Source organism: Ascidiella aspersa, chromosome 4 (genome assembly GCF_963924565.1).
Source record: "Ascidiella aspersa chromosome 4, kaAscAspe10.2, whole genome shotgun sequence".
NCBI lineage: Eukaryota > Metazoa > Chordata > Ascidiacea > Phlebobranchia > Ascidiidae > Ascidiella > Ascidiella aspersa.
In genome coordinates, this window is record NC_139450.1 from 33,264,474 (window position 1) to 33,315,758 (window position 51,285).

Below are 51,285 nucleotides of genomic sequence, written 5' to 3' on the forward strand. Positions count from 1 at the left end.
TGGAAATGGCTCACTAATTATAGAAAAGTGCCTTTAGACACTGTGGCTCAAATAAACAGAATAATAAATGTTTTTTTTAGACAGTGGGAGTTTATGTTCTTGCAACGCCAATGCATTATGCAGCACCACCAATAGTACTACAGCATCATGTACATGCAATGAAGGTTACAGTGGCAATGGTGCAACATGCACTGACATAGATGAGTGTACAACCAGCAATCCATGCAGCGCAAATGCAAATTGCACCAACACAGTTGGCAGTTACACCTGCTTATGCAATGCTGGCTACACAGGAACAGGAATTATTTGCACAGACTTGGATGAATGCAAATATGGAAGTCACAACTGTCCTGAAAACAGGTTTTGCAGCAACACAAATGGAGGCTTTAATTGTCTCTGTTCATGTAACTATTCTGGTGACACAACAAATTGCACACAATTGGACGAATGCACTCTTGGTACAAACACATGTGGATCCAATACAAATTGCACAGATTCAACATCAGGTTATTCATGTCAATGCAATTCTGGATATTCTTTAAATTCATCAATTTGTTTGACAACAACTTGCTCAGATATTAATGAGTGTACTAATACTTCAAATTCATGTCTTTTAAATGCAACCTGCGTCAACACAGATGGTAGTTACTCTTGTGCCTGCAAGACTGGTTATACCGGTGATGGTTTCAATTGTTCAGATATTAACGAGTGTAGTATTGGTTCACATTCATGTCATTCAAATGCAACTTGCACCAACACAGATGGTAGTTACACTTGTGCCTGCAAGACTGGTTATTCTGAGTATGGTTTCACTTGTTCAGATAATAATGAGTGTGTTAATACTTCAAATTCTTGTAATTCAAATGCAAATTGCACCAATACAGATGGTAGTTACACTTGTGCCTGCAAGACTGGTTATTCTGGTGATGGTTTCAATTGTTCAGATATTAATGAGTGTACTAAAGCCTTAAATTCATGTCTGCCAAATGCTACTTGCACCAATACAGATGGTAGTTACACTTGTGCCTGCAAGACTGGTTATACTGGTGATGGTTTCAATTGTTTAGATATTAATGAGTGTACTAATACCTCAAATTCTTGTCATTCAAATGCAACTTGCACCAACACAGATGGTAGTTATATTTGTGCCTGCAAGACTGGTTATTCTGGTGATGGTTTCAATTGTTTAGATATTAATGAGTGTCCTAGTGCTCTAAATTTATGTCTTTCAAATGCTACTTGCATTAACACAGATGGTAGTTACAGTTGTGCCTGCAAGACTGGTTATACTGGTGATGGTTTCAATTGTTCAGATATTAATGAGTGTACTAATACTTCAAATTCTTGTCATTCAAATGCAAATTGCACCAACACAGATGGTAGTTACACTTGTGCCTGTAATACTGGTTATTCTGGCGATGGTTTTAATTGTGTAGATATTAATGAGTGTAATAATTTATTAAATTTATGTCATTCAAATGCAACTTGCACCAACACAGATGGTAGTTACACTTGTGCCTGCAAGACTGGTTATACTGGTGGTGGTTTCAATTGTTCAGATATTAATGAGTGTAATAATGCCTCGAATTTATGTCACTTCGATGCAAAATGCACCAACACAGATGGTAGTTACACTTGTACCTGTCAGCAAGAGTATATTGGAGATGGAATCACATGTACACTCATAGGAGGAGAGGATGGTCCTTGTATCAGCCAGAATAATAATTCCTGTACTTGCTTGCCTGGCTTCATGCCATTCAAAAATGTTTGCAAAAGTATTTGTAATTTCTGTAACACTAACGGTGGAAATTGTAGTGATACACAAGCCTTGTGTTACTGTGGAGACCAACAGTGCGGAGAAATGGAACTCTGTATTGACAATAATATGTGCAGGTAGAGATTAAACGTTCCTTTTCCTTTAGCAAAAAGAGTTTACTCTAGCTTCTATTCCCAACACCCTGTGTTAGGTCAGTAAAAGTATTCATTAATAAATTCAGACACTGTTGTAATGATTTAAGTTAATGTCTTCTTTTAAGATGACCTGACTTGACTGAAGTCAATGTGCCAAACAACTTGCGTTAAAATTAAGGGTTTTTTAATAAATGTGTTTCAATAAAAAGGATTATTTATCGTAAAACAATTTGCTTGCTATATGATGCATTTTTCTTATTTTTCAGTTAAGATATGGCTCATTACCTGTCAAGCTTAACAATTTTAATAATTTAATGTTTTATATTTATGACTATTGACCAAAGGTTGACTTGCTCTTTTAATAACTTGCTGAGGGACTTGTTATTTTACACGTGACTTGACCAAGAATGAAGTTATTTTACAATGTCTTGGCTGCAACAATGGAGAATAGTATATTAAGTTTCGAAGACTAAAAAAATTTTTTTAAGGCCAATAAAAGAAGAGTTTCAAAGATTCTAAACAAAATTGTTATAATATAACATATTATGGTGCATACAGCAGAACTGGTTCAATAGATCTGCATAACTGTTTCAGCTGCAAAGAGGGTTATGCAAAAACAGAAGATGATGGTATATGCCACCGTAAGTGTAGCATGTGCTCTGACAGCAATTGCATGGCAAATTGCACCTGCGGCTCAATTAAGTGCAAAAGCAATGAAGTCTGTGCATCAAACCTGTGTACAGCAAAATCGACAGGTAAAAAGTTGCAAGGTAAACAAGTAAAATTTGAAGAAACATGCACATAGTACACTTGGGTTATCACAAATCAGAAGGTACTCCATTTGATTTTAGCACAGGAATGTGCTTTATGGTTGAGAAATTGAAAAATAGCAACCAGACCCTATTTCCTCCAAACTATGTTATTTACAAATTTTTTTGTTAATGTAAATTTTAGTTTCTTTTGTTTTGGTCCGGTTTACGAAAATATCTTTTTTATTAATATTAAAAAAAAATGTATGGCCACCAGCTACTGTTTGTGGTTGGTGATTTATTATTTTTTGTTTTTTGGTATTAACAAAATACAGAAGTTTTTGGGTGTGGCTATTGAATCCTCAATTAATTCTCTCTCAATTTTATCAATAACAGTTTAAGATGCACTTAAACTAAGGCTTTCTATAACTATACCGCTTGATCTGTCCCACAGTTTTGCCATAATTCCGCTTCAAAACTTGCATAACACGCCTGTTCAGCCATTAATTATTATTTATAATAATTTCTTATTTTTGCTTTATGTGACCCCACAATTCAGATTGTTACACATCTCTTACACTGATTTCATTGTGCATCAATGATATCAAGTTTTTTTTAACGCATATAAGAAATCTGTTCACTGAGAATGTGGCGAAAGAGCTTAGCTCAGTGCTCTTCAACCAGGGTAAGGGTGCACCAAAATATGCATGGGGTGCACCTTGTACTAAAAGCTATACAAGGGTGCATCACTAAATTTAACTGAACCATCAATATTTGACTTCTTAAAATTGCTTGAATGCTGTTTTATGAAATGAAATAGTACTCGCAAACAGCCTGCAGTCGTATCCGAGCTCTCACCGACAGTGTGTAAAACTTTGGCAACTCCGCTCGGTTTAATTGTCATGGTGATATTAATATCACTTTTTACCTCAGTTTACCTTTTAAATAAACACGGTGCATGAGTTGGTTACAACAACTTTAAGGGTTCACCAAACCAAAAAAGGTTGAACAGCACTGACTTAGCACACTGATTTAACTGCACTCCTTAAAGTCGTAAAAAATCTAATCTGCATTTAGCATATCAACCGCCAACGTATGCTTATTAAAATACATGTTAACGACCGCACAATTATTGATCGACAGCCGCAGGTTGGACACCGTTGTTCATACATAATATGCATGTTACATCAATTTTAATTAGCAGCCTGCAATTAGTTCTTTGCTCTTTGTAACCATCATACAATTTTGAGTTGTGCAGCTGTTTTATTTTGCAACTTCTTGATTAAGAAATGTTAAAAGCAAAATGTTTTTAGATGGGAATGATCCACGGGGAACTCTTGCAATCTGTCTCAGTGGCCTTCTTACCATATTACTGGCTGGACTGGCTGGAAGATGGAGGTATAAGAAAAACCTTGTAAGTGCAATGTCAGACAAACTTATAAAAAATTTTTTTGCTGCACCCCTTTTAAATCAGCAACCAATTTGCGCACAACTTTTAAATCACAAAACAATTCTCTCACCACCTTCTGGAATTGCTGAAATAACAAAAACCACAAGTAACTGATAACACAGAAACACAATACCGAAATGTGAGTTTTACACTTAACTGAGCAAAGAAATAAATTACGGGAATACACATTCTGTGTCTGATTAAGCATCCCTGCATCCTTCCTGATGTTGGTGACAACTGGCATAAGTTTCTATTTAAGCCTTTAATGCAATTTGAAAAATTCAAGCTTAATCTTTACACATACAAGACATACAAATACACAAAAGTTAAACTCCAAATTAAACATCAAATTTAATTTTTTTTATGGGGATAAATAATGTTCTTTTGATTGGAGAAGTGTATTAGCAGCATTGACATTCAACATTGATTAGCTTTTGTCCAAAGTTACCTAATCAAATTAATCTTTGGGTGCACTATACGCATATCTGTAATATAACTTGAAGATAAATAACAAAGCCAAATAGGTTATGTAAAGTGAAGTATCTTAAAAAAACTTTTTAATACATATTAGTAGCATATCTAACTGATGATGATACTAGTACGTATTGAAACCTCTTCCTTTAGATCTACACTTGTAATTTATATTCAATTTAATGTTTACTAAAACAATTTTTACTAAATCCATCAAATATGGCTAGCACTTTAGATATATTTTTATATTTGATTCCTAGTAAAAGTATAGTGACTCAAAACATAAAACTTACAATTTTGATTATTCAGATGAAAAAATATCAAGTGGACAAGTAGAAGGGGACCCAATGAATCATCACACCAACTTGATAAGATTGAGGACAGCATAAAAACAATTGTTAAACAACTATAGGCACTTAAGCTGATGAATGTAAAAATACATGTTTTAATAGAGGATTCTTAAACTAGCTCAGAGTTGCCACACAAATTTGTGAAAAAAAAATAGAAATAAATTTAAAAACTTTCCCCCAAACAAATTCTAGGTTTTCAAAGCCACAAAAAATAATTTTTTGTTTTTTCTTGACACTCTTTTAAACACATGACCTAAACTGCTTTTAAAATACTTTTGGAAAAACATGGATTTTTTTAATACTTTGTGGCAACTTTTAAATAAAAACAAAACAAACTTGTAATTGTGTGAAACAACAATTTTGGTCTGCCCCAGAAATAATCCATGGGTAATCACCACTAACAGATTAATTTGGCAATTTTTAAGCGATAATATGAACCAAAAATTTAAGTAACTAAAATCCCTTAAGTTGTTTTCAGGGATTACAAACACTAACAAAGTAAAAATAACTTCCCTAAAAAGATGTTTAAAATAACAATAAATATGTTCATAATTATGTTATTGACACCACAAATGTGTCTATAAAAAAATTGTTCATCTTTTTGTGTTATGTAAAAGTTTTATTAACTGTTAAAAATATATATATAATCCTATATTTATGTGCATATTTTATGTCTTATGTACTGCGATAAACATATGTTTATTTTGTTACTGTTTAGGGTGGTATTTAAATGTAGAGATTTACTATTAACTGTGAATTTAATTTTATGTTAGGAATGCCTTACGATTTATCAAGTCAAACATTCATGGAACTGTAATTAAAACCAATGGATAATATTGTTAACTTATTTATATCACAAAAAAGGGAAGTCATTCAAAGGATTATGACTAAATCATTAAGTCCATGTCATATAACAAATAGGTTATCTGCAAAAGGTTCTGATTAGTAATTTGAGCATTTTGTTTAGTAGCATATTTATTTTTTATGTATTATCTTCTTTGCACTTACTTAAGCACCGTTAGTTATGTTGTCTTAAATGAAAACTGTTTATAATACTGGTAGATAAATGTAGGAAGTAAGTGGTTTTATTGTTTTTACACTTATATATTGCCTTGATCAATTGTGTCGTATAATTAAGATATTTGTAGGATCATAATATTATAGCTGATTCCTAGTATTATGTTTTCCATTATGTAACCGTTTAAACTTGAAATGAAGATGTAATTTAAGATGAAATAAAAACATACGATGTTTTGAATTTGTATAAAATCTAAAAACATGTGACTTTCATAAGATCTTTTTATTTTATAAACATCAAACTTGAGAAAATGGCATATTATTTAATTGATTTTAATAATGCTGTTTAAACTACAAATTTTATTGTATGCCAAGCACATTCAATTGTTAATTACAGTAACATATGAGAATAAACATCAAAATTTTTGTGCTTACAGTGTATTTAATACATAAATTTTTTTAACCCTAAGTTTAAACAATATTTTGCTTACAGCATAAATGAAAAGGTCAAGTAGAACAAAATGTGCGTTTTAAAACAGCTTTATTTTAAAGCTACAATCCAGATCAGCGCATAGTGCACAAATATATAAATTTAATAAGCTTAAAACAGATGACATGTAAAAGGTAGTGTTTACAAGTTATTTGTGCTTTTTAACTAAATCCTAAAAAAACTAAATAAGTACATAGACATGAAAATCTTGAGCAGGTTTTTTTTAGCTTTTTTAATGTTTTGTGTTTTGTTTGCGTGGACCAGGATCAGAATACGATTTCCGGTCACCAAAGTTCAAAAATTTAAAGTTCGGTAAACAGCTATAGAATTAGTTTGTAATAAGTACCTTCTTCTGCCAGATTGGAAACTTTGTATTTTGCGTAGGGGAGACGATTTTGCAGCTTGAAGTTGCGTGGCTGTTATAACATTATTTGTAAAATTTGCACACCTGAAAATGGAGTACTACACTGAAAACCGTTAGCGGGACATAAGTTTTGCGCGTTTGGGCGATTTCGCATTTTACGTTGATTTTACATGAAATTCGCGGCTATGACCGCAGCTGAGCCGGAAACTGCAAGACTTACTTTCAAACCTGAGTCTTCTGCACATTATTTGTGTTTGCACTAGGGTTCCTCTCCGGGAATGTTTCGACGAGAAATTCCCGGGATTTTCCGCGAATTAACAATCCCAAATCCTTGGAAATTTATTTTTTAATGCCAGTTATTCGGCAACATAGCAACACCTAAAAAAAATTGTCGTTTTTGACTGATATAAAGAAAAAAAATATTACCAACCCTGTTAAAGTCATTGTCTGAGTTGCTTTATTTGCGCTTACCAGCGGAAAAAAAAAACTAATTAAATTTATTCTACCAAAAAACATGCGCTTTTTATTCAAAAAAAACAAAAAAGGGTGCTCACTTTAATACGAGAAAGTCTTGTAAGATTGCAGAAGTAAGACTACAGAACATAAATGAGCTTAAATAAATCTTTGGAGCTAATATAAAATAATTTTAAATTTCATAATGACGTATATTTAGGTATAATTTTTTCGTCAGAAATCCCGGGATTCCCTGGAATTTTCATTTTTCAATCCCGTTTCCCGGGAGTGAAAACATCCGGGAAAAAGAGGAACCCTAGTTTGCACCCCAACCAAAATAGTGTTCGTTGTGGTAGGATTTTAGACCAGTGCCAAGGTTTTCCCACTTGTTTGCCAAACTTTCGCAATTTCGGTTACAGTAGTGCGAATTTCAAAGTTCAGTAAACAGGTAAGCCGGGCAAATAGCCTCATGTTTAGCTGAGAGTTAGGGTTCGGGTGGGTCAAGTATTATATTTGTTCTCTTACATGTTTTACGGCGCTGGTATAGAATCCTACCACAATGCAAATTATTTGGTTTAGCGTTTTGGTACGGGTGGGTCAAGTAATTATTATTATAATACTTGACCCACCCACACCCTAACCCAAATATTGTGCGTTGAATTAATACTTGTGGTATGATTCTAGACCAGCGCCTTTTTTTCTTCTTTGCAATTTAATTTTTGACAACTTTTTTTCGTTATTTTTACGTCTCGCTACTGTGAAAAAAAGTGGTAGATGCCCCACAGGATTCTAGACCAGCGCCAAAGGAGCAGCCGTGAACAGCTAGTATTTATACAGAAAGACTAACCCTACTATTGATGGTATTTAATAACTTTATTATAATATTGAATTTCTCGAATTTATCAAAACAAAGTCGTTTCGTGCGCTGAAACTACTCATGCGAAGCGACTTGAAACGCCTGGGTGGAGACGAATAATAATAAACACCTTTTAAAGAAATTGGAAGCAAAAATTTTCATTTCTTAAAACTCTTTGATTGCTTTTTGCACCAATCGCTTACGGATAAAACCTACATAAATGTTAATCTGAAATGCAACATGGACACTAACGAATATTACGACACAGGACATATTTTTTAGCTTCAAATGTTATGATTTAAAATTTAAATCAAATTGGCGAAATAATCTGACTTGATAAAAATAATTTAGGAAAAATTAGCATACATGATTAGACCTAACTCTTTTGAAGAAATAGCTTAATTTTGACTTTTAATAAAATTCGGGTTGGCTATTTTTCTAAATTTGAACTCATAAAACGATTTACTTTTTATATGTGGAGTTTTTGTGTTTTTTTAGTTGAGATTTTGCTCATATAAGGACGAGTTTAACAATTTAAATAATTAAACATTTTATTTTAATGCCAATGAATTGAATAGGAATTGACTTAAGCATCTGATGAATTGGGCTGGGACCATTTTTTGCAAAATATTCAACTCTAGGACTTAAGGTATTTTACTAATGACTTGTTTACAACGCCGATTTTTTCTTTATCTTAGCTTGATTTTTGCAAATTTTTCAATTAAACCGTCTTAGTTTATTGTAATATCGCGGTAAATATCCAAAAGCATATGCATGAGGTATCCTACTCGAGTTTTTAATTCCGATAACTGATGCCATATGTAATATCGGTACTCGTACGACACTCGAGTTAAATCAGTACTGACCCTATACAACATTACCATGTTTCAACCAGGCGCGGGTTTAGGATTTTTGTTCGGCGGGTATCAATGTTTTAGAAATAGCGTCACAAAGTTAAGCCACAAACCAAACAGTTCGTTTATTTTATTAAAGTTTTAGTTTGGAGAGGTGTTACTTTTAATACAAAAGCTAAATCGTAAAGATGATATTGATTCGCGCTAAGCGAACGATTACCTTCATATTGCCGAAACTGTGATTTTCGATGTTGTGGTTAGACCAGGGATGCCCAACAAGCGTCCTAATAAACATGCCACGCAAGACCCCCTATAATACGGTACCTGATTGTTATTCAGCCAATTGTCAAAAAATACTTAACTTTTTATATAGTAAATTACCATTGTTTATTCACAATATAAAATAATCGAGGCACTCACGACAACTAACAATTACTTCTAATACTGTAACATTGTATTGTAGTGGAGGCTAGCATTCACATCACTATAAAGTTTGGTGTGAAGAAGCAAGAAACAAGAAGTAAAAGTCAGCTCACCGACGGTCACTTTGATGCAGCAATGCGCACTGCTACTACGCGTTTTCATCATTAGTTAAAAAAACGCTTTTATTATTAGAAAGAATTGGTTACTAAATTTTGGCACGGGAAGTATAGGAGAAAAATTGACACGCCGGTATGTCTGAGTTGAACAACTCTGAGTTAGACGAACGACGCCTTTGGGTTAAATAAAATCATTTAGTCTAAATGGGTCAAGACATTCTATAAACATAACTGAGATTCGCACAAGACGCGTAAATCATTTTGTGTCAACATGGGCAAAAAATACATTTGGTGGTGCAACGTGCCCACCCTTTTGATCTGCCCCTGGTTTTCACCATAATTTGTGATTCCAACACAGCGACTTTTACTTTAAAAAACATTCCAGAAAATAAAAAAAACGACGAATTTAAAGTACCACTGCTTTTAAGCTATAAAAAATCTTTCTTAATTTAACCTTATACATTAGCTTGGTCCATAGTAATGACGTCATTTAGATTTGGATCGGTCGGTCAGATTTTTCTCAATATATCGAGTATCGGAAAAAATATCGAGTATCGAATACTCCTTAATGCAGCCCCATATAACTTCATTCTTAGTCATATGCTGTGCAAACATTTTTAGCCCTTAACGTGATAATCATCGTGCTATTTTAAAATCTGTTTTTTTCGAATTCACAAGATTGCCCAGCGCCAGATTAAAGTGTTAATCGACCTGGAACTAAAGGTAGTGTGACGCCTATTCATTTCCTATTAAAATAAAACTTGTTAAACAAAATGAGCTATGACGTCACACATTACGTCATAATTCAAATGATATTAAGAAGTGAGAGTTATCGAACGAACTGCGAAAATGTTGCATTCTTATCCATCTGCTGTGCAAACATTTGGCATCTAAAATGGTAATTAGACCTACTAACGTCACAGTCTATCGTGACACTGCAAATTCCTTTTTTTTTAAATCACGAGATCCCAGTTCTTTTTCTGTTCCCAATTGTTTCGCGACGCGCCCAGTGACGTCACAATACAAATGTTGTCGTTCGAGGAATCGCGTCTATCGCGGTTTGCGTCTCGCGCGCGTTTTCTTTCGTCTGACGTCGATAAATCGGGGGAATCCCCCACAATGTCACGCCTCAATGCAGCGCTCACCCTTTATGACGTAAGAAGACGACGCGTTGGCTTGTGTTGGAAATATGGCGAACCAACGAGCGTGAAAGAACACCTTTCGTTTGGAATTTAATCCGGATCCGTTTGGTTTTAGCTGCGATCGCATAAAAAACTCTTGGCTACCTACAAAGAAGTTGCCAAAATTGTTATAACAAGGGATGGCCGATAATATCGGGGATGATAACCGATACCAAGTGGTAGTATCGGTTATCGTCTGGTAATAGCCTTGAGACATATATTTGACCTTGAGACATATATTTGACCTTGCAAACATGTATTTGACCTTGATATATATATTTCAGCTTGACACATATATTTCACCTTGAGACATATATTTGACATTGCAAACATGTTCTGACCTTGATATATATATTCGACCTTGAGACATATATTGGACGTTCATCGTAGAAAATATATCAAGTGATCGAAACATGTATCGTTTGTAAAATTACAGACGAGGTTTAGGATTGATCATTTTACGGTTGGGTGGTTTGGGAATATGCGGTGATTCACAAATTGGGGCGAAGCGCGCGGCAAGAAAAGATTCTGGGCTATCTCTGTTTCTCTGCGGTCGCACCTAAAGAATCATTTAAAATGAGAGACGTAAAACAGGCACCAGTCTTGTGATCCAAATACTAGATATTACAGATAACACATTGTTCAATCACATAGCGTTTATTTGACAAGATATATCTTTAGAAACAAGACGTGACAAAACAGACTTAAGTTTTGTCATTTAAAAGCTATATAAAACAGAGAATCTGGTTTATTTAGGCTACGTTAATACGTGGTTTGTTGTTACAGCATTAGGTTCGCAGTTTTGTGACAAATTAAAAGCCTTAAGTTGTTTTTCTGAATTTGGGGCGACAGATTATCTCTACGGTCGCTCCTAAAGAATAATAAACCCTTCCAAGACGAGACTTGGCGTAAAAAAGGCATAAATCTTGTGACCCAAACTAGAAATTGCAGATAACAGATTGTTCAATATTACAGTGTTTACTTGATAATCGTATAAACAGGCCTAAGTCTTGTGATCCTAAGCTTGGATAAAGTGGAGAACACGTTAATCTGGGCTACACTAAAACGTGGTTTGTTGTTACAGCAGTAAGTTCGTAGTTTTGTGACAAATATAGAAGTCTCTTGGTTGTTTGCATTCAAATGGTGGCCAGGCGTGGATTGGGGGAGCGGGCATAGAAAAATTTCAAAAATGTGACGTCACAAGTTACGTCACAAAGTTATGCCAAAACGTGACGTCATAAATAACTAACCTTAAGAACACCACGTAGTTCGTTTATTGTTTTACTTTTAATGCAAAAGCTTCATTAAAAATATGTTATTGATTCACACAAAGCGAAAAAATGCCTTTATATTTTAAGTTTCACGTCTTTGGGCTGAAGCCGATTTTAATAAATGGGCTAATACATACTAGAAACGTAATCGAGATTCAAAATCCAGATTTCGAATTTTTTGCATTTACGTAATGAAAATAGGTAAAAAAAAAGGTAGTCACGTGACCCCCTGCTGGTTTCGTGCTTTCCCGGGGATTTTCATTTTAATGTTTGGCGACAAAAATCTGTAACCTCATCCATCATCTTAGGTAGGTTGGGCGTTTACAAAAGGCGTAGACAGATCGTAAAATTTGTATTTCCTGGAAAATCCCTTACACGTGCGTAATTTTCCAAATAGACAGGTATTTTTATTTATACGGTCGTACAGCTTGTTTTTTCTCTATTTTGTCTTATTGAAAGTAAGCTAAGCGGTTTATCAGCTCTATCATGTGTTTGTTGTGCAGTAAGTTAAATAAGGGAAAGTACTTTTATAATAAAAACCGTTTAACCGTTATTAAATCCAATATTTCAGGTTTATAGGCTTGTAGAGTAACGATGGGTAATGCGAAAATAGTCCGTATGGGTGCATAATGTCTGGATATTGTAGTTAGACACAAAAAGAATGTTGTAGAAGAATATAAAAAATTATGTTTACTATTTAAATAAACTGTACGGGTCGCTTTCTAAGGTAGAAATCATGCGCATTTTAAATTTTGTAAAAACTTTGTGAAGACTTATGTTGTATTTTCGCAGTAACAGCTGTTTGGGTTTTGTAAATTTTAGTTAGTGTTTCAGACTTGTTCAAAATGCGAGCACAGGCAGCAAATTGTAACGCACCTAGAAAGATTCGGGTCTCACGGGCTTAGTTGGGCCGTTGGACAGTCTTATTTGGACTAAATGGGCTTTCGAGGGTTGGCGATTATAGAAGTAGCGCCTCAGCTATATCATCTCATTCAATAACAACTTCGCGCTCGTAAAGTTGAAAAAGTCGAATGGCCCTGCCCGCTTTAAAACCATTGGGCTAATAACGCTATAGCCTCAAGCCCTGGAAAAATTCGGCCCTCAGTTTCAATGGTTGGAATTCAATAGAGTCGCTGCATGACTGGCGTCTATTGTCTCCATTATTAAGCAATCTCTCCGAACTAGGTTTGGCGACGTGGCACATTGTTGCATTAACATTGAATTTGACATTCGTATTTGTGTATTAGTTGCCAGGTTAGTTAAAGCAGTGGCTCTTAACCTTTGTAGATTACGGTCCGGTAAAATCGTACGTGGTTCTATTAGGTTTTTCACAAATAACTGATGTTAAAGTTTAAGACTGAAACGAGTTGTAGCCTACTTTTAAACTTTTGTTTGTCTAGGGCTCTATAGGCTTATGAACGGGCTAATGGAAGTATGGAGGTATCGGCTGAAAAGCGTCAAAGCATATTCCCAAATAGCAGGCCTAGTATTGTGTTGGTGGCAGTTCGTTTTTTTTTTCAGCAGGGTAGGGTATACTACAAAATTTTGGGCTGGATTAGAATCCTACCACAATTGTTTTAACACTAACAAAATGAGGTGTCAAAGTTGAAATTGCAAGGAAGTCATAAATATGTAAGAATAAATAATACTTGACCTCTCAAAGCTAAAGGCTAACTCTCACCCTAACCCAAATATTGTTAGCAATATAAACCCCGGACGTAAATGCGATGGAACTTTAGACAAGGGCCTAAAAATCACCTTATGAAATTAGGTTTAATAGCGTCTCCCAAGAAACGTAAACTATAAACGTAAAACGTAAATCAGATCATTCGTAAATTAGCAGATCACAGCAGGGCTGCGGAGTCAGACTCGAGTAAGACAAGGTAAAACTACCCGAGTCTGACGTGTGCGCATGCGAATTTCGAAACTGATAAAGGCAGTAATCTGTTAATTGTTAAGGTGGAATAGGTAGCCCATGTGTGGCATATTTTCCATGAGCCCTATGAGTGGATTGGTGAATATTCATCTTATTTCAGTTACGTTGGTGGGTGAAATACAGGTTGTAGAGTCGGAAACAGATTGGGACTCGATGAAATCGCACATTTGGCCGGAGTCGGAGTCAGGTATTTTTAACACGTTCCGGAGCCCTGGATGCCAGAGCATAACCAAACATAGAAAAATGTTTGGCACGCAAACGTTTGATGTTTTGACATTATTTATAAACTGGCACACTGCATACGAAAGGTTGCCGACCCCTGACCTAAAGATTTGTTTCTCATCCCATGGATCGCGACGCATATAGGTTGGTCGTTTGATTTGGTTGAGACGCCAACTGCAGCTGTTCTCATAGTTAGATTTATTGAAATTAGTTCTTGGCGATATTTTTCAAGATTTGAGAAAATTGTGGGAAAAATCCAAAGACAGCTCATAATAATTACAATCGAACTTACTAATGCTACTGTGAAGTGAATTATGTCGCCAAAGCTTCGTTGTTACACTTAAGCTTAGTATTTTTGTCGCCGCGAAAAAAGGTTGAGAAACACTAACGCAAAATAGCATTGAGTATCACGCGAGAGAGAACAAAACCCAACATTCTTGAAATGAAAAAACAAAACCTTTGTAAATCCATTTGGGTTTTCCCGCCCCAAGCCCGGTTATTTCTCACCCATTGCTGTAAAATTACCCAGCAAAGGCGCTGGGGAAACCCTGAGCTTGTTTTTGTCGATATGCCATGCCTCAGTGCGCCTGGCCCAGCGTAACCTGCTAACTTTCCGACAATAAATGCTGCTACTGGGGCATTTTATTGCTCAACGCTTGGAAGCAGACTCTTGTTTTTTTTGGATATTGTTAAAGTTGATTAGACTTAAAATACCTTGTTTGCGAAAACAAGAAATTCAGCAATAATTCGAACTATAGTTACATTTCAATAAGTTTGCGTTAGATCATAATTATCTTGTTTGCGAAGATCAGAAATTGAGCAAGAATACTAACTGGATTACGAGTCATTTTGGATGAAATTACATTGTGTCCAAATTACCCAAAGTTTGTCATGTTTTGCTCTCAACTATAGTTATAAAAGAAGGAAGAAAGTGTCAGATAGAATAGCATTTTTCTTAAGGCCGAAAAAATATACTAAAATATAATCACGTGGCCTATTAACTAATTAGAATGATTTAAATTGGCGGATTTTTGTAATTTTTAGATTTTCGTAATTTGTAAATTCACAAATACAGGACCATCCAGTTGCGTAGCCACGTATAGTGAGACTGGTTGCGCCAAGTAAGAAAAGTGGTTTCTAATTTCAACAGTTTGCTTTAACCGGGGCAAACTGCAAGTGGGTATTTCATTCTGTAGCTGACGACGGATGCTTTTTAAAGTAGGCACAACAAACAGCCCGGCTACTGAAATTAAACCAATACCAAGCAGTAAAAAGTTATTTATTTAAAGCGTGCTTATCAGTGACTTTGACTTATATTTTAGAGATAGGATTGACCGATGCTTAATATGTTTTTTGATACCGATGCCCGATGTTTAAACAAATAAAATAGTTGAAAGTTGAACGTTTAGGCATTTTTCCAGGTGGTTATTGGTCTAAAATTTTCTTTAGCTTTAAGAAGTTTAGTTTTCCCCAGTTAGTGGGCTTGTAACGCGAAATTTGGTCCTGGGCCAAAACTGATCCGGCCTTTAAAATCGCTTATTTATCCTTAAAAATATCATTTTTACAAAATTAAAAAAAAAATCACATTTATTTTTTTTATTTATTCTTTTTTTTTAATTCACATTTAAAAACTGTGACCTGCTTTAGCGGCTGTTCCAACGCCAAAATCGATCCGACCGGACCGATTGTGGCCGGACAAATTTTGGCGTGACAGGCTAACCTATTATATTTTAATAAATTTACTTTCAATGTAGATTCACTGCGTTTGATCAGTATGGGACGAGTACAGATAGCCTAATACCTCATTGCCTCGGGTATGGGTTTTAAACCGATATTATCGGACAAGTACCGATACTATTACTTGGTATCGGTTCTAACCCGATATTATCCAAACTACCACTTGGTATCTGTTTTTTCCCCGATCCGTTTTACTGGACACCTCTATTGAGAGATAAATTACTTTGTAGGGATGTTAGATTCTCGACATGTTATTTCGATGCCAATACCCGATGTTTTTCCGGTTCGTTCCCAAATGATTATTAATAAGCTTAAATAATAAATCAAAACATACAAATTAAAAGCTTTTTTGTAATACACTGGTCGTTGATGTTATGATGTGAACTTGCAGTATTTTGGAAATGTTGACGAATTAAACAGGCTTATTCGCTGTAACGCAAAGGATGAAAACTTTGGATTTATTTTTTCTTGTTTTCTGCTTGAATATCTTCGCTACAACAACAACATGGGGCCAGCTAGTCGGTAAGTTTAAAAGAATAGTGTCAAAAGTTAACAATTAGCTACCTTTTTGTTTTGTATTGCGACGCATCGTAGCACACTACATTATTCTTTTTTTAATTTGGTGTAGTTTCTTGCACATTTATCTTTATAATGCTAGAGGTAGATATTTTATCGCTGTTAAATCTAACCCAGCTGACAATAAATATATTAAGTCGCACAAAGTAATCAAACAGGGTAAATACCCTATCTGTACATATTTTTAAGGGTAGATACTTAAACATGCATTGTGAGGTCCCAAATCCAAGCATTATAGGAAAGTTTCCTATTGGCTGAAATTTTATGACGTCACAGACGCTCAGCTGAGCGGCCGAACTAGGACTTCAGAGTTGAACAAACTATCGACCTCAATAATAAATTAGCAGAAAAGCTATTTTTTTTTTATTTTAACAGTTTGAATAGTTTAGTTATAGATTTTCGCACGTTTTTTCAATTTTTTATAAAAATACAGATTGCTGTCATTAGTTACCAATGACGCTTTCTTGACTCGCTTAGCATTAAGCAAGCCTAAGCGCTGCTTTAAATGTCATCTTTTTGAATAACTAACGAATTACTTTTTACAAGTTAAGAGTTTGGCGCTGGTCTAGAATCCTACCACAATTATTAAATCAGCGCACAATATTTGGGTTAGGGTGCGAGTTAGCGTTTGGGTGTGTCTTTGAATAGTTTAGTTATAGATTTGGCGCTGGTCTACAATCCTACCACAACGCACATTATTTTGGTTAGGATGGGTTCAGTATTTTTATTAATAATACTGCACCTGTAGTTTGCATGAATTTACCGACTTAAGAGCTATTGTATTTACAGTAACTTTTGTGATGTATTTGCTTTGTCAGCGATAATTGTCTATGCGAAGCAACGCTGCTCGCACCAAAGTGTTAAATGCTAAATGGCCTGTTTCTGCAGTTAGCAGTTGGATTGTCGGTAGCTATTTAAGACTGCCGCTATCCGCTTGTAAACTAACTTCTTCTTTGTTGACGTCTTGTGCTGTTCGCAACTTTGACATTTGCAAGTAGCATCTCCTATATGCTAACTTGTCCGCCTACTATAGTTTCAACTGGGTGTTCGCTTATCAGATAATACAATTATTAATCACCAGAAGCATTGTGGTTGGCTAACGAGTTATACGCACGCAACCTTCTAGTCAACTTAAAACGGGAGTCAGAAGCTTAAACTACTAACCCCGTGCCCCACACACCCACCCAAACCTAAACATAGATTTTCACCCAGTTCTTCAATCTTTGCTAAAAAACAGATTGCTGTCATTAGTTACCAATGACGCTTTCTTGACTCGCTTAGCATTAAGCAAGCCTAAGCGCTGCTTTAAATGTCATCTTTTTGAATAACTAACGAATTACTTTTTACAAGTTAAGAGTTTTAATTTTAACTGCTTTTTTAAGAACCACTTTGCAACCCCACCTCCCCCCATAAAAGATGTCTATTGGTTGCAATAGTATTCATTCTCGCATATCTGCCTAATCAATTTTACAAAAGTACAACACATTTTATTCCTTGAATAACTCAATCAAAAACGACAACAAACTTTTGCAGTAAACTTTTTTAAATGTATTAAAATATAAATAATAAATGTGAAAAAGACCCAAAAACAAAATCTTTCAACATGTAAATGCTTTAAATATTCATCTGTATGATTTTAAGCTGTTGTTAAATGCAAGTATTATGAAAGAGAAAAATATTAAATTGCAAAAACAATTTATTTTTATTGCAAGATAAATGGAACATGATGTAAGCCAGTGCTTCTCAACCTTTTTTCGCAGCCACCCAAATATTAAGCTTAGGTATGAAGACTAAGCTTTGGCGACCCAATTGGTTTTTCTTGTAAGTGAAATAAAAACTAGCTTCTTGTAAGTAAACAAAAAATAAGCATTAGCATAAAGAATTTCAAATTTTAATAATTATTCTAAGCAATCTAAGACATTATTTGTATTGCTTCCTTTATTTTCTTAATTGATAAATTTAATCTCAACAAAAGGTTTTATTTTAAACTAACAATGTCCAAAGTAGAATAACAAGGTATTTTGAAATAGTAGGTATTAAAAAAAAAAAAACAGAACAACAAACACTAATATTTGCTTATCAATCTATAAAGTAGTATTCTTAACTTAGGTCTAACATACCATTTGTTAATTTAGTACAAATTTGTCGAGCATCTATCTACATGTATATACATGTGTTTGCTCAATGCTAAAGTAATCTTTTACTCTGCATGAATAAATATAGAGAAATTTTAATTATAGAATCATGATATTTAAATGCTATTATAGTTTCTTTTAACAGAAAGCTACTTTTGTAAACTATTCCTGATAAAAAAAAATTCTGCACCTGGCATTACATTTTATGTACATGTTAGTGACTTTACCAACAACAATTCATTAATACCTAAAAAGGAGTTGACTGGTATCACAATTATTAATTTACAACCTCTAAATTTTTTTAGATATCAAGATTTTCCAACCGCATCCTTAAGGTAATCTTTTGTGGTCATTAGGTTTTTTTGTATTTTACAAGCAGGACCTTTAGCCGGTAGCTGTATTATACCTGCTTGGGTTTGAGGAAACACACTTGGAGGAAATGTTAGTTTCTTGGGCAGAAGGACCTGTTGTCAAAGTCACCATGTAGAGCAGGAAAAAAATCAAAGTGACCCCATAGCACTGGAGAAGCAATCATCCCCAACAAAGTGCAACAACATTTTTTTACATTGAAACGCTTACATTGTGTTCCATTATCTTGCAATAAAAATGAATTTCATAATAATGGGGTTAAACAACAGCTTAAAAACATACACATGTATACCTAAAGAGCATTTACATATTGATAGATTTTGTTTTGGGTCAGCTTCATATTTATGTTATTAATTATATTTTATTACTTTTAAAATAGTTTACTGCAAAAAATTGTTGTCGTGTTTGTACGAGTTATTCAAAAAATAAAATGCATTGTGCTTTTGGAAATTTGATTTAGCAGATATGCCGGAATGAATACAATTGTAACCAATAGACAGCCTCTTTTAATTTGGGTTTGCAAAGGGGTTCTCAAAAAAGCAGTTAAAATTGGTCTAGAATCTTACCACAACGCACTTATTTGGGTTAGGGTTGGTCAAGTATTATTATTAAATAAAAAATATAATAATACTTGACACACCCAAACGCTAACTAAAAATTGTGCGCTGATTTAATAATTGTGGTAGGATTCTAGACCAGCGCCAAACTCTTAACTTGTAAAAAGCAATTCGTTAGTTATTCAAAAAGATGACATTTAAAGCAGCGCTTAGGCTTGCTTAATGCTAAGCGAGTCAAGAAAGCGTCATTGGTAACTAATGACAGCAATCTGTATTTTTATAAAAAATTGAAAAAACGTGCGAAAATCTATAACTAAACTATTCAAACTGTTAAAATAAAAAAAAAATAGCTTTTCTGCTAATTTATTATTGAGGTCGATAGTTTGTTCAACTCTGAAGTCCTAGTTCGGCCGCTCAGCTGAGCGTCTGTGACGTCATAAAATTTCAGCCAATAGGAAACTTTCCTATAATGCTTGGATTTGGGACCTCACAATGCATGTTTAAGTATCTACCATTTTTAAGCGTGTTTTTCTGGAAAACATTTTGACCAAATGTTGAGTCCAAAGCAGGATAAGGTATGACGTAATCCTTAATGCAGCCATTTGCAACGATAAGACATATTTTGATTAACATGAAGTATTTTTAGGCATCTATTGTCCGGAGAATAATTATAATAACACTTGACCGACCCTAATCCAAACGGTAGCCCGAACCCCGACCCAAGTAAATAGCAGTGTTGTAATGACTTAAGTCATTGACTTGACTTAAGTGCACTTAAGCACTTAAGTCACTGTTTTTAAATGACTTGACTTGACTTGACTTAAGTCATTTTGTCAAATAACTTGGGAGTAAATTAAGTGTTTTTCATTTGAATTTATCTCAAGTTTTGCACATTAAACACTCTTATTGCTGTATATTGCGTTTGTGTGTTTTTTTAGTTAAATTGTTGCTTATAATCGGACGAGTTTACCAATTTTAATAGTTTAACAGTTTACTTTTATGTCAATGACATGACTTGAAACTGACTTGCTCTCATAATGACTTGACTGGGACTTGACTTGGGCAACCGATGACTTGGACTGGGACTTGACTTGTTATTTTTGCAAAAGACTTGACTTGGACTTAAGTTATTTCAAAATGACTTGTTTACAACACTGGTAAATAGCTCAGTCAGTGTTGTAAACAAGTCATTTAAAAGTGACTCAAATCCCAATCAAGTCTTTTAATAAAATAACAAGTCCCAGTCCAAGTCACCAGATGCCCAAGTCAAGTCATTTTGAGAGCAAGTCATCTTCAAGTCATGTCATTGACATAATAAATTAAAGGCTTACCTATTAAAATTGGTAAAGTCGTGTCCGATTACAATCAATAGAATAGGATTAAGATTTTATTTGGAACATAAAAAAAAAACGAGAATCGACGAAAAAGGTTCATCGAGTCAGCTGTCAATAACTCGACTAAAAATAACAAAAAACGCAACAAACAGCTAGCAAATTGTTTTATGTGCCTAAATTGACATGAAGACCCAATTTTATTAAAAAAAATTTAATGAAAACACTTAATTTAAACCCAAGTTATCTGACACAGTCCAAGTCAATTGTCCGAAAGACCTAATAAGTCAAAGTCATTTAAAAACAGTAACTTAAGTCAAGTCATTGCGCTTCCCAACCTTTTTCAGCTCGCGGCCAATGCAAGTTTTATTGTGCGACCTTTAATGCAAGTTTTATTGTGCGACCGCAATAAGACAAATTGTTTAACAATTACTTAAAATCCAATTTATTGGAAATCAAAACAACAGTTATAATCTAATCAGGGTTTCTCAACCGTGGCACTCGGCCCCCCGTGGGGGCCACGTAGCGGTCATTGGGGGGCCACGAGCATACGTCTGTAGCAATGTTGTGGTATTGCAAAACCTGTGTCACTAGTTTTAATTTGTATTAGTTAAACTCAAACTTGTAGTGCTAAACCTTCTTTGACCAATTGTAACGCATTTTTTCTTACACATTACTACTTGCTTTTCGTGAGAAGTGCAACACTCGACGTCAAGCTTGTAATTCTTTATCTGCTCACCTAATTGCCAAACATTGTTACGTCACATACAACCAACATTTGTCTTTTTCTAGTTTACTCAGTTTTTCTTTGGAACTTTTAAAAATGGTGCGAGAGTTAAGTTTTTTTTGGCTTCACAAAAGTTAGACAAGGCCATGATTGTGCGCAGTGTCTGCACTGCTCGGTGGTGATGTCAAATGCGTCATTACAACCCTCCAAACTTAAAAATCACGCGATAAAAAGCATTCCCCAAAAAAGAATGATGCCGCTGATTTTATTTCTGCTAAAAAAGTACGATTTGATCAGGAAGCGACGTCACCTGAATTTGGATTTTAATTAATTTAGTACTGCTTTACGTCATACCTTATCTTGCATTGGGCTCAACATTTGGTCGAAGTATTTTCCGTTTGTAACGCAGTCTTTAAATTTTCTTGTCAGTCAACTCAAATTGCATTCAAGTGTTCCATACTTCCATTCAGTATATTTGGCCTGCCTTTCCTAAAACGCTGCCAGTTAGGCAAAAAAAATTGTTAAACCACCATTTGAAAGCAATAAATATTTGCCCCCATGAACAACATAACAAACCAATTAACCATCACAACTAAAAGGTAAATCAGGTTGATTGGTTAATTTCACCAATTTCCCCTTTACCACCAGTCACAACTGTATTAGTTATACCAAACTCTGTAAGAATGTCGCTAAACTCTTTGTATTTTTATCAATTATTTGGGCTTCAGATTGGCCAGTCTTTGTTCTATGGCAGGTGCGCAACTGACATTTTATAAAACTAATCTTTTGCACACCCTAAATTGAATATTATGCTTAAATAACGGCCCAAATAGACGTAAAAACCGACATGCTTTATTGTTCAACTGTTTTGGCAAATTCTCACGCCATCATCAGTGATATAAAGGCCTTGTCAGTTACACCCGTTTATATACGCTTTAGTCGCATAAAGAAATGATAAAAAAAAGTGCGAAACATCGCTGTTATGCTTATGCTTAGTGTTTGGATCGCCGCGAAAAAATTTGATAGACATCGTTACATACTTTAATGGTGAAAATAACGGCCCAAATAGACGTAAAAAGCGACATGCTTTATTGTTCAAGCGTTTCGGCAAATGCTCATGCCATCATCAGAGATAAGAAGGCCACACCAGTTACACATGCAACTAAAGTGTATATAAACGGGTGTAACTGATGTGGCCTTCATATCACTGATGATGACATGAGCATTTGCAGAAACGTTTAAACAATAAAGCATGTCGCTTTTTACGTCTATTTGGGCCGTTATTTTTACCATTAATGTTATTCCAGTTGCGCAAATTTCAGCGAATATTTTATTCCAGCTGCTTATATTTAAGCTGCATATCCCCCAAGCAATATCCTAAGTTTCTAATGTGGTACACATCTAAAAATTTTGTGCTGACATAAAATCTCGGAATAAAGTGCATGAAATGCAGATTAAAATAGATTGGTCCCACACTCTCAGCCGCAGGTGTAATATGGAATCAGCCGAGAAAAGTTATACAACCTTAGTTTTCTTTTACCAAGCTTGTATTGTTGCCAAACCCAATAGCAAAAACATATGTGCCTTTTAGATAAGGTTGCCATATAACACACCATTTTTTACCCTTTTAATGTGAATACTGATAAAATAAAGTTTAGAGGTAAAGTAGTTTGAATTAAACGAAATTAAATGGCATTGTTTTACCTTTGATGTGTTATGTTTTTTGCACACCATAGGTTGAAAATCCTACCACAATTTACCCTTTTTCTAAGTTTAAGTGTTTTTTTTCTGAGTTTGAGTTCACAATATACCATGCAGGTATGCACACAGATTTCTTTAGAAAAAATATCGGGTTTGCATCTATCACAGAATGCAGACTGGCTCATATTTGCGCCTCAGTAAATACAGTACTATACCAAAAAACAGAAACCTACCAAGGCAGTAGTTCTCAACCGGGGGGGCCGCGGCACCCTGGTGTGTCTTTTCTAATGCTCAAGGGTTCCGATAGGTATTTGAAAATTTTTAAGAATCCAATTTTTCTCAATTGGTAAGCTTCTTTATACAATTATTTGTTTATGATTAGAGAACATTATATCAAATCACATTTTCCTGCATGTTTTACATTAATTGTGTTTTTCCAGTTCCATTTATAGTGACATTTCAGTAAAATGATCCACTTGCAGTGCCAAAAATCTATTTATTATATATGAGGGGTGATAGGCCATAAAAGGTTGAGAATCACAGTCAAGGTTTTATGCTTGATTTATTATTCAAGGCGATTGTACTTTCCAATCTAGGTCTACTCTAGATTTAATAAAATGTGTTTTTGTTTTCTTAGTATCAATATCGGAGCAAACCACAACAAGCTTCAAAGTTTCATTTAGTAATACTGCTCGATCAATTGTTGCCGAATCGGTACATGGCAAAGACAATGTTGCTGACGACGCAGCTTCTGGAACATCTTATACGGTAACCTTTGATAAAAACGACAAATTGAAGTAAGAATATCGAGGCCCATACAAAAGTAGGTAACATTTTTCATTTACTTCAATAGGGACTTTTAAACTTCTACTTAATATAAAAGCATTAGTAGACATAGAATTTCAAAGCCCATACAGAAGTAGGTATCATTATGACTGTTTTAGTCTTCTGTATGGGCTTTTGATCAATTACATGACATAAGTTAAATTACATCATAATTATAAATATAATTACTCAGTCAAAATTTTCAGTTACAATTATAAAAAAATGTGATTAATTACATTCTGCTAAATTACAAATTATAATTGATTAAAATAGGTGGTCACTAGTTTTGTGTAGGGTGAAGTTTATTCTTTTGGTATATTGTTTTAATAGTAGTAACGTATGGTGTAATATTGATTGTTACAGGTAACTGGACTTAGTAGTAATACTGTGTATTCTGCCACAATAAATTTTAACGATGCTGGTGGAACTTCTATCACTCAATATGCAAGAACAGGTAAATTGCTGTCATTTAGTTCTATTACTATTCTTCCTTAATGTAAGCATTTTATGTTTTTTAAGTAGTGCATAATGATTGCCTTTTCTAATCTACTTGTATTTAATGGTTAGCTCCATCTGGATCAAGAGTGTTGAGTGCAATAACTACGGACACTTCCATCACTTTATTCCTGGAACAAACACCAGGCGCAACCGAGTGGCAAGTTAAATACACAAACACTTTGACCAATGTTGAAGCCACAGCCACCATTCCAGATGCTTCATTTAACACTGCATATGTAGCTATGTAAGTGGTAAACTTTTGAATTATTTAAATATCAATTAAATAACAATATCTTACTATTATAAAATTTTTAGAATTGCAAACCTTGACCCAAGTACAACTTACACATTTCAAGCAAGGGTTTCTAAATCTGCGCAAGGAAATGGTACTGCTACTTACTCTTCAACTCAAAGTCCTTATGGAGCTGCATTTACTGCAAAGACAGGTTGGAAAAATTTAAATTTTATTCATGTTACTAAGACCTCCCAAAGCCTTACGTGGCAATTGATAGGTTTCCATTGGCTATTAACAATGTTTTCCACGCCTGCTGTCGTTTTGTGACAATATGTCACAAGATGTCATAATGGAGGGCTCTGATGCAAAATACCAATCTTAAATTTAGGTTTAACTGATTGATGTAAATTAGAAGTGAAAAACCTAGGCAATAAACAGCTCCTATAGTAGTTTGGTTCATCCCTAACTTTTTCAGGTTATGGCACACAAAAAATGAAAATAAAAAAATCGTGCATTCGCGACACACTTGTTTTAAAATACAGCATTCATTTGGCTTTACTCTATTTAACTCTTTGTAACTACTACTGTGTGTTCTATCACTTAAGTTATTTTTGAATTTATTACATATTATACCCAACCCCCTGTTACTTTCGCTAATGCAATATATGTTTAACTTCTTGCTTAATACCTATTTGAAAAAGGTAGCATATTACTGAACAGTAACCTGTCAAAATAAATAAAACTCTTAATGATTTTAAATTGCCACCAAAACAAATCACTATGACAAAGCCTTCTCCTGTGTTGAAAAGTTTTGATTACAATTTTATTGTTTTCCATTAACTTATATATATGTAAGTAAGGCATTTGTAGGATATTAATATGCGCTAAGTCCCTCATCGTATTGGGCTTAGATGTTATTTTACAGTAACAGCAGAATAGTCTAACAAAGCTAGTAATTTAAGGCCCTCTGATTTTATATGAATCATTAAAAAAATATTTTTTTCAATCTAAGATGTGGCGGCGATGCATTTGCTGGCAATATATATATATATATATTAAAAGTTACCAGAATTACTAGCATTGCTATTCTGTTCAATGCTAAATGTATGTTTTTGCGCACCGTTTTAAGGAAATATATCAGTTTAACAAACAAACCATGCATTTACTTCAAGGAAGTGAACTGACTAAATAACATTGTTTTGCAATTTATCAGATTCTACATCGGTATTCGCAAGGGTGGAATTAAAAACCCGATGTTGTGATTCCAGCAGCTTTAACATCGCTACCAATTCAACATTGGCGAATGAAATTCGTTCTGAACTTCTTTGTGCTTATAGCTCGGCTTCAAGCAATGTTACTGCTTTGAGTGTTGTCAAACTCGAATGCATTAGCAGCATTATTGTGAGTCATGCTGAGATTTTTCTCTCTGACACTTCTAGCACTCCAGCCACAACGAGCTTAGTGCTAACGAATACAACCCTCTACAATGGAAGTATTAGATTCGGAGGTTTGTTTTTTACATTCTCAAATAGCTGTGTTAGTTATTAATACTGACATTATTTGTAGCATCAACTGGAATCGTAACTTTTAATGTTGTGAGAGCATCAAATAATGTTGTCCAAGTGTCAGCAAATGAAAGTGCAACAGCTGACAAAAGTTGCGTTCCGTCAACTGAACGACAGTTTGTTGTTTACAACAAAAACGGACAAATCACAAGTTTCACAATTTCAACTGCAACAGTAACAGAAACATCAAATATAACATTTCAAGTAAATGAAGGTAAGCCTAACATAGATAGGAATTTCATGGTCTATTTTATTTATTATTTGTTTTGCTATGTATTAAGATTAAATAATCACCAAACTCTTTGCTTTATATTTAGATATTATTAAGGGTTCAAGATACAATATATGTACTGATTTTTCGTTTTCCAGATAAAAAAGGAACTGCTATTTTATCATGTTTTAATGCCAGTCCTCAAGAAATGTTAAAATCTTAAATCAACCTAATTGTGTCTTTGGTTTAATTTCTTAAGATTTAAAAATTTTGTTGTACTATTAAACTAAACAGAATATTTTTTATGTTTCTGTAGCTGCTGCTGAAACTTATAACAATGGAATCCTCTCTATGAAACCGAACACAATTTATGCTTTGAAGCAAAATTATTTGGTTCGAGTTTGCATTGATGGACTCGCATATTATGACCGAATTTTTACTTCTACTAGTTCTCCTACGCCTGACAATATTGTCATTCTACATACTTCAGGTTGGCAATTTAATTTGGTGTACTTACTTGACAGGTGATAACATGTTTTGCAATGAATTCGTGATGACAGGCTTTGCGATGAATAACCTGTGTTATTACTAAGAGTTCATTTTTCAATTGACTTTGTTTTGTGCGAAATATTTAGTCAATGTTGTCATAAGTTTGTAAATAAATATGGTTTGATTTAACTTCCTATTTGATTCTTTAGCTACTTAATTCAGTTATTTACACGGGCGAGTTTAATATTTACAAGAGTTTACTACATAACTTTTCACTAAACCGATCTAAAAAGCTGAAACAAGCCTTGGAATGTATATTACTTTTATATTTTACATTTTAACTGCACGGCCATAATCACAGGTTTTGACATTTGAACCTAAAGTAGTGAAAAGACATCATTATTTTCCACTTTTTTTGCTAAAATGACAAAGTTACTCATTATTGGCAAAAGTTAACTTTGAAATTTTTTCACATAACTTTGGCAACCTACTATTTTTATTTAGTTGTCTAGTAGTTTCAGAGTTTGTTGTCAAGATAAACCAATAGCAACTGACCAGTGCCATCTTCATGTTGGAGTTTAAAACTTAGGACACGCCATAACCCACAGCATGTATTTATTGTTTATTATTGATAGTGATAAAGAGAATGATTTTTTTTTTAAATTATATGTAACTTAGTCAGGAAATAATTCAGAATTTGTTTCAACATTTGCATATTAAACTTGGAAAATAAAACTTTTAAAATCTTTCGCCTTTATAGAATTTCTAAAACGCAACATAATTTAGGGGTCTTAATGTTGGTGGTTGGTAGCCCTAAGGAAACATTTATGTTAAGGTTCTATTGGGTAGGATAGTAATAATTTAGTCCTTACATTTAAATTCTTTTGATTTATCTTCTAACTCTAGTGTATTATGTACAACTTAACACTTAACTTAATCAGTATTCGATCTGGCTTCACAATATTCCTTAAAAATACCACAGAATTTTTTGGGGAGCTTAGGATTAGGATGTGTGTTGCACCCCACCGTGGCTCGTGTATCGGGCTTGGTGCTTTACCCTACACAGTTGCCCGGTAGGGCGCAACGGCGTGAATTTGTTAATGTGAGACAGGCAGCCACCGCCTATTACGGTGGCTGTCGGCTTAAACACTGCACGAACGACTGCGAAAAGACTGTGCGAAAGACTCTGCTCAACACTGTTAAGATACATAGAAAGAAATTATAAGAGGAAATATGTTGGTGAAGGGACACAAAGTTTTGTCATATTTGGCTAATAAGACTGGCCGGCACTATGTTAACATAGCTAGGCACTCTTTACGGCGGCCATTCTAAGGCCAATTTGCAGCGTGAGAGCACAGCCCGCAAGACTGACTGTTATTAGATTATTAAAGGTTAAATGACAGATTTGAAACGAGGCAAGCGAAAGCTTGAAAACTCAGCAATTTTGCAATTAAATTGACGAAAACATTACATCATCAAATATGATATTAGGTAACTAACTGAAGAAAATGTTTGGCAAACGAAAGCTGGAACGCGTAATCTAAAAACCTATTTATCAATTTGTAATATAATGTTACGTGCTTAATTAGCACTACAAAATTATCACCGGTTGCTAATTACGCCGACTGTAAATTCTAACATTCATTATTAATTTAGCGCCTTGGTTTTTAAATTGAGGGCTAGGAATTAGGTTTTCGCATTTCGAGACATGTATAATCGTATATTAATGTAATATTCTTGTGCGCTGTGGTGTTCGCCGTTAATTGGACTTTAGACATGTTTTTTTCCTGTCTCCAAACATTTCTGCAAATCTCGCGATCATTAATCGCTTGTTTTCCGGCGCGGTTTAACTTCTCACTAAAAGGTCCGCCCAATGTTATCTTTCCACGAAACGGCCGCCCTGTAAGGCGGGCCTGGGGTTTCCGGGAGCGCGTCGGTTCGCGTGAAAAGGAGTTTTGTTTTAGCGTATATTACGAGCGGCTCACCGCCTACAGCTAAAATAGACTTCTGGGTGTAGCCTTGTGAAATTAGCGAGTAAAACTTTAAGCTTCATTATGCTCTGTCTGTCTTTTGTAAGTAATTGTGTGTGTCTAAGTGTCATTATTGTCTGTGGTGTGGTAATATTCTACTCTTGCAACCAATACATCTGTACATTGGGTTTTCTTGTTGTGGTCTTTAATATAAGTTCTCTTTGGTAGTTTATTTATTGCCCGAAAATAAGAACTCACAGCGACTTTACAGGAGGCCTAGGTAATTTTCTAGAATTACTAGTAAAGTCGTAACATATAACTTAATGAACTCTAAGATTTGGCTTGTGGCAATTAATTTATTTAGGTGTTTAATGTGTTAGTGAACACATAACAATGTGGGTTAGTAGCCCGAAGGAAACATTAGGGCTAGGGTGGTTTCGGGTAACATAGTAATAATTTAGTCTTAAAATTTTATTTTTAAAATTAATTCCCTACCTTTAGTGTGTACACTTTGTGTAAAGTTAATATAGCCTAACTTGCGACCACCTTGATATTGTAAAGTATAAAGCTTGTTCGTTTTTCATGTATTTGTGTGTCAGTTTAATAAAATGTAATTCTTTTATTTTCTTCTTACAGCTGTTTCAGTTTCATCGACTGCGTTCAAGGTAACTGGTGGAGCTGATAGAAGAGCATTTATTCGCTTTCAATCCAATATTGTTGCAAGAGCTTCCCAATTCACATTTACATACTCAAATGTTGTTGGTGGAATATCTACCGAAACTCTTAATGAGGGGTTACTAGATTCATCAAAAGTCTTATTATTAGTAAGTGTACTTTTAAACAAACAAAAAATATAATAATCACAAACCGCAAACACAACTTTTTGATGTATATTATGCCTGGTAGCAAGTTCATATTATTGACAATTTTTTTAGATTACTTGCAAAAACAGTAAAATATCCATCTTCGAAAAAGCTTTAAACTCACCTGAAACACTTTTAGACAACAACAAACAACCAGTTTCCTGTTGGAATCAACACGGACATTAACGTTGTTGCATCTGCCAAAACTGCTCTCGGACAATTAATCAATTCCCCAACTGCAACCTTTACTGGATATTTAAGTAACTAACTTACATAGTGGAAAACACATTTTAATATCACTAAAATTACTTGTATATTCGGACAAATTTAAAGATCGCCTGTTAGTTGCTATTCTAGTATTACTGCATCATCAAATGTACCAGGATTTAACATGGATTCAGCAATATTATTACACTACAGTTTAATTTAGTAATACAAATACAATTTTTTTTTAAATAGTTAATATTGAGTGACATATAACTTTATTTTATGGGTAGAATATGTGACTATTTATGATGACAGCAAATATGTGACCAATCAAGTTACAATTACTAACGGTTTTATTTGACAATACTCATTATAGAAAAGCAACTTCATGTTTTTGTAATATAAAAACCATCAATGATTTTTTATAGACAGTGGGAGTTCATGTTCTTGCAATGCCAATGCATTATGCAGCACCACCAGCAGTGCTAACGCATCATGCACATGCAATGAAGGTTACAGTGGCGATGGTACAACATGCACTGACATAGATGAGTGTACAACCAGCAATCCATGCAGCGCAAATGCAAATTGCACCAACACAGATGGCAGTTACACCTGCTTATGCAATGCGGGCTACACAGGAACAGGAATTATTTGCACAGACTTGAATGAATGCAAATATGGAAGTCACAACTGTCCTGAAAACAGGTTTTGTAGCAACACAAATGGAGGCTTTAATTGTCTCTGTTCATGTAACTATTCTGGTGACACAACAAATTGCACACTATTGGACGAATGCACTCTTGGTACAAACACATGTGGATCCAATACAAATTGCACAGATTCAACATCAGGTTATTCATGTCAATGCATTTCTGGATATTCTTTAAATTCATCAATTTGTTTGACAACAACTTGCTCAGACATTAATGAGTGTAGTATTGGTTCACATTCATGTCATTCAAATGCAACTTGCACCAACACAGATGGTAGTTACACTTGTGCCTGCAAGACGGGTTATTCTGGTGATGGTTACACTTGTTCAGAAATAAATGAGTGCACTAATGCTTCAAATTTATGTCATTCAAATGCAACTTGCACCAACACAGATGGCAGTTACACTTGTGCCTGCAAGACCGGTTATTCTGGTGATGGTTACACTTGTTCAGATATAAATGAGTGCACTAATACTTCAAATTCTTGTAATTCGAATGCAAATTGCAACAACACAGACGGCAGTTACACTTGTGCCTGCAAGACTGGTTATTCTGGTGATATTTTCAATTGTTCAGATATAAATGAGTGTAATAATGCTTCAAATTTATGCCATTCAAATGCAACTTGCACCAACACAGATGGCAGTTACACTTGTGCCTGTAAGACTGGTTATTCTGGTGATGGTTACACTTGTTCAGATATAAATGAGTGTAATAATGCTTCAAATTTATGCCATTCAAATGCAACTTGCACCAACACAGATGGTAGTTACACTTGTGCCTGCAAGACCGGTTATTCTGAGGATGGTTTCACTTGTTCAGATAATAATGAGTGTGTTAATACTTCAAATTCTTGTAATTCAAATGCAACTTGCACCAACACAGATGGCAGTTACACTTGTGCCTGTAAGACTGGTTATTCTGGTGATGGTTACACTTGTTCAGATATAAATGAGTGTAATAATGCTTCAAATTTATGCCATTCAAATGCAACTTGCACCAACACAGATGGTAGTTACACTTGTGCCTGCAAGACTGGTTATTCTGGTGATGGTTACACTTGTTCAGATATTAATGAGTGTACTAATGCTTCAAATTTATGCCATTCAAATGCAACTTGCACCAACACAGATGGTAGTTACACTTGTGCCTGCAAGACCGGTTATTCTGGTGACGGTTACACTTGTTCAGATATAAATGAGTGTAATAATGCTTCAAATTTATGCCATTCAAATGCAACTTGCACCAACACAGATGGCAGTTACACTTGTGCCTGCAAGACCGGTTATTCTGGTGACGGTTACACTTGCTCAGATATTAGTGAGTGTACTAATACTTCACCGTTATTTTTACCAATAATGTTATTCCAGTTGCGCAAATTTCAGCGAATATTTTATTCCAGCTGCTTATATTTAAGCTGCATATCCCCCACGCAATATAAGTTTCTAATATGGTACACATCTAAAAATTTGGGCCGTTATTTTTACCAATAATGTTATTCCAGTTGCGCAAATTTAAGCTGCATATCCCCCACGCAATATAAGTTTCTAATATGGTACACAAAATTTGGTGCTGACACCTAAAATCTCGGAATAAAGTGCATGAAATGCAGATTAAAATAGATTGGTCCCACACTCTCAGCCGCAGGTGTAATATGGAATCAGCCGAGAAAAGTTATAAAACCTTAGTTTTCTTTTACCAAGCTTGTATTGTTGCCAAACCCAATAGCAAAAACATATGTGCCTTTTAGATAAGGTTGCCATATAACACACCATTTTTTACCCTTTTAATGTGAATACTGATAAAATAAAGTTTAGAGGTAAAGTAGTTTGAATTAAACGAAATTAAATGGCATTGTTTTACCTTTGATGTGTTATGTTTTTTGCACACCATAGGTTGAAAATCCTACCACAATTTACCCTTTTTCTAAGTGTTTGAGTTCACAATATACCATGCAGGTATGCGCACAGATTTCTTTAGAAAAAATATCGGGTTTGCATCTATCACAGAATGCAGACTGGCTCATATTTGCGCCTCAGTAAATACAGTACTATACCAAAAAACAGAAACCTACCAAGGCAGTAGTTCTCAACCGGGGGGCCGCGGCACCCTGATGTGCTGTTTCTAATGCTCAAGGGTGCCAATAGGTATTTGTAAATTTTCAAGAATCCAATTTTTGCTCAATTGGTAAGCTTCTTTATAGAACTATTTGTGTAAGATTAGAGAACATTATATCAAATGACATTTTCCTACATGTTTTAAGTTGATTGGGTTGTTCCCTATCCATTTATAGTGACATTTTAGTAAAATAATCCACTTGGGGTGCCAAAATCTTTTTATTATATATGAGGGGTAATAGGCCATAAAAGGTTGAGAATCACAGTTATGGTTTTATGCTTGATATATTATTCAAGGCGATTGTACTTTCCAATCTGAGTATACTCTAGATTTAATAAAATGTGTTTTGTTTCCTCAGTGACGATATCAGAGCAAACCACAACAACCTTTAAAGTTTCATTTAATAATACTGCGCAATCAATTTTTGCCCAATCGGTACATGGAGAAGACATTGTTGCTGATGCTGCAGCTCCTGGAACATCTTTTACGGTAACTTTTGATAAAAACGACAAATTGAAGTAAGAATATCGAGGCCCATACAAAAGTAGGTAACATTTTTATTGTTTCGGGTAAGCCTTAAATAATAGTTAAAGTTATAGTTAGATGTAGAATGAATGCCCATAAAGAAGTAGGTAGAATTTTGAGCGTTTTACACTTCGGTATAGGCTTTGGTACTCTTACTACGTCATATTACAACCTCAAACCATAATACTCCATTAGTAGACATTAAAAAAAAAAAATGATAACCTGTCACTTGTAATGCAAATTTTTGTCCTTTTTGTGAAATTTGTATCAAATTTATGAATGTAGTCACCAGAGTTAGATCAATTACATGACATAAGGTATGTTACATTATAATTATAAATATAATAACTCAGTAAAAATTTTCAGTTACAATTACATAAAAATGTGCTGCATTATAAACTATAATTGATCAAAATAGGTGGTCACTAGTTTTGTGTAGGGTGAAGTTTATTCCATTAGTATATTGTTTTAATAGTAGTAACGTATGGTGTAATATTGATTGTTACAGGTAACTGGACTTAGTAGTAATACTGTGTATTCTGCCACAATAAATTTTAACGATGCTGGTGGAACTTCTATCACTCAATATGCAAGAACAGGTAAATTGCTGTCATTTAGTTCTATTACTATTCTTCCTTAATGTAAGCATTTTATGTTTTTTAAGTAGTGCATAAATGATTGCCTTTTCTAATCTACTTGTATTTAATGGTTAGCTCCATCTGGATCAAGAGTGTTGAGTGCAATAACTACGGACACTTCCATCACTTTATTCCTGGAACAAACACCAGGCGCAACCGAGTGGCAAGTTAAATACACAAACACTTTGACCAATGTTGAAGCCACAGCCACTATTCCAGATGCTACATTCACCACTTCATATGTAGCTATGTAAGTGGTAAACTTTTGAATTATTTAAATATCAATTAAATAACAATATCTTACTATTATAAATATTTTTAGAATTGCAAACCTTGACCCAAGTACAACTTACACATTTCAAGCAAGGGTTTCTAAATCTGCGCAAGGAAATGGTACTGCTACTTACTCTTCAACTCAAAGTCCTTATGGAGCTGCATTTACTGCAAAGACAGGTTGGAAAAAAAAAATTTTTAATTTTATTTATGTTACTAAGACCTCCCAAAGCCTTGCCTGGTAATTGATAGGTTTCCATTGGCTATTAACAATGTTTTCCACGCCTGCTGAAGTTTTGTGACAATACGTCACAAAATGCATTAATGGAGGGCTCTGATGCAAAATACCAATCTTAAATTTAGGTTTAACTGATTGATGTAAATTAGAAGTGAAAAACCTAGGCAATAAACAGCTCCTATAGTAGTTTGGTTCATCCCTAACTTTTTTAGGTTATGGCACACAAAAAATGAAAATAAAAAAATTGTGCATTCGCGACACACTTGTTTTAAAATACAGCATTCATTTGGCTTTACTCTATTTAACTCTTTGTAACTAAAGTTATTTTTGAATTTATTACATATTATACCCAACCCCCTGTTACTTTCGCTAATGCAATATATGTTTAACTTCTTGCTTAATACCTATTTGAAAAAGGTAGCATATTACTGAACAGTAACCTGTCAAAATAAATAAAACTCTTAATGATTTTAAATTGCCACCAAAACAAATCACTATGACAAAGCCTTCTCCTGTGTTGAAAAGTTTTGATTACAATTTTATTGTTTTGCATTAACTTATATATATGTAAGTAAGGCATTTGTAGGATATTAATATGCGCCAAGTCCCTCATCGTATTGGGCTTAGATGTTATTTTACACTAACAGCAGAATAGTCTAACAAAGCTAGTAATTTAAGGCCCTCTGATTTTATATGAATCATTAAAAAAATATTTTTTTCAATCTAAGATGTGGCGGCGATGCCTTTGCTGGCAATATATATATATATATATATTAAAAGTTACCAGAATTACTAGCATTGCTATTCTGTTCAATGCTAAATGTATGTTTTTGCGCACCGTTTTAAGGAAATATATCAGTTTAACAAACAAACCATGCATTTACTTCAAGGAAGTGAACTGACTAAATAACATTGTTTTACAATTTATCAGATTCTACATCGGTATTCGCAAGGGTGGAATTAAAAACCCGATGTTGTGATTCCAGCAGCTTTAACATCGCCACCAATTCAACATTGGCGAATGAGATTGGTTCTGAACTTCTTTGTGCTTATAGCTCGGCTTCAAGCAATGTTATTGCTTTGAGTGTTGTCAAACTCGAATGCATTAGCAGCAATATTGTGAGTCATGCTGAGATTTTTCTCTCTGACACTTCTAGCACTCCAGCCACAACGAGCTTAGTGCTAGCAAATACAACCCTCTACAATGGAAGTATTAGATCCGGAGGTTTGTTTTTTACATTCTCAAATAGCTGTGTTAGTTATTAATACTGACATTATTTGTAGCATCAACTGGAATCGTAACTTTTAATGTTGTGAGAGCATCAAATAATGTTGTCCAAGTGTCAGCAAGTGAAAGTGCAACAGCTGACAAAAGTTGCGTTCCGTTAACTGACCGACAGTTTGTTGTTTACAACAAAAATGGACAAGTTACAAGTTTCACAATTTCAACTGCAACAGTAACAGAAACATCAAATATAACATTTCAAGTAAATGAAGGTAAGCCTAACATAGATAGGAATTTTATGGTCTATTTTATTTGTTATTTTTTTTGCTATGTATTAAGATTAAATAATCACCAAACCTTTTGCTTTATATTTAGATATTATTAAGGGTTCAAGATATATACAATATATGTACTGATTTTTCGTTTTCCAGATAAAAAAGGAACTGCTATTTTATTATGTTTTAATGCCAGTCCTCAAGAAATGTTGAAATCTTAAATCAACCTAATTGTGTCTTTGGTTAAATTTCTTAAGATTTAAAAATTTTATTGTACTATTAAACTAAACAGAATATTTTTTATGTTTTTATAGCTGCTGCTGAAACTTATAACAATGGAATCCTCTCTGTGAAGCCGAACACAATTTATGCTTTGAAGCAAAATTATCTGATCCGAGTTTGCATTGGTGGACTTGCGTATTATGACCGAGTTTTTACTTCTACTAGTTCTCTTGCATCTGACAACATCGTTATTCTTCATACTTCAGGTTGGCAATTTCATTTGGTGTACTTATTTGACTGGTGATAACATGTTTTGCAATGAATTCGTGATGACAGGCTTTGCGATGAATAACCTGTGTAATTACTAAGAGTTCATTTTTCAATTGACTTTGTTTTGTGTGAAATATTTAGTCAATGTTGTCATAAGTTTGTAAATAAATATGGTTTGATTTAATTTCCTATTTGATTCTTTAGCTACTTAATTTAGTTATTTACATGGACGAGTTTAATATTCACAAGAGTCTACTACATAACTTTTCACTAAACCGATCTAAAAAGCTGAAACAAGCCTTGGAATGTATATTACTTTTATATTTTACATTTTAACTTCATGGCCATAATCACAGGTTAAGGTTGACATTTGAACCTAAAGTAGTGAAAAGACATCATTATTCTCCACTCCCTTTGCTAAAATGACAAAATTACTCATTATTGGCAAAAGTTAACTTTGAAATTTTTTCACATAACTTTGGCAAACTACTATTTTTATTTAGTTGTCTAGTAGTTTCAGAGTTTGTTGTCAAGATAAACCAATAGCAACTGACCAGTGCCATCTTCATGTTGGAGTTTAAAACTTAGGACACGCCATAACTCACAACATGCATTTATTGTTTAGTTTTGATAGTGATAAAGAGAATGATTTTTTTTTTAAATTATATCTAACTTAGTCAGGAAATAATTCAGAATTTGTTTCAACATTTGCATATTGAACTTGGAAAATAAAACTTTTAAAATCTTCCGCCTTCTTAGAATTTCTAAAACGCAACATGTTTTAGGGGGCTTAATGTTGGTGGTTGGTAGCCCTAAGGAAACATTTATGTTAAGGTTCTATTGGGTAGGATAGTAATAATTTAGTCCTTACATTTAAATTTTTTGATTTATCCCTCTAGTGTTTTATGTACAACTTAACACCTAACTTAATTAGTATTCGATCTGCCTTTACAATATTCCTTAAAAATACCACAGAATTTTTTGGGGAGCTTAGGATTAGGATGTGTGTTGCACCCCACCGTGGCTCGTGTATCGGGCCTAGTGCTTTACCCTATACAGTTGCCCGGTAGGGCGCAACGGCGTGAATTTGTTAATGTGAGACAGGCAGCCACCGCCTATTACGGCGGCTGTCGGCTTAAACACTGCACGAACGACTGCGCAAAGACTGTGCGAAAGACTCTGCTCAAGACTGTTAAGATACTGCATGTATATAGCCAATATGTAGAAAGAAATTATAAGAAGAAATATATCGGTGAAAGGACACAAAGTTTTGTCATATTTGGCCAATAAGACTGGCCGGCACTTTGTTAACATAGCTAGGCACTTTTTACGGCGGCCATTCTAAGGCCAATTTGCAGCGTGAGAGCACAGCCCGCAAGACTGACTGTTATTAGATTATTAAAGGTTAAATCACAGATTTGAAACGAGGCAAGCGAAAGCTTGAAAACTCAGCAATTTTGCAATTAAATTGACGAAAACATTACATCATCAAATATGATATTATGTAACTGAAGAAATAGTTTGGCAAACGAAAGCTGGAACGCGTAATCTAAAACGCTATTTATCAATTTGTAATATAACTTAATGAACTCTAAGATTTGGCTTGTGGCAATTAATTTATTTAGGTGTTTAATGTGTTAGTGAACACGTAACAATGTGGGTTAGTAGCCCGAAGGAAACATTAGGGCTAGGGTGGTTTCGGGTAACATAGTAATAATTTAGTCTTAAAATTTTATTTTTAAAATTAATTCTCTACCTTTAGTGTGTACACTTTGTGTAAAGTTAATATAGCCTAACTTGCCGCCCCCTTGATGTTGTAAAGTATATAAAGCCCGTTCGTTTTTCATGTATATGTTTGTCAGTTTAATAAAATGTAATTCTTTTATTGTCTTCTCACAGCTGTTTCAGTTTCATCGACTGCGTTCAAGGTAACTGGTGTAGCCGATAGAATAGCCTCTATTCGCTTTCAATCCAATATTGTTGCAAGAGCTTCCCAATTCACATTTACATACACAAATGACGTTGGTGGAATATCTACCGAAACTCTTAATGAGGGGTTCCTAGATTCATCAAAAGTCTTATTATTAGTAAGTGTACTTTTAAACAAACAAAAAATATAATAATCACAAAGCGCAAACACAACTTTTTGATGTATATTATGCCTGGTAGCAACAGTTCATATTATTGACAATTTTTTTAGATTAGTTGCAAAAACAGTAAAATATCCATCTTCGAAAAAGCTTTAAACTCACCTGAAACACTTTTAGACAACAACAAACAACCAGTTTCCTGTTGGAGTCGACACAAACATTAACGTTGTTGCATCTGCCAAAACTGCTCTCGGACAATTAATCAATTCCCCAACTACAACCTTTACTGGATATTTAAGTAACTAACTTACATAGTGGAAAACACATTTTAATATCACTAAAATTACTTGTATATTCGGACAAATTTAAAGATCGCCTGTTAGTTGCTATTCTAGTATTACTGCATCATCAAATGTACCAGGATTTAACATGGATTCAGCAATATTATTACACTACAGTTTAATTTAGTAATACAAATACAATTTTTTTTTAAATAGTTAATATTGAGTGACATATAACTTTATTTTATGGGTAGAATATGTGACTATTTATGATGACAGCAAATATGTGACCAATCAAGTTACAATTACTAACGGTTTTATTTGACAATACTCATTATAGAAAAGCAACTTCATGTTTTTGTAATATAAAAACCATCAATGATTTTTTTTAAAGACAGTAGGAGTTCATGTTCTTGCAACGCCAATGCATTATGCAGCACCACCAGCAGTGCTAACGCATCATGTACATGCAATGAAGGTTACATTGGCGATGGTACAACATGCACTGACATAGATGAGTGTACAACCAGCAATCCATGCAGCGCAAATGCAAATTGCACCAACACAGATGGCAGTTACACCTGCTTATGCAATGCTGGCTATACAGGAACAGGAATTATTTGCACAGACTTGGATGAATGCAAATATGGAAGTCACAACTGTCCTGAAAACAGGTTTTGTAGCAACACAAATGGAGGCTTTAATTGTCTCTGTTCATGTAACTATTCTGGTGACACAACAAATTGCACACTGTTGGACGAATGCACTCTTGGTACAAACACATGTGGATCCAATACAAATTGCACAGATTCAACATCAGGTTATTCATGTCAATGCAATTCTGGATATTCTTTAAATTCATCAATTTGTTTGACAAGAACTTGCTCAGATATTAATGAGTGTACTAATACTTCAAATTCTTGTCATTCAAATGCAACTTGCACCAACACAAATGGTAGTTACACTTGTGCCTGTAATACTGGTTATTCTGGTGATGGTTTCAATTGTGTATATATTAATGAGTGTACTAATACCTTAAATTCTTGTCATTCAAATGCAATTTCACCAACACAGACGGTAGTTACACTTGTGCCTGTAATACTGGTTATTCTGGTGATGGTTTCAATTGTGTAGATATTAATGAGTGTACTAATACCTTAAATTCTTGTCATTCAAATGCAACTTGCACCAACACAAATGGTAGTTACACTTGTGCCTGTAATACTGGTTATTCTGGTGATGGTTTCAATTGTGTATATATTAATGAGTGTACTAATACCTTAAATTCTTGTCATTCAAATGCAACTTGCACCAACACAAATGGTAGTTACACTTGTGCCTGTAATACTGGTTATTCTGGTGATGGTTTCAATTGTGTATATATTAATGAGTGTACTAATACCTTAAATTCTTGTCATTCAAATGCAACTTGCACCAACACAGACGGTAGTTACACTTGTGCCTGCAAGACTGTTTATACTGGTGATGGTTTCAATTGTTCAGATATTAATGAGTGTACTAATACCTTAAATTCTTGTCATTCAAATGCAACTTGCACCAACACAAATGGTAGTTACACTTGTGCCTGTAAGACTGGTTATTCTGGTGATGGTTTCAATTGTGTATATATTAATGAGTGTACTAATACCTTAAATTCTTGTCATTCAAATGCAATTTCACCAACACAGACGGTAGTTACACTTGTGCCTGTAATACTGGTTATTCTGGTGATGGTTTTAATTGTGTATATATTAATGAGTGTACTAATACCTTAAATTCTTGTCATTCAAATGCAATTTCACCAACACAGACGGTAGTTACACTTGTGCCTGTAATACTGGTTATTCTGGTGATGGTTTCAATTGTGTAGATATTAATGAGTGTAGTATTGCTCTAAATTTATGTCTTTCAAATGCTACTTGCACCAACACAGATGGTAGATACACTTGTGCCTGCAAGACTGGTTATTCTGGTGATGGTTTCAATTGTTCAGATATTAATGAGTGTAATAATGCTTCAAATTTATGTCACTTCGATGCAAATTGCACCAACATAGATGGTAGTTACACTTGTACCTGTCAGCAAGAGTATATTGGAGATGGAATCACATGTACACTCATAGGTGGAGAAGGTGGTCCTTGTATCAGCCAGAATAATAATTCCTGTATGTGTTTGCCTGGCTTCATGTCATTCAAAAATGTTTGCAAAAGCATTTGTAATTTCTGTAACACTAACAGTGAAAATTGTAGTGATACACAAGCCTTGTGTTACTGTGGAGACCAACAGTGCGGAGAAATGGAACTCTGTAATGATAACAATATGTGCAGGTAGAGCTTAAAACGTTCCTTTAGCAAAAGAGTTTGCTTTAGATTCTATACCCATAACCCTGTGTTCAGTCAGTAAAAGTATTTATAGATAAATTAAGACACCGTTGTAATGATTTAAGTTAATGTCTTGTTTTAAAATGTCTTGACTTGACTGATGTCCTATGGTCAAAATGAATTTACTTGACTTAAGTCAATGTGCCAAACAACTTGGGTTAAAATTAAGGGTTTTTAATAAATGTGTTTCAATAAAAGGGTTACTTATCTTATTTTTTTACATGTAAAACAATTTGCTTGCTATATGATGCCTTTTTCTTTTTTTTTAGTTGAGCTATTGCTCATTACCTGTCAAGCTTAACAATTTTAATAATTTAATGTTTTATTTTTATGCCAATGACTTGACTAAAGTTGACTCTAATAACGACTTGACTTGTTATTTTCACATGACTTGACTAGGACTTAAGTCATTTCAACATGTTTTGGCTGCAAAAATGGAAAATAGTATATTAAGTTTCGAATAATAAAAAAAAAAATTTTAAGGTCAATAAAAAAAGAGTTTCAAAGATTCTAAACAAAATTGTTATAATATAACATATTATGGTGCATACAGCAGAACTGGTTCAATAGATCTGCATAACTGTTTCAGCTGCAAAGAGGGTTATGCAAAAACAGAAGATGATGGTATATGCCACCGTAAGTGTAGTATGTGCTTTGACAGCAATTGCATGGCAAACTGCACCTGCGGCTCAATTAAGTGCAAAAGCAATAAAGTCTGTGGATCAAACACGTGTACTGCAAAATCGACAGGTAAAAAGTTGCAAGGTAAACAAGTAAAATTTGAAGAAACATGCACATAGTACACTTGGGTTATCACAAATCAGAAGGTACTCCATTTGATTTTAGCACAGGAAAGTGCTTTTGGTTGAGAAATTGAAAAATAGCAACCAGACCCTGTTTCCTCCAAACTATGTTATTTACAAATTTTTTTTGTTAATGTAAATTTAAGTTGTTTTAATTTTTTTTTTTTTGGGTAATTTTTATTAATGTGTTTCTTTCTGTTTTAGGGAAATCTATCCCAAAATAGCTATGTTGCACCATGTGACTCAAACGCTACACAGTACTATTTATGTTAAATTATGCTTTAAATGTGCTGAGCATAATGAAAATCGTCTTATAAGCCTACTGTGTCAAATAAGTTAAAAGTTTTGCCAATATAAACTACACAAAAACATTTTTCTGCGCTTTGCACGATTAGACTGAAATTCAACTGCATAAAAGGCAATTTGAATAGGTTGCCGAAATGTTGGTTAACAATTATAATTCCAACAGGAGCTGGTTTTTAATTGTGATTATACCAGGGATGTCCAACCTTTTAGCTCTTGACAACCGCATTGGCAGCCTTATTTTTCTCACGGCCTTAGTTGAATTTTTTTAGGGATGACTTAAAAAGTTGTAAATCGTGACGTCATTACATAATTATTCCTAAAAAGACGTTTTGTTGTCTAACAAACTCGTGGGATAATACTGCTTGACTTGACCCACAGTTTTGCCATAATTCCGCTCAAAAACTCGCAGTAACACATGCCTGTTCAGCCGTTAATTATTATTTTAATCATTTCTTATTTTTTCTTTATGTGACCCCACAATTCAGATTGTTACACATCTCTTACACTGATTTCATTTTGCATCAATGAAATCAAGTTTTTTTTAACGCACATAAGAAATCTGTTCACTGAGAATGTGGCGAAAGAGCTTAGCTCAGTGCTCTTCAACCAGGGTAAGGGTGCACCAAAATATGCATGAGGTGCACCAGTACTAAAAGGTATACAAGGGTGCATCACTAAATTTTAATGAACCATCAATATTTTACTTCATAAAATTGCTTGAATGCTGTTTTATGAAATGAAATAGTACTCGCAAGCAGCCTGCAGTCGTATCCGAAACTCTCACCGACAGTGTGTAAAACTTCGGCAACTCCGCTCAGTTTAATTGTCATGGTGATATTAATATCACTTTTTACCTCAGTTTACCTTTTAAATAAACACGGTGCATGAATTGGTTACAACAACTTTAAGGGTTTACCAAACCAAAAAAGGTTGAATAGCACTGGCTTAGCCCACTGATTTAACTGCACTCCTTAAAGTCATAAAAAATCTAATCTGCATTTAGCATATCAACCGCCAACGTATGCTTATTAAAATACATGTTAACGACCGCACAATTATTGATCGACAGCCGCAGGTTGGACACCGTTGTTCATACATAATATGCATGTTACATCAATTTTAATTAGCAGCCTGCAATTAGTTCTTTGCTCTTTGTAACCATCATACAATTTTGAGTTGTGCAGCTGTTTTATTTTGCAACTTCTTGATTAAGACATGTTAAAAGCAAAATGTTTTTAGATGGGAATGATCCACGGGGAACTCTTGCAATCTGTCTCAGTGGCCTTCTTACCATATTACTGGCTGGACTGGCTGGAAGATGGAGGTATAAGAAAAACCTTGTAAGTGCAATGTCAGACAAACTTATAAAAACTTTTTTTGCTGCACCCCTTTTAAATCAGCAACCAATTTGCGCACAACTTTTAAATCACAAAACAATTCTCTCACCACCTTCTGGAATTGCTGAAATAACAAAAACCACAAGTAACTGATAACACAGAAACACAATACAGAAATGTGAGTTTTACATTTAACTGAGCAAAGAAATAAATTATCCTGAACAACGGCATAAGTTTTCTAACTAAGACTTTTGCTGCAATTTGAAAAATTCAAGCCTAATCTTTACACATACAAGACATACGAATACACAAAAGTTAAACTCCGAATTAAACATCAAATTTAAATTTTTTATGGGGATAAATAATGTTCTTCTGATTGGAGAAGTGTATTAGCAGCATTGACATTTAACATTGATTAGCTTTTGTCCAAAGTTACCTAATCAAGTTAATCTTTGGATGCACTATACACGCTGCTTGCGAGTAGTATCTGTAATATAACATGAACATAAATAACAAAGCCAAATAGGTTATGTAAAGTGAAGTATCTTAAAAAAACTTTTTAATACATATTAGTAGCATATCTAATTGATGATGATACTAGTACGTATTGAAACATCTTCCTTTAGATCTACACTTGTAATTTATATTCAATTTAATGTTTACTAATACAATTTTTGTTAAATCCACGAAATATGGCTAGCACTTCAGATTTATTTTTATATTTGATTCCTAGTAAAAGTATAGTGACTCAAAACATAAAACTTACAATTTTGATTATTCAGATGAAAAAATATCAAGTGGACAAGTAGAAGGGGACCCAACAAATCATCACACCAACTTGATAAGATTGAAAACAGCATAAACACAATTGTTGAACAACTATAGGCACTTACGCTGACGAATGTAAAAATACATGTTTTAATAGAGGATTCTTAAACTAGCTCAGAGTTGCCACACAATTTTGTGAAAAAAAAAATAGAAAAAAATTTTAAAACTTTCCCCCCAAAAAATTCTAGGTTTTCAAAGCCGCAAAAAAGAATTTTTTGTTTTTCTCGACACTCTTTTAAACACATGACCTAAACTGCTTTTAAAATACTTTTGGAAAAACATGGAATTTTTTTAACACTTTGTGGCAACTGTTAAATAAGAACAAAACAAACTTGTAATCGTGAGAAACAACAATCTTGGTCTGTCCCACAAGTAATCTATGGGTAATCACCACTAACAGATTAATTTGGCATTTTTCAGCGATAATATGAACAATAATTTTAAGTAACTTAAATCCCTTAAGTTGTTTTCAGGGATTACAAACACTAGCAAAGTAAAAATAACTTCCCTAAAAAGATGTTTAAAATAACAATAAATATATTCATAATTATGTTATTGACACCACAAATGTGTCTATAAAAATATTGTTTATCGATTTGTGTTATGTAAAAGTTTAATTAACTGTTAAAAAGATATATATAATCCTATATTTATGTGCATATTTTATGTCTTATGTACTGTGATAAACATCTGTTTATTTTGTTACTGTTTAGGGTGGTATTTAAATGTAGAGATTTACTATTAACTGTGAATTTAATTTTATGTTAGGTTCTGATTAGTATTTTGAGGATTTTGTTTAGTAGCATATTTATTTTTTAAGTGTTATCTTCTTTGCACTTACTTAAAGCACTGTTAGTTATGTTGTCTTAAATGAAAACTGTTAATAATATTTAAGTAGATAAATGTAGGAAGTAAGTGGTTTTATTGTTTTTACATTTATATATTGCCTTGATCAATTGTGTTGTATAATTAAGATATTTGTAGGATCATAATATTATAGCTGTTTCCTAGTATTATGTTTTCCATTATGTAACCGTTTAAACTTGAAATGAAGATGTAATTTAAGATGAAATAAAAACATACAATGTTTTGAATTTGTATAAAATCTAAAAATATGTGACTTTCATAAGATCTTTTTATTTTATAAACATCAAACTTGAGAAAATGGCATATTATTTAATTGATTTTAATAATGCTGTTTAAACTACAAATTTTATTGTATGCCAAGCACATTTAATTGTTAATTACAGTAACATATGAGAAAAACATCAATATTTTTGTGCTTACAGTGTATTTAATACATAAATTGTTTTAACCCTAAGTTTAAACCATATTTTGCTTACAGAATAAATGAAAAGGTCAAGTAGAACAAAAAGTGCGTTTTAAAACAGATTTATTTTAAAGCTACAATCCAGATCAGCGCATAGTGCACAAATATATAAGTTTAAAAAGCTTAAAACAGCTGACATGTAAAAGGTAGTGTTTACAAGTTATTTGTGCATTTTAAACTAAATCCTAATAAAACTGAAAAAGTACATAGACATGAAAATCTTGAGCAGTTTTTTTTTAGCTTTTTTAATGTTTTTTGTTTTGTTTGCGTGGACCAGGATCAGAATACGATTTCCAGTCACCAAAGTTCGAAATTTAAAGTTCGGTAAACAGCTATAGAATTAGTTTGTAATAAGTACCTTCTTTTGCCAGATTGGAAATTTTGTATTTTGCGTGGGGGAGACGATTTTGCAGCTTGAAATTGCATGGCTGTAATAACAATAAAAAAAAAATGTGTGCAGCTGTAATAACATTATTTGCAAAATTTGCACACCTGAAAATGGAGTACTATACTGAAAACCGTTAGCGGGACATAAGTTTTGCACGTTTGGGCGATTTCGCATTTTACGTTGATTTTACATGAAATTCGCGGCTATGACCGCAGCTGGGCCGGAAACTGCAAGCCTTACTTTCAAACCTGAGTCTTCTGCACATTATTTGTGTTTGCACTAGGGTTCCTCTCCGGGAATGTTTCGACGAGAAATTCCCGGGATTTCCCCGAATTAACAATCCCGAATCCTGGGAAATTTATTTTTTAATCCCAGTTATTCGGCAACATAGCAAAACCTAAAAAAAATTGTCGTTTTTGACTGATATAAAGAAAAAAACAAGACCAACCCTGTTAAAGTCATTGCCTGAGTTGCTTTATTTGCGCTTACCGGCGGAAAAAAAACTAATTAAATTTATTCTAGCAAAAAACATGCGCTTTTTATTCAATAAAAACAAAAAAGGGTGCTGACTTTAATACGAGAAGGTCTTGTAAGATTGCAGAAGCACGACTAAAGAACATAAATGAGCTTAAATAAAAATAAATATTTGAAGCTAATATAAAATAATTTTAAATGTCATAATGACAAAATTTTAGGTATAATTTTTTCGTCGGGAATCCCGGGATTCCTGGGAATTTTCATTTTTCAATCCCGATCCCGGAAGTGAAAACATCCAGGAAAAAGAGGAACCCTAGTTTGCACCCCAACCAAAATAGTGTTTGTTGTGGTAGGATTTTAGACCAGTGCCAAGGTTTTCCCACTTGTTTGCCGCAATTTCGGTTACAGTAGTGCGAATTTGGAAGTTCAGTAAACAGGTAAGCCGGGCAAATAGCCTCATGTTTAGCATGATAGTTAGGGTTTGGGTGGGTCAAGTATTATTATTATATTTGTTCTGTTACATGTTTTTTTCGGCGCTGGTATAGAATCCTACCACACAAACGCAAAATTATTTGGGTTAGCGTTTTGGTAAGGGTGGGTCAAGTAATTATTATTATAATACTTGACTCACCCACACCCTAACCCAAATATTGTGCGTTGATTTAATACTTGTGGTATGATTCTAGACCAGCGCCTTTTTTTCTTCTTTGCAATTTAATTTTTGACAACTTTTTTTCGTTATTTTACGTCTCGTTACTGTGAAAAAAAGTGGTAGATGCCCCACAGGATTCTAGACCAGCGTCAAAGGAGCAGCCATGAACAGCTAGTATTTATACAGAAAGACTGACCCTACTATTGATGGTATTTAATTACTTTATTATAATACTGAATTTCTAGAATTTATCAAAACAAACTCGTCTCGTGCGCTGGAACTACTCATGCGAAGCGACTTGAAACGCCTGGGTGGAGACGAATAATAATAAACACCTTTTAAAGAAATTGGAAGCAAAAATTTCCATTTCTTAAAACTCTTTGATTGCTTTTTGCACCAAACGCTTACGGATAATACCTACATAAACGTTAATCTGAAATGCAACATGGACACTACCGAATATTACGACACAGGACATATTTTTTAGCTTTGTTATGATTTAAGTCAAATTGGCGAAATAATCTGACTTGATTTAAGTAATTTGGGCAAAATTACCCTACATGACTAGACTTAATTTTTTTAAGGAAGTAACTGGATTTTGATTTTTGGAACTGAGTGTTATCTTTAATTTTTTTATTAACAGTCAGGTGGGCTATTTATCTAAATTTGAGCCTATAAAACGATGTATTTTTTATATGTTCAAGGAGATCTAGCCCTTCTGAAGCTGCTTTTTGACCAACGACTACAGCTTACGTATAATTAGTACACCGAAAGCCATCGCAGACTCGCCAAATCTGTCGATCTATGATGCAAGCAGAGCTAACCAGAAAAACAACTATCCTGCAGTGAGGTTCGAACTCACGACCTCCAGTCAAGCCAGGACAATCGCTCTACAAACTGAGGTAGACAGGCTCAGAGAGGAGCGAGTTGAGAAACAAACAAATGCCAGTTCGAACCTTACTACAGACTAGTTGTTTTTCTAGCCTGCCCTGCTTGCATCATAGATCAACAAATTTGGTGAGTCTGCAATGGGTTTCGGTGTACCGGTACTATTTTTTATATGTTGAGTTTTTGTGTTTGAAGTAACTAACAATAAACGTCGTCAAGTTCGTTTACTATAGCTTTAATCAACAATTTACAACATAGAATGTAACAGGACGCGGGACGTATAATGATAATTACGGAGAGAGGCAAGGAAAAGAAAGGAGAAACGCACAGAAGCAAATAGCATAGAAATCAGAGTCAACAATAGAAACATAAATCATTACATTCATCCCTTCTAGATAAAAGACCCTTCAGACAGACCAGTCTCCGTAGCGGACAGGAGCCCGACGTTCACGACCCGATCGACGGATGTCGGGGAGAGGTACTTCGTCTCCAGGAGATGGGGCGGGTTCAGAGGTCGGTTCATCTTCAACCGGTACCGGTGCCTCGCCTTCAGAGGTCCGAGAGGTTTCGGCGTCGCAAGGGGGAAAAGCGTCATGGAGCGACTCAGGAGAACCAGGACACGGAGCGAGGTCGGATGTAGAGACTGTACTTTCGCGCCCGTCATAAAACCGAACATGGGCGTAGGATGGATTCGCGTCGAGCAATGTGACAGGGTCACACAGGGGCTCTCCCTTGGTTCGAACAAACCTACGTAAAAGAACAACACCTCGATTAAGTAGCCACGAAGGCATAGCGGTTCCGGTTAAAGCTCGTCTCGGGAAACGGAGGAATCTTTCGTGAGGTGTTTCATTAGTCGCCGTACAGAGAAGCGAACGAATAGCGTGAAGAGCCTCTGGCAACACTTCCTCCCAGCGGTTGCCTGACAGACCACGACTGTGAAGGAGAAGTTTAATAGTTCTCCAAACCGTTTGGTTTGTCTTTTCGCACTGACCATTACCTTGTGGATGATAGGGTGTCGATTTACTCGTTGCAATGCCCCGAGTAGTAAGAAACTGACGAGTTTCTTTGCTGATAAAAGAGGTCCCACGATCACTGTGAATATATTCGGGAAAACCAAATAAACAGAAGAGGACGGAGAGACACTCGATGACGGAGCGGGACGTCATGTCTCTGCAAGGAAAAACAAACGGATATCGACTATACTCATCAACTAGCACTAGAAGGTACGGATTCGGTCCCTGTACAGGACCCTTGAAGTCCATGCTCAGTCGCTCCCACGATCTCGTTGCTTTTACCAGATCCCGAGGTTCCGGTCTGTAGAAACGTGGTTTTAGTTCGGCGCAAGAGCGACAGTTCCGCCCGACGGCTTTGGTTTCCTCGGGAGTGAACGGTAGGTTCTTACTTTTTATTAAGTGATACATACGGGCGTATCCCGGATGTCCCATCGCTTTATGCAACTCCTCAAGATTTCGCGTAGAACCTGTGAAAGCACATACCCGTGATAGAGCGTCGGGGACCACGTTTTGAACACCAGGGCGATGACGGATATCGTAAGAATATTGACCCAACTCTAGCCTCCACGAAGTGATCTTGGCGTTTTTAATTTTACCTCGATTGGTTCGGTCGAACATATAGGACACAGACTTTTGATCAGTGATGAGAGTAAAACTTCGGCCCTTTAGGAAGTGAGCCCACTTGCGGACTGCTTTGACAATGGCGGTCGCTTCCTTCTCAATAGCAGGATAGTTCCGCTCATACTTGCTAAGAGTACGTGACATAAAAGCTACAGGGCGCCCGTTCTGGGATAAAACTGCAGCAATAGCGAAGTCAGAAGCATCGGTTTCCACCTCGAAGGGAACGCCGTCGCGAATAGCCCCAAGAGTTATCCTTTCGAGCTCAGTCTTTAAATCACGGAAGGACCGGACGGCCGTCTCATTCAGAGGAAAACGATTTGCAGTGAGCAAAGGCTGTACGCGACGAGAAAAGTCCTTGATCCACTTAGCGTAGTAGGAGAACATCCCCAAGACGCGTTTCAAGGCTTTGGGTGACGTGGGTGGCGAGAGCTCGAAAAGAGGCTGTAGACGTTGAGGATCCGGCTGTATTTTGTTTTGACTAATCCGGTATCCCAGGAAATCTAAAGAAGTACGGCGAATCATTGACTTCTCTTCATTAAGAGTGAGATTCTGCCGAGCAGCAGCTTGAAGTAGAGCTCGAAGGTTGCTGTCATGTTCCTCCAAAGTCGAACCCGTTACAGTTATGTCGTCGAGATAGGCATAGACCTTTTTCAGCTTATTAGCTTCAATAAATTCGTCAATAGCGCGCTGAAACGCGGCGACCCCATTAGTGACGCCGAACGGCAGGCGTTTGTATTGATACAGTTTTCCGCCAGCCTCAAAAGCCGTGTAGTGTCGCTCCCCAGGTAACAACGGAACTTGATGATAAGCGGAACGCAGGTCGAGCGAACTAAAGAACTTATCTTGAGCGACCTTGTTTACTATTTCCTCGATCTTCGGCAATGGATAGGCGTCCAACTGGGTGAATCGGTTTATGGTGAGAGAGTAGTCGACAACCAGTCTCTTCTTGTTACCACGAGAGACCACTAGTACAGGAGCTCTCCAAGGAGAACGAGCAGGTTCTATAATATCAGACTCCAAGAGACGCCGGATCTCATCATTGATAAACTTCCAGTCTTCTTTACTATATCGACGAGAGCGTGCAGCTATGGGAGTACAACCTGGAAGCAAAAACTCATAGGCGAGAGGGGTTTAAGTCAGCGACGGCCAAAGAAAGGTGGGAGAAATCATTGAATCCAATTTTCAGGGGTGCTTCCGGTCCACCCAGGAAGAAACTAACCTCGAGATGTTTCTTCAGAAAGTCCTGACCGAGAACAACGTCAGCGCAAAGGTCATCTAAA

At 34.9% G+C, this 51,285-nt stretch overlaps 3 protein-coding genes across 4 annotated transcripts; all 3 read left to right on the forward strand.

Moving 5' to 3' along the window:
* Positions 1-67: 67 nt before the first annotated feature.
* Positions 68-4,078, forward strand: LOC146157596 (uncharacterized). Its single transcript, XM_083388269.1, has 4 exons — positions 68-835; positions 896-1,010; positions 2,506-2,666; positions 3,974-4,078. The coding sequence occupies exons 1-4, from the start codon at positions 68-70 to the stop codon at positions 4,076-4,078; spliced, it is 1,149 nt and encodes a 382-aa protein (XP_083244395.1).
* An 11,673-nt stretch (positions 4,079-15,751) lies between these two features.
* On the forward strand, positions 15,752-38,628 carry LOC146157597 (uncharacterized). 2 transcript variants are annotated; one of them, XM_083386558.1, is made up of 9 exons: positions 15,752-16,373; positions 33,303-33,433; positions 33,978-34,068; positions 34,183-34,357; positions 34,430-34,560; positions 35,550-35,737; positions 35,903-36,115; positions 36,433-36,606; positions 38,510-38,628. In XM_083386558.1, the coding sequence occupies exons 1-7, from the start codon at positions 16,295-16,297 to the stop codon at positions 35,918-35,920; spliced, it is 813 nt and encodes a 270-aa protein (XP_083242684.1). In that variant the 5' UTR covers positions 15,752-16,294; the 3' UTR covers positions 35,921-36,115; positions 36,433-36,606; positions 38,510-38,628. The 2 variants fall into 2 exon arrangements, with proteins under 2 accessions (XP_083242684.1, XP_083242683.1); XM_083386557.1 differs by having other exon boundaries at positions 35,550-36,115.
* On the forward strand, positions 38,265-40,757 carry LOC146157598 (uncharacterized). The gene is made up of 4 exons (XM_083388270.1): positions 38,265-38,270; positions 38,878-38,998; positions 39,376-39,585; positions 40,092-40,757. The coding sequence occupies exons 1-4, from the start codon at positions 38,265-38,267 to the stop codon at positions 40,754-40,756; spliced, it is 1,002 nt and encodes a 333-aa protein (XP_083244396.1). The 3' UTR covers position 40,757.
* The last annotated feature ends 10,528 nt before the right edge of the window (positions 40,758-51,285 follow it).

Bases quoted from the DNA above. Each gene is read 5' to 3' on its own strand.
- LOC146157596 (XM_083388269.1), top strand. From the start codon at position 68: ATGTTTTTTTTAGACAGTGGGAGTTTATGTTCTTGCAACGCCAATGCA. The intron at 836-895 runs GTTAATACTTCA...GATGGTAGTTAC, and splicing joins GTTCAGATAATAATGAGTGT to ACTTGTGCCTGCAAGACTGG. The intron at 2,667-3,973 runs GTAAAAAGTTGC...AAATGTTTTTAG, and splicing joins GTGTACAGCAAAATCGACAG to ATGGGAATGATCCACGGGGA.
- LOC146157597 (XM_083386557.1), top strand. From the start codon at position 16,295: ATGAAAACTTTGGATTTATTTTTTCTTGTTTTCTGCTTGAATATCTTC. The intron at 34,358-34,429 runs GTAAGTGGTAAA...AAATATTTTTAG, and splicing joins ACCACTTCATATGTAGCTAT to AATTGCAAACCTTGACCCAA. The intron at 34,561-35,549 runs GTTGGAAAAAAA...ACAATTTATCAG, and splicing joins TGCATTTACTGCAAAGACAG to ATTCTACATCGGTATTCGCA.
- LOC146157598 (XM_083388270.1), top strand. The intron at 38,999-39,375 runs GTAACTAACTTA...TTTTTTTTAAAG, and splicing joins AACCTTTACTGGATATTTAA to ACAGTAGGAGTTCATGTTCT. The intron at 39,586-40,091 runs CAGGAACAGGAA...ATACTGGTTATT, and splicing joins CTTATGCAATGCTGGCTATA to CTGGTGATGGTTTCAATTGT.